This window comes from Schistocerca cancellata, chromosome 1, assembly GCF_023864275.1.
Source record: "Schistocerca cancellata isolate TAMUIC-IGC-003103 chromosome 1, iqSchCanc2.1, whole genome shotgun sequence".
Lineage (NCBI taxonomy): Eukaryota > Metazoa > Arthropoda > Insecta > Orthoptera > Acrididae > Schistocerca > Schistocerca cancellata.
The window spans coordinates 412,057,495-412,129,583 of record NC_064626.1 but is presented as its reverse complement, the minus strand read 5'-3'; positions in this window follow the sequence as shown (position 1 = coordinate 412,129,583).

Sequence of the window (72,089 nt, the reverse complement as noted above, 5' to 3'; positions counted from 1 at the left end):
CCATGCAAAAGAACAAGGGCTGCAAGCCCCCTCCATGAAAAACATGACCACACCATAACACCACTGCCTCAAAATTTTACTGTTGGCACTACATATGCTGGCAGATGACGTTCACCTGGCATTTGCCATACTCACACCTTGCCATCAGATCACAACACTCTGTACTGTGATTTGTCACTCCACACAATGTTTTCCACTGTTTGTGCTCCTTACACCAAGTGAGGTGTCGTTTGGCATTTACCGGAATTATGTGTAGCTTATGAGCAGCCACTCCACCATGAAATCCAATTTTTCTTACCTCCTGCCTAAATGTCATAGTACTTGCAGTGGATCCTGATGCAGTTTGGAATTCCTGTGTGATGGTCTGGATAGATGTATGCCTATTACACATTACAACCCTCTTCAACTGTCGGTGGTCTCTGTCAATCAACATACGAGGTTGGTCTGTATGCTTTTGTGCTGTAGGTGTCCCTTCATATTTCCACTTCGTTATCTCATTGGAATCAGTGGACCTAGGGATGTTTAGGAGTTTAGAAATCTCATGTACAGACATATGACACAATGACACCCAATCACCTGACCACATTTGAAGTCCATGAGTACTGCGGAGCACCCCATTCTACTCTCTCATGATGTCTAATGACTACTAAGGTCTCTGATCTGGAACACCTGACAGTATGTGGCAGCACAATGCACCTAATATGACAAAATGTATGTTTTTTGGGTGTCCAGATACTTTTGATCACATAGTGTACCAGTATACAAAACGTGTGATATAGTTGCTGGCCGCTGATGTAAAAGAGTACTTCATTCCACAGCTTTCTGAGTGCTCTGCTTCAGTAACATGCTTGGAAACATCCATGATCATACTTCTGACAGTGGACAAACCACAATAGCAGATGTTTTAAACTTCACTGAGCAATTAGAGAGGGTACTAACAAGATTTAGTAAAACAAGTAGCAAGCAACAATACGTAAAAATTTCAATATTAATTTTCTCAGACAGTTATGATTGAGTGCACTTATAGTTACTGATGTCAATCTTGAGTTTTTTCCCCTTAGCAACATCCCAGCAACAACAGGACATGGTGTGACAATGATTGATAATGTACTTCTAAATTGAGCTCACTTTCATGAAATAGATCTGAGAATCATAATAAATGGTTCATTTGAACATGATAATCACATGGCAGCCTTCAAGCATTCCCATCAATCAGATTTAATTAATAAGGGAAGAATACATGTTCATGCGACAATGAATACTGAATCAGTTACACTATTCAGAGACAAAACACTAAAGAACAATGGGACAAGGTTTACCAAAGTCAGACACAGTAGGTAATCAACATAATTCTTTCCCAAAAATAATCTTACAGCGCTATAAATCCAGTTTTCCCTTCCATCAGGGCAGGGTGAATTACAATGAAGGCTGGGAGAAAGGGAGGCTAGCATCTGGGATCAAAGTATCTTGTCCTAGGAAGAGAGAGCTTTATTTCATGTAGAAGACTAACTCTAATCATGACTTAAAGGGGCACTACAAACAGTATTGCAAAACTTGTTCACTATGTCATCAGTATGACAAAAGAAGAGCACTGTGTATACAAAGTCCAAAATTCCAAATTCAAAGCAAAGCCATTCTGGTGCATTATTAGGCATGAAACAAATTAAGCTATTACAGCAACTGCAACTCCCAATTACAATGGCAGTGATGCAGATCATAGTAAATTTAAGTAATTGCCAATAGATTTTATGAATTCTTAACTGAAAACACAAGGATGAAAATGGACCATCAAAAATCATTCAACAAGACTTACTTAACCAGAAATCTTTGCAACTAGTTGATGAGTCAGAGTGTTCCTTGAAAGACTGAAGTATGTGGTAGTAACATGTACTTACAAAATTTGAGATCTGCATGCGACCTCTTCCTCCTTTCCACATTCTTGGAAATGTTGAGATGGTGGCTTAAAATAGACTACTAAGCCACTTTCAACAGCAGTTCAGTTTGGCTTCTATAAAGGCTTATCTACTGAGAAAGCACTATATTATCTCATGGACTAAACTCTGGAAGAACTGAAGACTTGGACTCTACAAAAAATTGTATAATATTCTACAGGAAATCATTAAAATGTCCAGAAATGTGCACATTCTGACACAAACAAATAATGCAGGTATTAAAATTAAAAATACATGGGACATTGTGAGATGGGAAACAAGACAACCACCAATGTACAAAGGAAAATCCAGGATGGAATAATGACAATATTATGAAAAGGCTAGATTGCTACTCACCATATAGCAGAGATGCTGATTCGCAGATAGACACAACAAAAAGTCTGTCAAACAAATAAGCTTTCAGTCAAAAAGGCCTCCATCAGAATTAGACAACATACACCCACAGACTCACACCTACTCAGTCTCAGTCTCAGTCTGGCCACAGTGGCCTTCTGTCATGTATCTGTGAGGTGTGTTTGCATGAGTATGTGTGCATAAGTTGTCTAATTGTGATGAAGACCTATTTGGCCAAAAGCTTACTTGTTTGACAGTCTTTTTGTTATGTCTATCTGCAACTCAGCATCTCTGCTAAGTGGTGAATAGCAATCTACCCTTTTCATAATATAGTCAATGTATAAAGTACTGCTACAGTTATACTAAATGACAATGTTACAAACTGGTAATACAGAAGTTGTGAGCACTTCTAACAGTCTCTTTGTAAACACAGCAGTGAAAATAAGATTAACTGGTTCAGTTGAAAAAGTACAAGAATATATTAAAAATGCCTTTCCACAAAACTTTAACAATAGAAATATCGCCGTCATCCTTCATTGAATTTGATAAAGTTATGTTGTTGTTGTTGTGGTCTTCAGCCCAGAGACTGGTTTGATGCAGCTCTCCACACTACTCTATCCTGTGCAGTCTTCTTCTTCTCCAAATGACTATTGCAGCCTACATCCTTCTGAACCTGTTTAGTGCATTCATGCCTTGGTCTCCTTCTACGAGTTTTACCCTCCACACTTTCCTCCAATACTAAATTGATGATCCCTTGATGCCTCAGAATGTGTCCTACCAACCGATCACTTCTTGTAGTCAAGTTGTGCCACAATTTCCTCTTCTCCCATATTCTGTTCAGTAACTCCTCATTAGCTATGTGATCTACCCATCTAATCTTCAGCATTCTTCTGTAGCACCACATTTTGAAAGCTGCTATTCTCTTCTTGTCTAAACTGTTTATTTTCCACATTTCACTTCCACACATGGGTACATTCCATACAAATATTTTCAGGAAAGACTGCCTGACACTTAAATCTGTACTCAATGTTAACAAACTTCTCTTTTTCAGAAATGCTTTCCTTGCCATTGCCAGTTTACATTTTATATCCCCTCTACTTTGACCATAATCAGTTATTTTGCTTCCAAAATAGCAAAACTCATCTACTTCTTTAAATGTCTCATTTCCTAATCTAATTCCCTCAGCATAATCTGATTTAATTTGACTAGAGTTATAAAAATTATGAAAACCAAAAGTTGATAGGCTTTCAAACAAACTGTCAAAAAGTTGTTCTAACTTAATAAGCAATGCCTTTAGTGATATATGTAATATGTTACTGACATATGGAATTTTTTTCAGACAGATTAAAATAAGTGTTAAACCTACTTATATGAAAGGTGGCAAGGAAGGTTTAAATAATGATGGTACAGTTTCTTAGTAACATCTTATCCTGAATTAATTGAAACAGTTTATAATTTTTTCATGGTTTTGGGCTGCGGTCATGTAGTAATGTTTGACTGGTATTTCTGCAACTTAAATGTACAAACTTCTTTATTTCATTTTACTATCATGATTTCAACCTTCACACATTATCGAGTACAACAATATTGGGCATAATTAGACCCTGTTGAGTGAGGTCATTGGCAACATGGATTGAACTGGATGTCCCAGCATGTAGATAAGTACAAAATCACCAAAATATATGGAAAACAGCTAGCAAACACGTTTTCCAATCATAAAACAATTCAGTCACAGAATAAACATCAATACAGTAGTTACATGGGCAGTGGACCAAACTGTAACTACTGTATTGATGTTCATTCTGTGGCTCAATTGTTTTAGGGTTGGAAATGTGTTTGTTAGCTGCTGTGGTCTGCCACTCTTTAATGAACTGCTACATCGTAAAGAAAAAAAATTAATTAATTAACTTGCTTGATCTTTGACTTTGACACAGATAATACAGGTACTGCATTTAATCTCTCTTCTGATTTTTTTATCTAGATGCGTTCATTCTAAAATTTTTTGCCTGTCTAAGATAAAATCTGTGAAAGAAAAAAATTGACTGTAGATGACTATGTTTTCTCCGTGGCTGCTGTAAGGAGAGAACAGGTTAGGTACAGGATGAGTTGGCAGCTGTAGGTTTCCATTTCTCTGGTTCTCAGAGGGTAAAGTCACAGAAAACTGCTACAACTCGTGATGAAGACTCCATCTCTCTTGGCAGCTAAAGTACTCACAGTTGCCACAAGATTTTTCTCGAAACACTTTCAGAATGAGAAGGTTGAACAACAGTGGCAGTGTGGTATCTTCTACTAACAAACTGGTTGCTTAGATAAGGTTTTGAATACCGTATTTACTCGAATCTAAGCCGCACTTTTTTTCCGGTATTTGTAATCCAAAAAACCGCCTGCGGCTTAGAATCGAGTGCAAAGGAAGCGGAAGTTCTGAAAAATGTTGGTAGGTGCTGCCACAACTAACTTCTGCCGTCGAATATATGTAGCGATTCACATGCATGCTTTTCAGGCACAAAGATAAATACTGGCGCCAAAACCTCTGTGTCAGTAAATAAATTAAAAAAAACGGTGGAAGACGAAATTTTTTCTCCGCCCCGAGTTTCGACCACTGCATTTTCATACATTATCCAACGAAGTAAATACAAATTCCATATTGTTAGTCTTCGAATGTAGCAACATTTCAATGTACTGTACTATGAAAATCCGACTGGCAAGACTGTTTGGGATGTTTGTCAATATGGCCAACTCTACGTTCTGAATTTTTTCTACCTATGAGAAGAGATGGTTGCTAATAGGATCTTTTATGAATTGTGAATCACATGCAGTATTCTCTTCACCATAAGAATAATACGTATATAAACATTTTGCCATAAATTCTTTCGTGTTTGCTGCTATCTCATTTAAATCCTGTCTGCTTAATAAACTACGAAACTAGAGTGAGACAACAGCAAACGCCGAAGAATATACATATCATTTCATGTTTATATTCGTATTATTCTTATGCCTAATAGTGATAGTCAGAAATGAAGCACGTCAATTGACTAGATTTTTAAATCTAAGATGACTAATTTCTGTGCAGAATGTTAATGTACTAAAGAGACGTCTGCAAAGATTTTCAAACAGAAAAATTTTCGCTAAACTCTCGTTCAGAACATCTTCTATCATACGCAGTCTATTATTTGGTTCTTGTTGATCGTCAAAGAAAGCAGCAGTGTTAGTAACAACAAATAGCATTCTCTTGCCATTGTTTCGCTAATGAGACGATTCCTCTCTTTTTCTTTTTTTAATTGTAAGCGGCGGTAGTGCGCACAAAAGCAAGCCACGCCGCGAGCGGCGACAGGCCGTAAACACTGATTATCAGAATGCGACAAACAGTGCATGACACAGTACAGTAATGCATTTTCAGCTTAGAGTGACGTAAACACCTACAACAAAGAGAACGGCACTTCTCAGATCAAAGAACAATAAGCAATCAATTCAAACCAGACGAAGCACGTGAAAAAGGGAGGGTACCCGTATAAATATGGACGGGGCAACAGCAATGGCTACCTGGCGCACGCACATCGTTTCGCGCACGCAACGCCATGGCTGGGAAGCAGATTGCCGCCGCATTGGAAGTGCTCATCAACGCGATGGGTCTCACCGGCGGCCGCCAACGGCAGCCACGGCGCAAGCGAACGCAGCGGAACGGGACGATGCTCCAGTGCTACAACTGTCAGCAGCTGGGACACACCGCGCGCGGGTGTAAGAATGCCGTCGCGTGCTTAAAGTGCGCGGCGGCTCACGACACCCGCAGCTGCACGAAACCTCGTGGGGTGGCTTACAGCTGCGCGAACTGCGGCGGACCACACGCCGCCAACTCGCGTAGCTGCGGCTACCTCCGCAAGACACGCCGTCCACCCGCCGCACCACACCCTGTGGTGCCGTCAAGCGCCTCAACGGCCGTCCCGCCCCCCCGCCCCGGCGTGGGGTGCGCGCCGCGCCAACGTGAGGCCGCCACCGATGAAGCTCTGGCCGGCTTCCAAGCCACCTTTGCGGCCGAAAGGGCCGCACTGAAGGAAGAGCTCGCAGCAGTCCATCGCCAGCTCCAACAGCTGCGCGATGAGCTGCGGGCTATCAAGAAGAAGCCGCCGCCCCCGCCGTGAGTCGTCCGGTGGGGGTCGACGCGGCCACGCAAACAACCGCCGCTCCCCCTCCCGCTGCAATGCAGGAGGTGGCGCCCATGGAAACGGAGGATGTACCACCTGAGCTGCCCCCTTCCGAGGTGGTAGCCGCAAGCAAGGGCGCCAAGGCGCCTCCTGACTCCTCGCAAGTCGAGAAGCCAACGAAGAAGAGGAGGATCTGCCTACCATTTCCTAACGTGACCAACGTACAGGTCGTCCTGAAGAACATTGCCGCAACACTGAAGGACGGGACCTACCCCTATTCAGACCAACCATACCCCTTCACCCCGCCAGACCAGCCCACACCCTCCCTTCCCCATCGTCCGCTCCATCGCACGTACCAATATCGTTACGCGTTGATAGAAGTGATCACGAAGAAAGAACTAGCCGTGATAAATTCACATCCCGTTTTCACGCCTTCCCAGTGGGACGAGCTAGCAGAAATCGTCATTCGATTTGTGAACGAAGAGTACCGGTCTGGCAGGAGGAAGTTGGATGCCGAAGCTATGGAAGCCATAGAAGATATCGCACGCAAACAGCGTCAGTCCCAGTAATGACACCGTGCAGGGCCAACACCACTGTAGCGAGTAGCGAAGACCCACCATCACCACCGGCCAGTCACATAGGCCGTTCGTTTTCCATCTCTCACACTATCCCTCTCACTATCCTTTAATCTTTCTTTTTATTTTTATTTAAAAAAAAAAAAAAAATCGCTCAGCACAAAAGTCAAGACCAAGAACACCCACCATGTACCTTTATAACCACCACGCCATTTCAGAAGGAGAAGCGCATAAAGCGCTAGAACTTCGCTCCCAGAAGAGGGACCATCCCTCAGCCTTGTGCGCAGGAGGCAATGGCTACCTGGTGCAGCTTAACTGCTAAGCTTACGACTCGAACCAAACTACTGTAGCTGTATCGTCATTTATTCGACCTAAATTGTGTCTCATGTTACAATGGACCAACTTTGTTTCGATTTGAAGGTGTGGTCTAAAACTTTTCTCTCCCCTTGAATTTCGAGTCTCAAACTGCACATGCGGCTTAGATTCGGGAAAATTTTTTTCCCTTGATTTCGAGTCTCATTTTTCAGGTGCGGCTTAGATTCGAGTGTGGCTTAGATTCGAGTAAATACGGTACACAATCTGATGGTGAAATATTGCGCATCATTCGGACCATGATAGTACCAGATTCAACCAGTATTGTTAATCTGCGAAGAAATCGCTATGCACTTTATCACTAAACACACTAATAGTTTTTATGAAGGTCCAGGGATCCAACATCGAATAAAAGTTCATAGACAATACTTACATTCTTTTTCATAATAGAAATTTTTTTATTCTTGATAATTGCAATTACAAGTTGACCCCTGCGCTTCAAATTACATCTACATGCAAAACTTATCTGACCTCAAGAAAACACAATGTCCAATAGGCATTCCATATCTCCAACAATTGCAAAGAAACTAGATGCTTTTTTTTCCAGCAAAGAGTGTTGTCATCACAGCAAAGAGCATTGTCAGCTCAATTTTAGTAGTGCATCTTCACTGATACTCACAGTCTGTATATTACAATCATATTACACTGCCTTCCATACGTTTTGGTGATTTTGTACTTACCTACACACTGTGACACCCAGTTCAATACATCTTGATCATGACTTCAGTTAACAAAGTCTAACTGTACCCAACATTGTTGTATTCGATAATGGCTTAAGGCCAAAATCATGACTGTAATATGAAATAAATATGTCTGTACATTCAAATGGCAGGAATATCATTCAAACATCTGGAAAACTGGTGTACTCAAGAGTAGTCTTGCATTTAAGTGGAAATGATTTACTTAGCAAATTACAGTTTGGATTCCAGAAGGGGCACTCAATTGAGAATGATGCTGATACATTCACTCACCAGATACTACAAGCCTTAAATACTTTTACGATCTTTCCAAGGTGTTTGATTGCATAGATTATGTTACTCTTATGGAAAAACTTAAGTGTTATGGAATTGTTAGCTTTATACATGACTTGTTAGAATCAGATTTGACAAACAGACTGCAAAAATTGGTGCTGAATAATTCAAACAATGTTGCAAGGAGAGAAAATTTTGGTGACTGTTGAGATATCACAAAAGAAGTCCCATAAGGTTCAATTTTGGGTCCACACCTATTTCTTATATACGGTATGTGAATGACCTTCCGTTTAACATTCATCATGCAGAATAGGTACTGTTTTGCAGATGATACAAGTGTTATAATGAATCCTATTAGAGAGAAAGAAATAGAAGAGATCATTAATAATTATTCGGTGATTCTCTGAAGGTGGACTCTTCATAAATTTTGAGGAAAAACACAGTATTCAGTTCAGTACAAGAAGTAGTCATTCCAACAATTTATATAGGACATGAACAAGAGTCAGTAAACAAGGTGCAATACCCCAAATTTTTGTGTGTATATATTAATGTAAATGTGATCTGGAAGACACATGTTACAAGCTACTCAGATTGTTAAGTTCAACTACTTTCTCTCTAATTGCTAGTCCCAGAAACAAACAAATCAGGGTAATAACATACTTTGCATATTTTCACTCAGTAATGTCTTACGGAATAACTTCCTGGGGCAGCTCCTCATTTAGAAGGGAAGTATCAATTACACAAAAGTGAGCAATGAAACTAATAAATATGTGATGTCCAACTGTGATCATTATGTAGGTCAGAAGAGAATGACCATTATACATTTAGTGATGGGAGAGGGCTCTTTGACGTGATGTGAAGGCATATTTGAGCTTTCCGCCGGCTGTGAGTGCACGAAAGTGCAGTGTTGTTGGTGAATCATCACAATATATATACATATTCACTAAAGAAATCTGTTACAAGTAATACAGTTTGAGAAAAACAAGTTGCAAGGAAAGTTTTGAATCTAACCTAAAAATCGTTTCTACTGGACAACTCCTTCTATTTAATGGACAAATTTTTATCATAAAGCTGGTAGCCTATAAAAAAAACTGTCAACCTATTGAGGTAATATGTTCATTAATGTTGACACTAATGATGCATATACTCCCTGTAAACTGACTCATTCCACATCATTTTGATAAAGGAATCATTTAGATGATGTGTGGAGCATGTAACTAACTAACTGAGAAAAATTATCATGTTGGCCTGTATGAAATTTTTCCATGTCCTTCAATTGTGTTAGTTATAAGATTTTCTTAGCGAAACTAAAACTGATTGGTATTAAATTCATTGCCCTTCTGTGGATGAAGTCTTATCTCAACGATAGAGAACATTTGGCTACACTAACAAATGATATAACAGGAATAAGAAACATTAAATAAGTTGTCCATTAAGACTTGGTTTTGACCTACATAAAAGATTTAATCAGATCATTGGAACATTCTTCAGAAACTCTGATGTTTGCTGATGGCTGATGACACAAGTATACTCATTGGACAGGCTTAAAACTGGTTCAAAGCAAACCATTTAAATCTCTTAATCTTACAAAGTTTCATACTATGAAATTCCAAACAAATCAAAATGCTCAATTGGGACATATTAGATGAGGCTTCATTTGCGAAGGCCCTAAGCATCTTGATGAATAATAATGAAGTGAGGTGGCTCTGGCATGCAGATAAGTTAACCACAGGCACAGTTCTGCCTGCTTTGCACTCATAACTCTTTCTCTCTCCGTCTCCCTAGCACTGAGTTGGCTGGAGGACAGGATTGCTAGCAATCTTTGACCCAATAGTATCCTATTCCAGGTCTTCTGTGGCAATGCAGCTATGGTATGAAAAGTATTTATCTCACAGAAGAGTGCACTAAGAATATATCTCTAGCTAGGAAACAAATATCTTGTGCAGGCCTCTTCAGGGACCTAAAAATTCTTATACGTATATGGGTGCTCTCTAATGGAATTTATAATTATTAACAAGAGTGTGATTAGGATAAACTGTGCAATTGACATCCACTGTGCTAAAACTAAAAGTAATTTCCATCAAGACTTTGCATCACAGTATAAGGTTCAGAATAATGTGTTATATTCTGGTGCAAAACACCTTAACATTCTACTCACAGACATTAAAAATTAATTGAAAATCTCAAAATATTAAAAAAAGTTAAGACTAAAACTACATCTACATGACTACTCTACAATTCACAATTAAGTGACTGGCAGAGGGTTCAACAAACCACCTTCTTGCTGTTTATCCACTGGTCCACTCTTGAACAGCACATGGGTAAAGGGAACACATAAGTCTTTCTGTTCAAGCTCTGATGTCTCTTATTTTTATTACAATGGTCATTTCTCCCTATGTAGATGGCCACCAACAAAATATTTTTACATTCATAGAATGTAGGTGACTGAAATTTAACAAGAAGATCCTGTTGAAACAAAAAATGCCTTTCTTTTAATTACTGTCACCCCAATTCTCTTACGATGTCCATGGAACTTTTTCCCCTGTTTATCAATACTATAAAATGAGCTGCAATTCTCTGAACTTTTCCAATATCCTCCATTGATCCTATCTGAAGTGGATCCCATACTGCACAGCAATACTCAGAAGAGGACAAACAAGTGTAGAGTAGGCCTGTTAAATCTTCTAAGTGTTCTGCCAATAAAACATAATCTTTGGTTTGCCATCCACGCAACATTATCTATGTGAAGTATAAGATAAAAACACTAGCTGATTGCTATGAGAGAAGCACCAGACTTTTTCCTCAGACTTTTTCCCCTCCCATAATATACACAAATTAAGTGATTCCCATAATTATCAGCACTAACAGATTACAAAAATCAGAATTTGTTGGTTATATATTTTATAAAAATAGGATGCAGTGGCCGTTTCTGCCCATTAATGAACTGACCCATTCCATATCTGCGAAGGCTCTTCTTTATGATGGGATTTACAGAACATGATTTGAGAATGAATGAATGGTTTTGACAACAACAAATTTATGTCCCTCTGGCAAAGCAGTTCCATATTGCCATTCACTGTATAAGTAAGGTCAGTTGGGGTATGTGGGCCCAGGGGGTAACTGGGCCATGGGTTTTTCCCATAACAATTGTCAGAGGAATTTCACTTGAGCAAGCAGTCTCAACATTCTAAGTGCTTTGGCTTTCATGTGTGAAAGTTTTCAATTTTGTAGTGCTGGATTTCTATAGCAACGTGGTGTCATCATGATTTGACAGAAAATCTATGGGTTCACTGTAAGTATTATTAATGTTAAAAGTAATTTAGCATAAAGTAGAAGCATGACAAACACCTGAAATGTTACTGGCAGCATGTGTGATCCTTTAGGTTATAAGTTTGAGGGGGTGGCCCAGTTACCCCAAAAGTTTGTCAAAAATGGGGCAATTGGTCCAAGTGCTTGGTGTATCTGGGCCCACCTAGGACCCATTTACCACAAGTATATCCATTTACCCCAAGTACATTAATTATCATTATTGTTATTCTTTAATTCATTACTCAAGTCAGTTTTTATTATTTTCTTGTGAATTGTGTTAAATTAATTTTACCTAATGTCTACTATTTGAGTTCTAACTGCGACTGTCTAATCTAACCTTAATTTAAGCTAGCCTAAACTTCTTTTGACTACCTCACTAACTTTTTTTGCAGATAATAGTGAGAACAAACGTCAGAAAAACTCAGCTATCATTAACTATTCTGAAGAGGATTTAGAAAAAGCTATCAAAGACGTTCGGAATGGCAATAGAACCACCAGGGGAGAAGCTACATTCTACAGTGTTCCTGGATCTACACTGAAACACCATATTCTGGGCACACATGGTAAAGGATTCACTTCAAGAGATGGCAAAGGTGGTGTGGTGTTGAATCATTCTTGTCTGCTGCTGAAGAAGAAGAGATTGTGAACTGTTTGAAAGTAGTAGATGAAAATGGTTTTGGCTTATCTCAACAAAAAGTTTTGGATTTAGTTCAATGTTACATCAGAGAAAACAGCATCCCTTGTAGATTCAAAGACCAGAGGCCTGGTGTAGACTGGTTTACAAATTTTAGAATTAGGCACCACTTGTCACTCATGAAACCACAAAGTATTGAACACGTAAGGTGTGACCAATCAACCCATGGGTAGTACACAACTTCTTTAATGTTTTACAAAAAACTGTAAGGGAACTGAATCTTCATGGAAAACCAGAGATGATTTTCAATTGTGATGAAACCTTGTTTTGTCATGATCCATCGAAAACCAGAGTTGTTGGGGTTGTTGGCGCAAAAAGCAGATGCAAAACAACAACATCTGGGCGTGAAAGTACATCGGTGTTCTTAAGCTGTTCTGCTGCAGGACAAAAGCTACCACTACTGTGCATATTCAAAGGAAAATATGTAATGGAGAATTGCTTCACAAACAGCAGTTTCAGCAAGTGCACATGGATGGATGGAAACCACTTTATTCTTCAATTGGTTTTGTGATTTGTTTCTACCAAATATAGGTGAAGAAAGACCAGCGCTGTTAATCTATGATGGTCACACTACATATATTTCAACTAAACTGATTAGACTAGCCCAACAAAATCAAGTCACCATTATGAAGCTATCTCTCCATACTACACACCTACTACATCCTCTCAATGTGGCAGTTTTGAAAAGCCTCAAGACCAAATGAGACAGTGAATTATGTAAACGGCAAAGAGGAAATCCATGCAAAAAAAATCCCTAAGAAGACATTTGTCTCACTTTTAACCAGACTGACCCAAGATGTGCCCGTAACAAATCTTATCAATGGATTTAAGACTACTGGAATTTATGATTGGGAAGTACAGGGGGTTAACAAAGAAGCAATCCCAACTTCAGTATTGAAGAAACTGATCTGACGAAGAAAAAAACCGACAAGAAATAGGAAATAGACATCCACTCAACAGACATAGTGTCTTCAGAAATCACTTCAGCTTCTAACGCTATAGACACAGAGCCACTGAGAATGGTTGCTATCCCTGCATCCACAGCTACAAACCCACCAGGGGTAGCCAGTACATCCACAGCTGCAAGCCCATCAGGAGTAGCCAGTACACCCACAGGAGTATGCAGCAAAAGTTTAGAAGACCTGTTATTAGACATGCTTAAGAGTGAGAAAAAACCTGAAACAGATGATAAGAAGTGCAAAAGACTTGTGACCAACTGAGAGATTATTACATGAAAACAATATTTATTAATGAAAGAAAAAGAGGAAACAGAAAAGCGGGAGGAAGCGAACAGAAAGACACTCAAACAGAATGCAAGAGAAAAGAAGAAAGAGTTGGCAAAGATCAACCTTTTCCAGCCTGCTGCCAGCAAAAAAATTAAAGGGAAGAAACTTAATAACACCAATGAAGAGACAAGTGAAGAAAGCAATCAATTTTCTGTATGTTATTCTGACAGTGAAGTAGATGAACATGATGTGAATTCAATAGAAGTGGGTGAATATTGTGTTGTCAAAGTCTATGGAAAATCAGAAGTGAATTTCAGGCTGTACATAGCAAAAGTGACAAACCAGTTGAACACTGGATATGATGTCATGTTTTGCAGACATCATTTCCAAACAATGAAGTTTATGGAAACAGAAGAAGAGGCTTACATTACCAAAAAAGATGTAGTAAGGAAGCTGTCAAAGCCTCTTAAAAGCAGCTCTGCTAGATTCAAGAACATGATTAGCTTTACTGATGATTTGAGTGACCTATCAAATATTTATTAACATTTTTTTAACTACACATATGGTATAATACTAATATCTGAATTTGGATTGATCTTTACTAGTAATTGTAACTCCTGTTTCTTAATAAAAGTTGTGTTATTCGAAATTTTGAATTAATTTCATACCCAATCACTTTGAAGGTGTTATCTTACATTGTCAATAATTCAACTATAGGGTTGTATTAATTTTCTCATGGGGTTTACATGTTTGCCGAAAGGCTCAGTTACCTCAATTCAAACAACAACAGTTGGTATGGAACTAAGGCCCTTGTGGCCCATTTTCCCCACTTTGTAGGGGTGTCTGGGCCCATTAGGCTTTTTTCCCCTTTAAGTTTAAATATCAATAAAATTACATTCCTGTATAATATATTTGAAGGTTGCATGTTGTATTATAAGAAAACATATTTCAGATATTAATTTAACATATTAGTGCTTCTCAGGCTAGTACTAAATTAGGAACTACGTGCTCACATGATAAAATCATGGCCCAGATACCCCAACTAACCTTAACATATTATAACCATATTATGTCCTATTTTGACTGTGATTTAGAAAATGATATAAAGACAAATTAAAACAAATATCTGTGTTGGACACTATTATTTTCTCCCACAGCACATAATGAGGGCTTACACCCTCTTCCTCAGGTGGCTCCGAGGTTTTTATGTGTGTTTCTCTTTCTGGATGTAACCAGTTAGCTCCCTTATGCCTCATCAAAGATGTTTCAGTAAAAACACTTCAAGTAATTATATATATACATTTGTGTCACATATAAACACAAAACAAGAAGTCCAGAGATCACAGAGGTGTAGGAATACCTATAAAGGCCTGTGCAAGATATACAGTTATCTGATTTATACAACATACTTACTTCTTTACTTTGTATGCACTACCCCATGGGACAACCCCTTAATACAATTAGGAGCAAAAATATGTAAAATAAGCCAACACTATTGCCTTTAGGTGAACACAATGTGACATGCTTGTAAGTGTAAAAGTTGAACTGAGGTTATATTAGTTTACGTTCTGAAACTTCAAGAGAAGAATATGAGAAATGGAGCCCAACAATCAATCAATAACTGAATTGCTACAGATTGGTGAAGACAACACTGAAGATCTAGAGACTGGGAAAGAGAAAATACGAGAATGTAAGGCTTTCAAGAACATGGAGTGATATTCACAAAAAGTGATAAAAACAGGGAAGACACAAATAATAGAACTTGGCAAAGGGTGGAACAATATGACAATTAAACTCAATATTGTGGAGTGACAAACTAATAAAAATAACAATGAACTGTATACTCATTGTTCTTCTGTAGAAAGTATTACCATTCATGCGACAGAAGTCTGATAACTGAACAAAAAAATCCAAATAGAAACTCTTTCCTTTAGAAACAGATTCCTGCAGAAGAAATAGAGTTACTCCAACACTTGAAAGCTCAGATCATAGAAATAATGGGTATAGAAGAGACTATGCCTAAAAAAGTAATAAAAAGAATAAACAAAAAATAAAACTGAAACAAAATGTCTACTGTGATGCGGGCATCTCAGTGGCGGAGAACGAGGAGGAGCAGGAGGAGATCCTGATGAAAAAGATAATATGGAAGACCTTCAAGAAGCTCAAAGAATGATTTTTTGATGTGAAAAGCCTTCAAGTAAGTGACTGGGTGCAAGAGAAAAGTGGACATCAAGAAGTGAAAAATCTCTGTTGGTCCATTATGGCCAGGGGGCATTGGCTGGTATGTACTTTTCAATTCAATAAACTTCACACAAAGCCGTACACTTCAAGATATTTTATCTTACTTTGAAAGCAACCAGTTTCAGCAATTCATTTTGCCATATTCAGTCCCTATACACTTTTTTTGAATCAATGAACTTATCGTATAGTGCCATAAAACTGGATATTGTGAATCCCAACGCTTTCGTATGAATCAGTTGCACAACAATTGGGATTCATGACATACAGTTTTATGGCACCATACAATAAGTTCATTGATTTGAAAAAGGCATATGGGACCTGAAGATGGCAAAATGAATTATTGAATTGAAAAGAAGTGAGAAATGACAGCACCCATAAAAAGCTTAATGATATAACTCAGTGATTTTCAGCATTAGTTTAGATTAAGTATACTTGTCTTTTTATTTTGTGTGATTTTCTGATGTCACTTGCAACCAAGAATTTGGGTGAATGCAAAGTGGTGATACAAGTTGTTTTGGAACAACATTTGTCTCATATCATGATAAAAATCAGTAGTGGAGCATCATGATTTGAGAGAGACTAGACATAACTAGAAGACTTAATCTATTATATTTAAAAAGAAAGATGATGAGACTTACCAAACAAAAGCGCTGGCAGGTCGATAGACACATAAACAAACACAAACATACACACAAAATTCTAGCTTTCGCAACCAATGGTTGCCTCGTCAGGAAAGAGGGAAGGAGAAGGAAAGACAAAAGGATATGGCTTTTAAGGGAGAGGGTAAGGAGTCATTCCAATCCCGGGAGCGGAAAGACTTACCTTAGGGGGAAAAAAGGACAGGTATACACTCGCACACACACACATATCCATCCACACATACACAGACATGGCTTGTGTCTGTGTATGTGTGGATGGATATGTGTGTGTGTGCGAGTGTATACCTGTCCTTTTTTCCCCCTAAGGTAAGTCTTTCCGCTCCCGGGATTGGAATGACTCCTTACCCTCTCCCTTAAAAGCCATATCCTTTTGTCTTTCCTTCTCCTTCCCTCTTTCCTGACGAGGCAACCATTGGTTGCGAAAGCTAGAATTTTGTGTGTGTGTTTGTGTTTGTTTGTGTGTCTATTGACCTGCCAGCGCTTTTGTTTGGTAAGTCTCATCATCTTTCTTTTTAAATATAATTTTCCCACGTGGAATGTTTCCCTCTATTATAGACTTAATCTATTATTTTACATCGAGGATGTGGGCACAAAAAAGGGTATCAGCAGCACTGGCATGGCTTCCTGTAGTTCTGCAGACCATACAAAGAGTGATGGATTATACACTCCTGGAAATTGAAATAAGAACACCGTGAATTCATTGTCCCAGGAAGGGGAAACTTTATTGACACATTCCTGGGGTCAGATACATCACATGATCACACTGACAGAACCACAGGCACATAGACACAGGCAACAGAGCATACACAATGTCGGCACTAGTACAGTGTATATCCACCTTTCACAGCAATGCAGGCTGCTATTCTCCCATGGAGACGATCGTAGAGATGCTGGATGTAGTCCTGTGGAACGGCTTGCCATGCCATTTCCACCTGGCGCCTCAGTTGGACCAGCGTTCGTGCTGGACGTGCAGACCGCGTGAGACGACGCTTCATCCAGTCCCAAACATGCTCAATGGGGGACAGATCCGGAGATCTTGCTGGCCAGGGTAGTTGACTTACACCTTCTATAGCACGTTGGGTGGCACGGGATACATGCGGACGTGCATTGTCCTGTTGGAACAGCAAGTTCCCTTGCCGGTCTAGGAATGGTAGAATGATGGGTTCGATGACAGTTTGGATGTACCGTGCACTATTCAGTGTCCCCTCGACGATCACCAGTGGTGTACGGCCAGTGTAGGAGATCGCTCCCCACACCATGATGCCGGGTGTTGGCCCTGTGTGCCTCGGTCGTATGCAGTCCTGATTGTGGCGCTCATCTGCACGGCGCCAAACACGCATACGACCATCATTGACACCAAGGCAGAAGCGACTCTCATCGCTGAAGACGACACGTCTCCATTCACGCCTGTCACGACACCACTGGAGGCGGGCTGCACGATGTTGGGGCGTGAGCGGAAGATGGCCTAACGGTGTGCGGGATCGTAGCCCAGCTTCATGGAGATGGTTGCGAATGGTCCTCGCCGATACCCCAGGAGCAACAGTGTCCCTAATTTGCTGGGAAGTGGCAGTGCGGTCCCCTACGGCACTGCGTAGGATCCTACGGTCTTGGCGTGCATCCGTGCGTCGCTGCAGTCCGGTCCCAGGTCGACGGGCATGTGCACCTTCCGCCGACCACTGGCGACAACATCGATGTACTGTGGAGACCTCACGCCCCACGTGTTGAGCAATTCGGCGGTACGTCCACCCAGCCTCCCGCATGCCCACTATACGCCCTCGCTCAAAGTCCGTCAACTGCACATACGGTTCACGTCCACGCTGTCGCGGCATGCTACCAGTGTTAAAGACTGCGATGGAGCTCCGTATGCCACGGCAAACTGGCTGACACTGACGGCGGCAGTGCACAAATGCTGCGCAGATAGCGCCATTCGACGGCCAACACCGCGGTTCCTGGTGTGTCTGCTGTGCCGTGCGTGTGATCATTGCTTGTACAGCCCTCTCGCAGTGTCCGGAGCAAGTATGGTGGGTCTGTCACACCGGTGTCAATGTGTTCTTTTTTCCATTTCCAGGAGTGTATGTGATGGCTAGGGAATCTAGTATGTTTCTAAATTAACTACAATCTAGAAAATTTATTTGAAGTCTCCAGTTAGTATTAATTCATTCTGCTAAGAAATTAAAAGGCTTAACAAAGCACCAAGCTGTTTCATGAATTTCTCAAAAGTATGCTCCTGAGACCTGCATAGCATGACAGTTGTTACTACCTTTACATGAATTTCTAATTGTGTAACACAAACTTAATATTGCTGATTGAAGTAATGCACACACACTTGAAAGCTGCACTCATCTGCAATGTTTTGTCATCTGTGAGAATGTGCCACAAAATAGCAATACTGTGAACTTTTGATAGAGCACATCACAGCTGAGTGCCTATTTAAACCCTGCAATGCTATGCCTGCACTCAGCCATCATGTTATTAATGCTTGCATACATTTGGCTTATCTTATTGAGCTCGGTGCATGTTATGGTGATTGGTGTAGATGCCACAGTCTGATAAAATTTTAATAACATTCTTGGTTGTGTTGTGTGTCCAAGTTACAACACAAATGGCGATAAGTGTGGGATCATTCTCCGTGCAGTTTTCAGTCTCTGGCTGGTTCTCCATTGCATCTATGATGTCTGAGCATGCTACAGATGAGTTTTATGCTGGCTGATTGATTGGCAAAGGGTTCTTACTGTTGCACTGCAGCATTTCAGTCAGCAGCAGGAGCCATTTGGCACTGTGCAACATAATCAAACCCAGATATTGGAAATGCCTGCCTCTGTTATGGCCAGTTCGGGTCCATCACAATCTATGTCACCTGCCACAACACCCCTTTCACCTCATGTTTTGCCTATTGCTATCCTGGTTATTTATCCCCCACTGTTTCCGGCTTACAATGAGTTTGTCGAAGAATGGGAAGCCTACAAAAAACAGTTGCGGCAGCATGGATTAACTGATGTTACCTTATGCCATGGTTTCTTTTTGTCTTGGTTATCACCTCATTTGTATCAAACCCTTTACCAACTGGGACCCCTGCAAATCTGTCTTCACTCTCTTTTGATAAAATGTGCAACCTTCTTTTGAAATACTACTGCAACGGATGCATGTCAATAACGCCTGAGTTGAGTTCTATTGGTGTCACAAGAACCTGGTACATTCTTATAAGACTTGGACAACTGAGCTTCATGGCTTAAGCCATCATTGTCACTTAGCTGCTGATGTACAATTAAATTATAATTAAAGTTAAACTTTCAAAATGCTGTAGAAATAACACCACTGGTCAGAATGATGTCACATTGCAATGGAATATTATTGGAGAAAGGGGAAAACGTGTGCCAGAAGAAAAAATAGTGTGAAAATTGATAAACAGATGGTGCTGTATGTGTCATAATATGTATATGAAAACACCTGTCATGCATACGACCCATTGAAGTTGGTATAAACATGCCGGGTACACGGCTTTTCCTCCTTTCATGTCTGTGATGTTCACCATGACTGTCTCAATGCACGATTGCACTCTGCTTGTAAAGCTGTATTACAAGAATGATGACTGTGCACACATCACTCTGCGGAAGTTCCAGACACTGAAGGGTTTGAAAAAAGGTGTTGGTCCAATGACTGCTGTGAGTCTGGAGAAAAGATTCAGAAATTCGGAAAGATGGTTTCTTTTGGTGTGCAACCTGGTAGAGGAAGAAAATGAATTGATTCGATGTCAGTGGAAGCAGTGGCCACAGCAATACAGGAGGAGATGAGTGGTGGTGTGCAAATGTGTAGTGCATGGAGAATTGCTTGAATATTGGACATACCCATGAGCACAGTGTGTAAAATCCTATGAAACATCCTTCTTCACTATCCATTCAAAATTACCCATGTGTACGAGTTTCTTCCTGTTGCCTGCCAGCAAGACAGATCTTTATTTTAGAATTTCTTGCTCACATGGAAGTGGACAATGATTGGCCATGGAAGATTTTGTGGACAGATGAAGGCCACATCCATCTGACAGGATATGTCAATACACATAATTGTCAAATATGAGCAACGGAAAATTCACACTTAAATCAACAAGTACCACTTCATCCTCAAAAGGTCACTGTATGCTGCCAGTTTATGGCATTGTTTATCATAAGGCAATATGTTTTAGAAGAGACAGGTGCTTCTGTTCCTGTTACCTGTACCATCACTGGTAAGCACTATGAGTGTCATTTGTGCAACCACGTCATTCCAGCTCTCCAACAGTGTGGATGTGTGGATGGGATCATTTTTATGCAAGATGGCCCACCTCTGCACATTGCAAATCCAATTAAGCAGCTGCTGAAGTGCCATTTAGGAAATGCTAGAATTATCAGCCACCGTTTCCCTATAACCTGGGTGTCGCAATCACCTGATCTTAATCCGTGTGACTTCTGGCTATGGAGCTATCTGAAAAATGTTGTGTTCAGTGTTCCAATTGCAAACCTAGCTGTATTGAAGGCATGCATTGTGCAACATATGACCACAGAAACACTTCGATCAGTTGTGGAACATGCTGTTTCTCGATTTAAACTTGTTGCAGAGAACGGTGGACAGCATATTGAACATGTTTTGTGCCAACCACACGTAAATTAATAATCCAATCTGATTTTGACTTTTGCTTTTTATGAGGTTTTTGATCTCAGAATAATTAAAAACTGATGTGAATGATGCATTTTATGCAGTTTTTGGCCTCAGAACAATTAAAAACAGATTTTTCCCATCTGATGTTTTACGACCTTGCCGTGGTTGATGGGCCTACATAACTAACAGTATCACACCTGTACACCCATGCACACTGAGTAGTACAGTTTGTCTAACATCAAACATACACCTTGGGCATTGTTGTATGATTAATTTGACATTTGTAGTTGACTACTATTAAATTATGATGCTTACAGCACCCTCTATTGCTACATTCTGTTACTATTTATTTTTCTTCTGCCATATGTTCTCCCCATTCTCCACTAATATTCCACTGCAATTTGATGTCATTGTGACCAGTGGTGTTATTTCTACAGTGGTTTGGAAGTTTAACTTTAAGTATAATCACCCTCTATATAAAATATCACGTGTGTTATACACAGCTCGACTCTTTATGCTCTGAATTTTCCATCTTGTTTTCTGTGGGTTTGGGTTGTGTCAAAATCACCATGAAACCTTCAGCCAGACCCCATTTCTTTTGGGCTCACCCAGTGCTGATGGCACTCCATGACCAAACCAAGGCAGAGCTTGATTGCATCACAGCCACCAGGGTTGTCCAATTGATCACATCCAGTTAATGGGTACCTCCTTAGTCATTGTCAAGAAGCCATCTGGACAGTTACAGTTATGCAGCAATTCCAAAGTTTCTGTCAATGATCAGTCTATCATTAACACATGCCCCTTGCCATGCCCTGACTAAGTTTTTGCTAAGCTTGCTGGTGGTCAGTATTTTTCCATGGTCAAGTTCTCCCATGCATATTTGCAGATTCCCATTGATGCTGACTCTCAATGGTTGTTGGTCATTAAGACATCTTTTGACTTGTATCAACACTTGGGGTTACCATTTGATGTGGCCAGCACCCGAGTGATATTTCAACTGTTTCTCAAACAACTCACCGGGTCTGTACTGGCTGTGCTAGCTATCTTGATGATATTGTGGTCTCTGGCTCTTTTGCAGCTGAACATTCCAACAACTTACATTGTTTCTTTGTAGCTGATGGTGTTCTACTTCCAATTATGGACTATTCAGCTCCTTGCACAGTGGTTCCCTCAGCTCTGTGTTGCCACTGCTGCATGCTGATCACTGGAGAGGTGTCACACACCAAGGTGTTAGCCCACTGTCATGTTTTTATGCCTTGTTTGGATGGCAACATCACTCATTTGGTTACAGCATGTTCTCAATGCACATTGCAGCAAGCTGCCCTGCGGGCAATGTTCTCTCCGTGGCCACAACCTTTGCAGGCCTGGAACCGTATCCACATCAATTTTGCCAGCCCTTACCTTAATGCATGTTGGATAATGGTCATTGATACATTCTCTCAATTCCCATATACTGGCCTTTACCCATCAACTTCAGTGTCTGCCACTGTGTCAGTCCTGTTGAATTAGTTCCATTGAAGGACTTCTGGCAACAATGCTCTCTGATAACAGCCTCAGTGTGTGTTACAGGCCACTGGGTTAAAATGCAATTTCGAAAAGTACTGCTTCTCTCGGTCTTCTACTGTTTATCTTGGGTTCAAGGTCTCTAGTGCTGGTATCAAACCCTTTCATAAGAATGTGTCTGCCATTGTGCCTCATCTGTGTCCTACGCCGGTCAGAGAACTCCAGCGTTTTTAGGTAAGATTGCTTATTTTCATCAGTTTTTGTCAGGGGTGGCATCAATTGCACAACCATGACATCTGCATGAGGGGATATCTTTCCACTGGGCACAGGTGTTTGAAACAACGTTTTCTAAACTGAAGTCTATGTTACAATCTGACTCGTAACCTACCAACTGGGTCAACATTTAATGTTAGCAACAGATTTATCCCAGCAGGGGCTGGACGGTGGTGTTAGTTCATAAATATTCTGATGGTTCCATGTGGCCTATTGCATAAGCTTTGAAGACACTTAATTCAGCTCAGACTAGATATTCACAAATAGAGTAAGAAGCCCTCGCCATTGTTTATGCCTTAAAGAAGTTTCATGTTTTCCTGTATGATCTAAAATTCCATCTCATCAAGGGTCACAGGTCATTAGTTTCACTGTTTAACAACTCAGTGTTGTTGCCAAACAAAGTAGTGCATCGCCTTCAGCTTTGGGCGCTGTTCTTCTCTCAGTACAACTTCTGCCCCACAGCTAAACATACAAATGCTGGTGTGGTCTGCAATCTTCTGGCCAATCCAGACCCAGTTTTTGATTGGGAGGAGTTACTCAGTTTCCACATTGATGAATGCGCTCAACAAACTGTCAATGGTTTTCCAGTCACTAGTGCTTGAGTCATGCAGCTAGTGCTACCAATCAAATTTTATGGAAAGTGGTACCTAGCGTACAACATAGCAGCCCTGAGGTGCCTCCATTGCAGGCATCAAAACCCCTCCATAACTGCTATGTGTTTTGGCATTGTTTCTCTGTAGCTGATGGTGTTCTACTTCCAATTATGGACTATTCAGCTCCTTGCACAGTGGTTCCCTCAGCTCTGTGTTGCCACTGCTGCATGCTGATCACTGGAGGGGTGTCACACACCAAGGTGTTAGCCCACTGTCATGTTTTTATGCCTTGTTTGGATGGCGACATCACTCATTTGGTTACAGCATGTTCTCAATGCACATTGCAGCAAGCTGCCCTGCGGGCAATGTTCTCTCCGTGGCCACAACCTTTGCAGGCCTGGAACCGTATCCACATCAATTTTGCCAGCCCTTACCTTAATGCATGTTGGATAATGGTCATTGATACATTCTCTCAATTCCCATATACTGGCCTTTACCCATTAACTTCAGTGTCTGCCACTGTGTCAGTCCTGTTGAATTAGTTCCATTGAAGGACTTCTGGCAACAATGCTCTCTGATAACAGCCTCAGTGTGTGTCACAGGAGTTTACCTCCTTCTGCAATGCCTACAGGATTCACCATATTTTTGCTATGCCCTTCCACCCATAGTCTAACAGTGAGGCCAAAAGGTTGATTAGAACATTCAAAATGCAAATGAAAAAGTATTTGACTTGGTCCCCATCTGACCTTGCCTTGGATCAGTATCTGTTAGAGATGGTCAAACTTGTTCATCCTCGGGAACTAGTTCACTGCTGATCGTTCTTTTTTGGGAACTGTTCAGTTTTACTCATTCACTGTTCATTTGTGCTTGGTATATGGTTCTTATGAGAAACTGAAAGCTAGTAGTGTAGGTGACTGAAGGATGGAGGGCACCAAGAGGGGGCACTTGCCTCCCCCCTGGAGTATAGAATTTTTCTTTCATTACAGAATTCTTATACACTTTTAGTAATTTCTGTGATTCTGCAGAACCTCTCATTTAGCCAACTGTAGCGTTGTGTGGCTGATCACAGGGAAATAATATAGGGTGGCGCACGGTAAACTGGCCCCTAGTACAGACTGCTCGCCAATTACAGACGATGTGTTGCCTGTTACGAGCAGATACAACAAACAGACAAACATGAAATAATTAGGCAGTGAAGAAATAACAAGCTAATGCAAGCAACAATAGTGAAACAACAATGACGATGTGTAGAGAGCTGGAGAAGAGAACATGAAAATCTCACGCGACGCGCATGGGCTATAGCTCATGTAGGTTTGTAAAACTGTTGGTGGCTGTTTCCCAACTTAATAGACCACAAGTGTCTTGTATAAAATTTTTCGTTTTGACTTCCACTAGATAGCTATGCTACATTGTAAACAATAATCGTTTACAACCTATATACACTTCACGTTGTCTCTGAGTTCATAGGCGAAGTAAAGACTTTATGGCAGCATAAAATAAAATGTGGTTTTCTCATCATACCTGCATCACACGCTTAGTAAAAATTAGGGTATTATGTTGCATTATTAAAGTTAATGCAGCAGTAATAATAATTATTAAGTTCGCAGTAATAAGGTTTTTGGTTTGAAAGCTCCTTCTGAACAAATGTTTTTGAGATAATAAGTAAATACGATTTTATGGCAATCTATGTCTTTTCAAATGGAGAGGCACAGCTTTTCCTACTGAGCCAAAATGACCCACAACTCACTTCATTTTTTCCAGAGAAACCAAACTAGCAGGTAATGCAAATTGGAAACAACCAAACTTAAAAATAATTAGAGCCTTTCTAAATGTAATGTTTTGTATATGAAAGATACAAGAAAATCGTTTTATATGAATTTTCTTACACTAAAAATTAAGCAAATTATTGAAAGTTAGTTTCTAAATCAAGTCGATGAAACCAAAAAATATATGAATAACAAAAAAAACTTGCCTTGTTATAAGTATGACTTCTGCTGTTCATCGATATAATGAAGTGAGCTGATATGCCCTTTAGTTACCTGAAAAGACGTACCTATTACATACAACGTAATTTTATGTAATTTACGTAACTATAAAATACTTTCTGATTACCGGTCATGGACACTGAATAACCAGAGCCAAGTGCAAGAACAGTTTGGAACACAAGTAAAATGGGTGAGTGCAGTGAACGAAACGAACAACTGGATACTGAACTAACTAGGAGCAGTCGGAAGTGGAACTGAGACAGGTGGTCATGTGAAGAACGACGAGTGCAGCCAAGGGAGACCGAGGCTGAGACGAGCATGCGAATGAGGCTGGAACGAGAACTGCCGAAGCGACCACCGCGACCAAAGTGAACTAGTGAACTAGGAACCGATCGTTCCTCGTTCCTGGGAACTATAAGTAGACCGCCACGTCCAAAGTGAACTATGAACCGATCGTTCCTCGTTCCCGGGAACTATAAGTAGACTGCTGCGACCGAAATGAACAATGAAACGATCATTCCTTGGAATTCATTCCTCGGTCCTTTCGTTCATCTTGTTGAACCATTCCTTTGCGAACTACCCATCTCTAGTATCTGTCTTCCTATTGGTTCACACCATTCGGTGATAACAGCCCCACTAAACTGCTCCACGGGCGTCAGCCCTGGATCCTCCTGCATTTCCTGCAGCCTGGGCAGGGCAACAACCCCTGTTGCCACTGTCACATTTACACCCCAGGATGACTGTCTGGGCATGACCTGATGCAGCTGCATCCCTGCCACAACATATGCAGGCTCCCCAGTGACTGGTGGATGACCAGGTACAACTTCCCCAATACCGCTACCAGCACTGATGCAGCTGCCATCCACAACGGAGCCATCTCTTCTGCCTCAGCGCCATGACCAAGCTCTGGACCTGATGTGGACATGGAACTCATGCCGATGTCACCCATCCTACTGTATGGGTTGACAGGTGGAGGAGGACTGTGATGCTACCTGGGCCCAAGTACTTTCAACCATATACGCCAGTACCAGCACGTCATCTCAGTCATAGTCTCATGGAGGAAGACCTCATAGATATCTTGCAAAATCCAAGCTGTTCCCAAGAGGAAAAGGAATGAAGTAATGTGCACACATTTGAAAACCCTGCACATTACCAGTGCAATGTCATCTGCCAGAGTGCACTGTGAAAGAAAAATACTGTGAACTTTAGATACAGCCCACCTTGATCGAGTGCCTATTTAAATCCTGCTGCACTAGACTCGTACTCAATTACTATTGCTTGCATACATTTGCCTTATCTTATTATGTTCAGTGCATGTTATGGTGATTGACACATGTGCCCTAGTCTAATAAAGTTGTACTAACATTCTTGGTTGTGTTATGTGTCCAAGTTACAACACTGATCACTAAAAAAATCTAAGAACATCAATGTGTTTTCATTTGACACCTTCCTAAGATAGATGGTATAATATGGCAGACCAGGTTGGATATTATGAATCATGTGAAACTACTTTAGTAGCTAGATTGATAGCATATTTTGTACCGATTTGGAACATCAGTTAAATGATTACCTTTCACAGAATTCATCAGCCAATATGATATTAATAATACCTACAAACTTCAGCTGATTGTACAATCTGTAAGCAAGAACTCAAAAGATACCTCACAAACAAAGTGGAAACATCAGTGTTTTCATTGTTCATGAACTGTATTGATAAAAACCAGCTATATATTTTGGATATACCTTATAACAGGAAGACATGTTATTGACAGGAATAAAATAAATGAAGTAATAAAACCATTGTAGAATACATTGTGCAGCATGAAGCAAAACCCAGTTTTACATATGAAAAGCTTTATTAAATACAAAACATAATTTATGTATAGCATCGCAGATACGTTTATGACAAGATGATGAACATGAGATTGCGTAAATCATCTATGTGTAATTGTAAATTTATTTGATTCATACAATCAACCATGTAATGAAAAACATTTATTGTTGTCATGTACTTATCAACAGTGGCAGCACCCACCAGTCATTGTTGTACTTATGTCACAATCTGGTTAGGCTCCATGTCAGTGTACGCTATGTGATCAAAAATATCCAGACACCTAGCTGAAAATGATGTACAAGTTGGTGGCGCCCTCCATCGGTAATGCTGGAATTCAGTATGGTGTTGGTCCACCCTTAGCCTTGATGACAGCTGTCACTCTTGCAGGCATACATTCAATCAGGTGATGGAAGATTTCTTGGAGAATGGCAGCCATTCTCCATGGAGTTGGGCACTGAGGAGAGGTATCGATGTTGGCCGTGAAGCTGGGCACGAAGTTGGCATTCCAAAACATCCCAAAGGTGTTCTATAGGATTCAAGTCAGGACTCTGTGCAGGCCAGTCCATTACAGGGATGTTATTGTCATGTAACCACTCTGCCACAGGCCCTGCATTATGAACAGGAGCTCGATCGTGTTGAAAGATGCAGTCGCCATCCCCGAATCACTCTTCAACAGCGGAAAGCAAGAAGGTGCTTAAAACATCAATTTAGGCCTGTGCTGAGATAGTGCCATGCAAAACAACAAGGGGTGCAAGCCCCCTTCATGAAAAACACAATCACACTATAACGCCACCGTCTCCAAATTTTACTGTTGGCACTACACATGCTTGTAGATGACATTTACCGGGCATTCGTCATAGCCACACCCTGCCACCAAATTGCCACATTGTGTACCATGGTTTGTCGCTCCAGACAATGTTTTTCCACTATTCACTAGTCCAATGTTTATGCTCCTTACATCAAGCAAGGTGTTGTTTGGCATTTACCAGTGTGATGTGTGGCTTATGAGCAGCTGTTCGACCATGAAATCGACGTTTTCTCACCTCTCGCCTTACTGTCATAGTACTTGCGGTCGATCCTGATGCATTTTGGAATTCCTGTGTGATGGTCTGGAGAGATGTCTGCCTATTACACACTATGACCCTCTTCAACAGACGGCGGTCTCTGTCAGTCAGCAGACAAGGTCCGCCTGTACACTTTTGTGCTCTAGACATCCGTTCATGTTTCCACTTCACTATCATATGGGAAACAGTGGACCTAGGGATGTTTAGGAGTGTGGAAATCTAGTGTACAAATGTATGATACATGTGACACCCAATCACCTAACCATATTCGAAATCCGTGAGTTCTGTGGAGTGCCCCATTCTGCTCTCTCACGATGTCTAATGACTACTGAGGTCGCTGATATAGAGTACCTGGCAGCAGGTGACAGTAAAATGCACCTAATATGAAAAACATACGTTTTTGGGGCATCCGGATACTTTTGATCACATAGTGTAACTCTCGTATGTTATCATTTATTCTCAAAGTTACCTGTATGTGAAACTGTGGTGTGCTTTGTATCAAATCTAGCAAATATCATAAAAAGTTAACTGCAAGCCTAGTGTCATCTGCATTATTTAGAGAACCAAATGTCATGCACAGAATTTTTCCAGGCAGCAAACAGCAAATAAGACATCTGATTTTTGTGGAGGACAATGCTAAAAATCAGATAAATATCTGCAATTAGAATTTCAAAGTGTATTTTGCTTTGTTAAAATTTAGTACTTCATGACACACTCCTGTAACAAGAGTTTATCACTAGGGATGAATACTTTAAATTTGTACTTGATTATTAGTCTCATGACATGCAGAATATCAGAATGGTAACTAGTTCTTCTGCAATATTTGGTTTGTCACTGGAGTTTCATACTTCAGATTTGTATTTTACCATTAGTCTCATAACAAGCGAAATATCACAATGGTAACTTCTTCTGTTTCAATATTTGCTTTACATTAATTGGATGCTAAGCTATATCCACTCATACTCACCATTCCTATTTCAGTCACTAAACGATATGGAGAGGGATATAATGTACCTACATGATTTGTGGGCTGTAATTAAATCATATGAGTCAGAAATTCATGAGTTTAACTTTTGTCCTATATAATATTTTGATAAAATAGATTAACTTTAAGCTCTACATCCCAAAATATTTAATTGTACTATGTGCTTCCTATACTGAAAGTATGAACTATGACTTTACCCTAAAAAGATCCTAGCCTTACAGAATTAACTGCAGATATACTCCAATGGCTGTCATTTAATTTTCATTGAATGGTATGCTGAGGAATTATATTCTCGGCAACTTATCTTTAAGGAAAAAGTTTTCATTGCATGGAACTTCCAACAATTTTCCATTTTCAGATATCACCCTTCTCCATGATGTCTTATTTTTACATACCCATGCTTACTCACATGTCTTTGACTGGCTTTAAGACCAGAGATAGGCTAGTTATGGGGCACCAGTCAGTGAGACAGTAATGAAACATTTACAGTGTAATATATTTCGGGTTATAACTACAAAATTAATTATGCAACCAAAATTGAGTCATGAGACTTGCAAAGTATATAACTAACGTCTGTTCATTTTTTCTTGTTCTCTAAGCAAAGAAAAGCATGTGGTGCAAGTTGTGTAACAACCAGAACAACTGAGTACTGTGCTGTCGATGGAATCATCAGCACTTCTGCTGCAAAAAGTGGATGGTCACAGGACAGTGAGTGACTTACATATAAATGCTTTTATTTATTTATTTATTTTGTGTATAAATCACCAGTGCCTACTTAGTGTGTCCATAGTACATAAAGGAAAAATGGCTGTGGTCGAATATCGAGAAGTCATGTTTTCCAACCTGGCACAACTATGATTTATGACACAAAGTAAGTAGTTCCCAAAGCACTTTCATTTATTCTAGTGAAAGGTGACAGTTATATGCTAAATAAAGTTATTGCAATGCAAACAGTCTGAAATATGATGAAACTGTATGAACGGTTCATGCATTTTAGTTGCTTCAGCTCCAAAATATAGTTTTACAGCTTTTTTCTGCGTGATCTTAAATAGTAAGATGTATTGATTATGGCTTCAACTCCGAGGAAAAAAGAGGAAAAAGAGATAACTTCAAATAAATTACAGACATAACAGAAAAAATTAATTTAGAGAACTGTGAGAAGAAGAAGAAGAGCAATGTAAGTGGTATTACTGGCAAATCCAAATGAGGGGAAGTAGTGGGAGGAGGATACCATACATCTTTCCACGTGTAAACACCCCTTAATCACATTGTCTGGATTCAGAGGACTATGACATATGATGGTCAGTTCATATTTTACTTATTCTTTCTCTACTACATTGTTTCTCTCAGCAATACCCCTATAAGTGTGTGAGGAACCATTAGGCTATCATATGCTGAGTTTTATCTTGATTTCTTTATTACAAAGTTTTTTGCTTCTGTGGGGCCTTTCAAGTTGATGTGGTTACATTTCAAGTGTTGTGTAGGTGCATGGTAGAAACAGAATTGCCACCACTGCCAGTTGTGATCTTTGCTATTTTGAAAGGTGCAACCAAGGCAACTAACTTCAGTGCTTCCTTTGTCAACTGTTTCACAATACTATAGACAGTCTCTAGTAAAACACTAAATTTTATAAATGATTTGTTATTACGGCTTATTCTCACACTTCTTCATCTACATAAAACTTTAATTCTCTTGGTCAATTCATCCATCTGGAACCATATTAAAATTTAAGATTTTCACACCCCCATAAACCTGCTGCCCTGGGCAGTGGAATGGCTTGGCCCACCTCAGAGCTGGTCCTGAGAGTGACCAGTGTAATGCAGTAGTTTTGTATTGCTCACAGAATTGCTTCACAAGCCTGAGGGACATTCTGAGCCACAGACAGTGCTGCCTGAAGAGATGAGATTGTCAACCACAGTCAACTACAGCAGCATATGGTCACTACATTGTGCAACAGCCAGGAAGGAGCCCATATGAAACAGTGTGTGGAACTGCAACTGCATTCAACAGGAATGCAAGGCATTTGCCTGATAACCAGTGTATTGTGTTCTGTGACAACTGCACATTGGCAGGACCATTTGAAATGGTGCCAAGAGTATAGGGACTGGTGTCGAATTGCATGCTCTTCTCAGATGAGAGCAGATTCAGTTCGAGTAGTGATTCTGGACATACTCTCACATGGAAGTGGGAACATATAAGGCACCCAGAAACGTTGTTGATCATGATTGTTTTGGTCATCCAAGTATTATGGTATGGGAAAGCATATGTTGCATGGGCATACTAGTCCCCAAATCTTTGAACATGATACACTCACCACTCAATGTTATTGTGATTGTCTACTCCTTTCCCATGAGCGTCTTTTCAGGGATGCTTTCTGCTCTGACTTACTTTTTATGGTGGCAATGCATGACTGCATCGAACAGCAAAGATGGAGCGACTCTTGGAATGAGAGAATACTCAGCAAATGTATTAGCTTGCCTGTTCCCCTGACTTAAATCCCATTGAACATATGTGAGATGTGATCGAGAGTTGTAGAGTGTCATCCAGTATTTGTCAACCATGCTGGTTGAGGAACAGAACATCCTGCCACAAGAACCCCTCACTAATCTTGTGGCCAGCATGAGAGCATGTTTTAGTGCATGCACTGCTGTCTGTTGTGATCCTTCAATCTATTAACAACCATGTCCTGCCCTTTGTAATGTCCATGGTGACTTCAGTGTAATTATTGTTTTTCAATAAAAGTATCATTTCTGTTAATCTCATTGAATATTTCTTTGAGATACCTTCTGTACTATACTGCAACAATTCTTTCTATGTATGGTCCAGGTTTCATCTAGCTATGTCACTTAACAGTGGCAGTTCATGTGAAAGTTACTGTCACCCCTAAGTTCTGCACTACAGTGTATATAATACAAAGAATGTGTATAATAAAATAATAATAGCATTGTAGTGTGGGATGTCATAAAATGAGAAATGGGAAAAGGCAGACACAATCATGACAACATACAAATCAAAGGTAGGGGCAGAACAACAGAAAATCCTCAAGAAATGGGAAATTATGTAAATGACTATTTCTCTGGTATTGCAGAGAGTTTGCAACAAAAGTTTCCTAAAACACATGTAGCACTGACAATGACTTATATAGCAATGACATTGGTTCCCACAACAAATATTGTTGGTCAGGAAGACAATACAGAAGTTACAAAATAATAAATCAGCAGGCATAAATGAGGTTCCAGTTTCTATTTTGAAGGTGTGTGTAGACGGCATACAAACCCCATTAACAAACACAGTGAATGAGTCTTTTTGTTTCCATATTTTTCCCAAGTTCCTAAGCATGCACAGGTTGTGTTCTTATTAAAGAAAGGTAATGGGAAGAGCACTGAAAAACAGAGACCAGTTTCAATACTATTTTAATACTCAATGATAATTGAATCAATCATAAAGGGATGGACTAATGATTTGCATGAATAAATGCACCATTTTTAACAAAGCCCAATGTGGTTTCCAGAGTCGGAGAAGCCATTACCGAGTTCACATAAGTGGTACTTGAAGATCTTGACATGGATGACTGTGTCACATGCATATTTTTAGACTTGTCCAAGGATTTTGAAGCTGTTGACCATAAAATTCTACTAAGAAAGCTAGGTGCACTAGAAGTTAAAAGGAATAGCAAATGAATAGATGCAGAAGGTAGAGAGTGTACATTCATCTGCTGCTAAACAAATTTTTAGTAGAATAATTTTCAGTCAGTTAACATATGAACACAGGTGTTCCTAAGGGTAGTTTATAAATTCCAATTCTGTTCTTAAAATATATCAAATACTTTCCGGATAGTATAAGACAGATAAAGTTCTCTTCATAATCACCAGAATTTCTGTCACAGAAAGCTAAAGAAACTCTCATGGATGCTTATGATTGTTCAGTATAAAATAAATTAACAGTGAACATAAAAAATAAATAGTATGCACTTCAGCATAAAAAGGAATCAGATAAAGTTCTCTTCATAATCACCAGAATTTCTGTTACAGAAAGCTAAAGAAACTCTCATGGATGCTTATGATTGTTCAGTATAAAATAAATTAACAGTGAACATAAAAAATAAATAGTATGTACTTCAGCATAAAAAGGAATCACAATTCTGTGACATTAAACAAAGGTGATACATTTATTGATGGTGTAACAAAATGGCTCTGAGCACTATGGGACTTAACATCTATGGTCATCAGTCGATGGTGTAACAAGCACGAAGTATTTGGGGATGAATATTGATTGTCAATGAACATAGAATAACACACAGAGATGCTGGAAAAAAGCATGGCATCTACATGTTTTGCTCTTAGGGTCTATAATCTGTTTCTAACAGTCAATATTTTGTGGTGAAATACAGTTCTTAATTACACACCAAGTGGCAACAGAACTTATTGGAATTTGCGCAGCCCAATAAGTATTAAGGAGAAAAATGGACATCTTACTAATAACTATATTTGCACATTCAAGAACAAAACAAGATTCCAGCGAACACAACACAATAAACAGCGCACACAAAGAGTGTTAGGCAATGCCAAAGAGGTCTATTTTACACAGTGCACTTTGCTCCGTCACACACGAAATATATTGTTCACACAATTCCAACACCCCTTCTTGAACTTATATTTTGTGTGTTGCTTCCACAAGTTAAACCAAATAGTCCCACAATCTTCTCAAACTTCTCCCTTTCCAAGGGTTTGGTCAGAAGGTCAGCTAACATGTCTTCTGTACGCAGGTAGTCCACGGCAATGTTCTGTCGTTCTACGTGGTCTCGAATGAAATGGTGCCGTATATCAATATGCTTTGTCCTAGCACTAGTAACATCATTTTTAGCTAGGTTTATGGCTCCTTTATTGTCACAGAAGATGGTTGTAGGTTCCTCAATTAAATTGGGTTCTATTTCACTTATTAATGTTCGTAGCCATAATGCTTCCTGTGTGGTGTAGGATAGTGCCATATACTCGGCCTCTACGGTGCTCAATGCAACAGTTTTTTGCTTTTGACAGGACCATTATGTGAGGCCCCCCATTAATTTAAAACAGCAGCCAGTGGTGGAGTATCTGTCTCCCAATTCACTCCCCCAGTCCGCATCACTATATCCCTCTAGTTTTGCGTTACCATCTCTATGGTATTTTAGCTCATAGTTTGAGGTTCCTCTTAGGTATTGGAATATCCACTTTACAGCTTTCCAGTGTTTTTCCTTTGGGTCTCTGCAATATCTGCTCACTGCATTGGTGGCAAAAGCAATGTTGGGTTGTGACGTTTGAGACAAATATAACAGACTCCCTACTGCTTCTAAATAAGGAACATTCTTGTCACATTCCACATCAGTCTCATTTACACTTAACTTCACTCCTACTTCCATTGGAGTACTTATGGGTTTGCAATCACTCATGCCAAATTTCTTTAATATTTTTTCCGTGTATGATGATTGACTTATGCTCAATTCTTGTCTTTCTTCATCCTTAGTAATTTGCATACCTAAATAACGTTTAACTTCTCCCAAATCATGCACCTTAAACTTGGTTTGCAGCTGTTTCTTGAAAATTCTCATTTGGCCTTCACTTTCATTCAGGATAAAGAAATCGTCCACCCATATCGCCATAATTATTATTTCTTCTTTTCTCCCTTTACTCCCTTTATAGTAAATGCTGGGATCTGCCTTGGATTGCTTCATATTCATATTTATTAGAGTTTCATGTAGACATCGATTTCAGCAACGTCCACTTTGTTTAAGTCCATAAATACTTTTTCTCAAACGCCAAATCTTTTTACTTTCTGACCTGGTTTTTATGGTTTCCCTTGGTGGGATGACATATATCTCCTCCTCCAATGTCCCATTTAAATATGCCGTTTTAACATCCATATGATGAATTATTAAATTTCGTTTTACTGCCAAGGCTAAAAGATATCTCAATGATGCATACTTGACTACAGGTGAAAAAGTTTCTTCGTAATCTACCCCTTGTTTTTGTGAATATCCTTTTACCACAAGTCTTGCTTTGTATTTTGGTGATGAGCTTTCAGGGCTCTTCAAATTGAATACCCATCTTGCCTGCAGTGGTTTCTTATCTCCTGGCATATCTACCCATTCAAAGGTTTCGTTTTGATATAAAGATTCTAATTCTCTCTTCATCGCTTCTTTCCATTCTTGAGAGTTTGGGCCACTCATTGCTTCTTCTGCTGTTCTTGGCTCATCATTAAAGGACTGTGCTGTATACATCTCAAAATCTGGATATTCCTTCGGTTTTGGTACACGAGAAGAACGCCTTACATTGGTTTCTTCATGTTTTTCATCCTCTAACTCATTGTCATCATAAATTGCTTCCATTTGTCCTTGGCTGTCATCTTCCTCTTCTTCACTTCCTATTTCCTCACACAAGGTTTCACCTTCTGAACTAGGTGCAGTTGACTTAGTGGTTTTGCTCTCTTCTGAGTCCTTTCTATTTTCAAAGAATATTACATCTCTACTTGTGACAATCTTTTTAGTCAATGGATCCATTAATCGGTAGCCCTATGAATTTCCACAATAGCCTACAAAAATATACTTTTTAGCTTTTGGATCCCACTTTCCTCTTAGCTGTTTTGGAATATGTGCCATTGCATCACACCCAAAAACCCTTATATTGCTTAGATCAGGTTTCTTTCCTACCCATATTTCATAAGGGGTTCTACTCTTTAATGCTTTTGTAGGTGATCTATTGTTCAAATATACAGCTGTTGACACTGCCTCTGCCCAAAAATCTTTGGATAATTCAGCGTCAGTCATCATGCTCCTTGCTTTCTCGACAATGTTCCTATTAGCCCTCTCAGCAACCCCATTTTGAGATGGGCTGTACCTTATGGTAGTTTGATGCCTGATTCCCTTTTCTGCCAGAAGTTTCTTCAATTTCTGGTTAATATATTCTCTCCCATTATCAGACCTGATGATCTTGATCTTCTTTCCTGTCCATCTTTCAACCATATTGCAATATTCCTCAAAGATATCACTCACTTGGTCTTTAGAACTAAGAAAATAAACATGAGTATATCGTGAGTAATCATCAATAAACGTAAGAAAATAATTACTCCCACCTATGGATTCACACTCCATCGGACCACATACATCATCTGTGTGGATTAACTGTAAGACTTCTGTGGATTTACTCTTACTAGTCTTGAAGGGTAACCCTGCTTGTTTTCCCTTTATACATGTCTCACAAGGATCCTTGGACACACTAAAATTCTGTATTCCCTTTACCATATCCTTTATTATAGACATACTCTTTCTATTTAGATGTCCAAGCCTCCGGTGCCATAAAAAACCTTCTGCTGAATATACTGAATCACTAACATTTTTATGTTTACCATCAATGATATCCAACTTAAAAATACCCCTTTCGTTACTTGCTGTAGCTATAACTTCACCACTTTCACTGATTACTCTTGCACCCTGCATGTCAAAGGTGACTGTATTTCCTTTCTTGACAATTTCCCCTACAGACAGCAGGTTAGTTGCCACATTTTTCACATAATGAACATGGTGTGCTGTAACCATATCTGATTCACCATTTACACTTACATGTAGATCTAGTTTCCCAGCCAGGTGACACTGGAGTTTGTTGCCATCAACAGTAGATATCCCCATATGAGTCTTATCTTTGATGTCATAAAGAAGTGATTTATCTTTAACAATATGCACAGATGCACCTGAGTCTAAAATCCATTCCATATCACGGTTGCTCATCCCACCAAAAGAATAAAAACATGAGAGTGCTTTACCTTTGTTATTGGTCCTTCTCTCTGGGCTATCAGTAACATACCTCCTTCGCTGAGTGTCTGATCCTGGGCTTACTTTTTCTTTGCACTGAGATGCAATATGTCCCATCTTCTGACATTTATAGCACCTCACCGGTTTCTTCTTTTTGTTTTTTGAGTAGAGAGCAGACGCACCTTCCTTCTCCAGTGTACAACAGCTTGGAGCACTCTTTACGTCCTGCAGGATTTTCACCTTAACACTGTCGCCTGTGATTGGTATACCCGAGCTTTCAAGCCCCATAATCATAGGTGCATACCTTTCGGGCAGTCCTGCCAAAAGCAATGTTCCTATCCATTCTTCAGCGATCTCAAATCCGATGTTTCTCAGTTGGTTCGACGTGGTTAATATTTTGTTAATGTATTCGTCTACACTCTTACATTTGTCCAGACGAGTGGTAATTAACTCGCATAATAATCCTACTTTTCTCGTAAGACCACCATCCTCGAATGCACTTCGTAAATTGTCCCAGACTTCTTTCGCTGTAGCAGCTTTTTCAACGTGAACATAATTCACCGAATCAATCAGTAATATCAATTTTGATTTTGCTTTCCTATCCTTACTTGAATAATTCTGATCTGTGGATTTCATTGTCCCATCTACCACGTCCCATAGGTCGTCTAAACGTAAATACGCTTCTACTGCGAACTTCCAGGTTGCATAGTTTTCGCGACCTATAAGTCTTTCAATCTGTGGAATTTGTGCCGCACTCATTCTTAACGGTAACTTGCTTTTTATTGCCGTAAAGAACACCGAAAAATAATGTGGAAAAAAATTGCGATCGTCTTGTAAGGATCACTCGCACTTCACGTAAATTGGAACTTTTCCAATACTTTCTCCTTACTATTTTGTTGATATACTTATTCCAAATGCACGCTGGGCCCATAACCTATTGGAATTTGCGCAGCTGAATAAGTATTAAGGAGAAAAAGGGACATCTTACTAATAACTATATTTGCACATTCAAGAACAAAACAAGATTCCAGCGAACACAACACAATAAACAGCGCACACAAAGAGTGTTAGGCAATGCCAAAGAGGTCTATTTTACACAGTGCACTTTGCTCCGTCACACATGAAATATATTGTTCACACAATTCCAACAGAACTCACACATAAAAGATGGTTGTAACTGACAAGCTTATGGAGCCAGTGGCTTCTTCTTCAGGTAGAAGGGTTGAAGGGGAAGGAAGAAGAGTGAAGGAAATTGACTGCAGAGGTCTAGGAAAAGGATTAAGTTTTGGAAAAGTCACCCAGAACCACAGGTCACGAGAGACTTACCGTACAGGATGAGAAGGAAAGATTGATTATTGGAGATTGCATTGGATGAGAATTGAAAACCTGAGAGCTTAAAGCTGGAAGACAGGTAATATCCAGACAGAGATTACTGCTTAAGCATCATGCAGGAGTTAATAAAAGTGAAAAGCCACTACCCTGTCTTCCACCTTTAAACTCTCATGTTTCCAAACCTGAACGAATGCAGTCCCCAACAATCAGTCTTTCCTTATCATCTTGTATGGCAAGTCTCTGCTGACCCATGCTTTTGGGTGACTTTCCCAAAACCTACACCTTTTGCTAGACCTCTCCAGTCCTTTTCCTTCATTCCTCTTCCTTCTCCTTCAATCCTTTGGCCTGAAGAAGGAGCCACTGGCTTGCCAATTACAACCATCTTTTATGTGTGTGTTCTGCCACTGCTTGGTGTGTAGATTTTTTATCTACCCAATTAAATAATTTTGTCATAACTGATTGTCTTGTTGTTATATTCTTAATTACAGGACACTTTTCTGGAGACTGAAGGCACAACATGTGTCTATAACTTTTAAAACACAGAAAAGGGCTGAAAGAGTAATAACTACAAGTAGTAGTTGAGCTGACTGTAATGAACTATTTAAAAAAGTGGGTATCCATACTGCACCAGAGAGCAAATCTATTAATTTGTTGTGCAAATACAGGAAACACTACTATGTATTTGACTAATAGTAACATATATTATTCAGGAAGAAGAGCCAGTTGGACATTCGTTTACCAAGGAAAAATAAAGAAAAAAACTAAAAACATTATTTCCTATCAGGGTGTAAAATTGTATAATAAACTGCCACGAAATGTGAAAGAGATTTAAAATCTGTTTAAAAAGGCACCTAAAGTGTTATTTGTAAGTAAAGTTTACTAAACAATCAAAGGTTAGTAAGGGGATTCACAGCAGTGGGAAATAATGAAGGGCGATAAATACATTACCCACTCAAGTCACAATACTTTTGCAAGAAAATCATGTGCCAAGATTTATAGAGCACAATAGTTGTCATTCACCTGAGCTCAATATCTCACTCATTATGGGCAGATGCTGGGGAGGGCATGAAGAATATCGCCTCTGAAAGAAATGAAGTTAGCTTTCTGATTGAACTGGAGTTAGAACAAAGAGTGGTTCCTTAGTTATTAGCAGGGCTCCTTAATTTGAGTAGTGATATTTATATTAAAGAACATTGTAGAATAGGAACCAGCCAAATGAGGCAGTACAGTTGTTAAGACAATGTCCTCATGTTGAGGAGGATGGAACTTGCCCTGTCTGGCCATCCTGATTTTTCACAAACTATTTAATATCCTGGGCATCCACAGCTGTTGAAGGGTAAGATGTTAGGAAGAATTCCACTAACGGCTGGTAAAATTCCTGTTTATTGAAACACAACCAGTTTCAAGCCTAAAGCTGTATCATCAGGTGCAACAACATTTCAAGATCATACGCACATTGATCAGTCCCAGTCAAAATTTAGTATACAATGAACATTGTCAATGCTATGGTGAGTGGAAGGTAACGAAGACTTACTCCATTCATTTAGGATGAATTTCTGAAAGGTGAAACTTGCTGTTATAGAGCCATGTTATAAAATTTGCCTGCATCAGTGTGAAGGAAGGGCAGCGTGGTGTTGGGCAAAGTAAATGCGGCCTGCATTTACTTTGGCCAACTTTGGGTTGTCTATCATCACACCAATGCAAGCAAATTTTAAAACACTGCTCTGCAGCAAACAAATTTCACCTCTCAGCACTTTATCCTAAATGAATGGAACACATCTTCATTACCTTTTTCTTGCCATAACATTGTCAATATTCACTGAACAGCAAATTTTAACTAGGAGCAATGGGTGTGGCTATATTATGTTTTAATGTTGTTGCACCTGATGATGCAGCTTTAGGCTGCAAAACCAGCTGTGTTTCAATAAACAACAATTATACCAGCTGTTAGCAGAATTCTTCCTTTCATCATCCTGATTTAGGTATCCTGTGGTTTTCCTAAGTCATTTAAGTCAAATTCTGAGACGATTCCTGCATCAAGGCCATTGTGGGTCCCCTGTCCTATTCTCTTAAAGCACCCTTACATATTCTGTGTGTATGTATATTTTTTGAGCTATTTATTTTCATAGTATTCTCATGACAAATCCTACATCATTGTACTATGATCTGCGGATGAACACATAAGTACATAAATACAAAGCTTTATTGTGTGGTTTTCGGCAAATAGTTTCTCACTGATAAAGAAAAACCAGCATATTCATTTATTTATTTATTTATTTACATTTTCTTTGCGTGGAGCGATCGTAATGATGGCTTTTGCAAACGTCAGACTTAATACTATGATTATATTTATACTTATAAAATACACTATATTTTGTAGCTGTTGCTTCTTATGTCTATTTTTTACATTTATCACATTACAACTGATACGCTAATGCCTCATGTTACAATCACTATCTCAAAATTCATTGAAATAATATAAACATTTTTCTATTAGAGAAGATTTTAATTTTGTTTTAAAAACATTTCCCGTGTACGTTCTTAGAGAGCTTGGTAGCTTGTTATACCAAATCAAACCACTGATATATGGACTTCTATCAGTCATTTTTAACGTTGTTCTATTACGGAAATAGTTACACTTTGTTCTAGTGTTGTGAACATGTACATCACTGCCATTGATAGCTTCTGTTGGCTCCCATAGTAAGAAATATAAAATTTAACACTTACCAAACTATAAGTAAATAATAATCTCATGAAATGAGTGGTCAATTGTATAAAACAAAATTTTTGTATATGGCCATTATATTTGTGCTGGGTTTTGTAATTTTCCTGGATTGTCTAAAGATGCCTTTATTGCAACCACAACTGAATTCTCTCTTTATATACATAGATCTACAATTATGTGTACCTATCCTATGTCCTTTCTTGAAAATGGGAATGACATGCACTTTTTCCAGTCACTAGGTATCTTCATTGCTCCAGCAATCTACAATAAACTACTGCTAGAAGGAGAGCACATTCTTTCACATAATCTTTGTAGAATCTTATAGGTATCTCATCCAGTCTTTCCACTACAAAACAATTGTAGTTGCTTTTCTATTCCATGACTCGCTATCTTAATACCTGCCATTTTAATGTTCTTATGATAACTGAAAGAAGAGACTGTGTTACAATCTTTGTGAAACAATTTCAGAAGACTGAATTCAGTATTTCAGCCTTCTCTCTGTTATCTTGCATTTTGGTGCAAGTATGATCACTGACAGATTGGATAGAGGCTTTTGAACCACTTATTTTATGTAAGGCAGACTGACTGTATTATTAAATTTAATACAGAAATATTAATAATTAAAATGAAAGTAAAAGGGTTATTGATTGTTCAACAGTAAAGCAACAACTTACTTAATAGCAGAGGTGATGTGTTTTCAACAGACACATAGACATGACCAAAAACTTTGGTGTAACACACACACTCACACACACACACACACACACACACACACACACACACACACACAGACACACACACACAGTGGAGGCAGGGAGTGTGATGGAGAGTTGGGGAAAGGTGGTTAATGACTGTGTGATGTCTGGGAAGGAAGCAGCATGTGATAAGAATGTGGCAGGATGAGGCAGCAGGTGCATGGGATAGGAATGCAACATGACACCAGCATCAGTGAGTTCATGTAGCACAAGTTGACTATGGCTTGCAATGATGTGCAGAAGGGTGTGACAGAACAGAGGAGGTGGAGAAGGTGAGGAAGAGAGTTGATACACGATAAATGAAATTAAGATACTGGGGCATGTTGAAATCGGATGTGAAGTATGGGGGCTAGTGCAGTTGAGGCCAGTCACATCAATGAAGGATGTGTTACACAGACTGGTGTTAAGGTGAAGATGATTCTGATGGCTATCTGTATTGCTGAGGTATGCAAGCCTCTCCGCCAACGGAAAGGTCCATCGTTCATGGGGGGGGGGGGGGGGGGGGGGTTCTGTCATACCTCATGAAACATGAAAATGCGATGGGATTTTTTGTTGATCATGTTTTATATATACATTATTTGGAAGGTAATGTATGTAGTTCTTGGAGGCTAGTGCATACAACGCAATTGCATGCAAAGGGGTCACTTTGCTAGAAAAGAATTACAAAATGCAGGGATGACATTTCATGCAAAGACCAACAGCTTACCCCCATGACCCTCACTCAACATTAACAAGTATAATACACTGAAACTAAATGGACAAAATTATCTGAAGCTGTATGACTAGGTGAGCAGTGATGCATTATTACACTTCAGCAACCATTTCAGTAACTGCAGGGTATGACTGACTGTTCTGATCTTGTAACATTAGCCAAGCTGGACAAGCCATGTAGGTACTGTGGTGTAACTGAAATGGAAAGGAAACTACAGCCCCTATGCTTCCCAAGGACATGCATTGCTACTGATGGCATCCTCCTGGGAAAAAATATTCCAAATGTAAAATAGTCTTCCATTCAGATCACTAGCTGGGGAATACTTAAAAGCATGTCATCAAAGGAAGAAAAAAAAAAAGAAAGAATAAAAAGTGTGGCATACTATAAGTCAGAACTTGTAATTTTAGATGCCTTAATGAAGTATATAGGTTAAAGAACTTGAAAAGAGAAATGGGCATGCTGAGGTTAGATGTAATGTCACTTGATGCCTTGCGGTGTTATTAAGAGCAAGATTTTTGTCAAATGTTATCTATAAAAAATTAAATGTCTAATACTAAACCAGAAAACACAAATGCAGTTAAACTATTACAAAGAACATAGAGTACATCTTATCACTGTCATTATAAACACAATGCCACAGTCCACCACATTATTAAAAATTTACATGTCTTCTAGCTATGCAGATACAGAGACTGAAAGAATAAATGATGAGATAAAAGAACTTATTCAGTACATTAAGAGTGATGAAAGTTTCACTGTGATCGGGCATTGGAATTCAACATTATGAAAAGCAAGAGAAGGAAAAATAGTGGAATATGGACTGGGGCAAGGAATGAAAGGTGGAGCCACCAGGTAGAATTACACACAGATGGAAATTTATCACATACACTTCGTATTTGAATCTTGAAAGAAGGCTGCATATATGAAAGATCTGGAGAGACTTGAAGTTTTTGGGTCTATAATATAATGGTAAGTGATATAGACACCAGGTATTAAATTGCTGATTAGATGTAGACTCGGCCATAATTTATTGGCTAGGAAATTTCAAATTAAGGTTGAAGAAATTGTAGGAAGATAGATGATTAAGGAGATGTTGTAACATAACAAGGTGAAATCCTTTTCAGACAATGTGTGGAAGTGGGTGGGCAGTGTGATAGAAGAAAGACAACTAGTGGTCACATGGTGGTTTGCTAATTTATGAGGAATGATTTAGTGCACATTAGATGGTGAACAACTTGCTGACAGATATATATTCTTATTAGAGATGAATACTTTACAGTACGCCAGAAGATGGGCTGTCATTGGCAGAGGGTGGGAAAATGTTGGCCACAGAGAGCCATGTGAGCTGTCAAAACTTGAAGAAATGACACAGTGGCATTTTATATTGTCCACTTTGATCATGATATTTCATAAAGGGTAAACCAACAAATTAAAGATAATGCTGAAATGGAATTATTGGCTATCAGAGCTCTGTGATACGAGAACTAGTTTCAGAGTTGCAGGTAATCCAAGTGCACATTCCACTAATGCATATTGAAATTTACTAACTCTGTTAATAAAGCTGATTTTGTAATGCGATCAAGCCAACTATATGATAAGAAACCAGTGGGAATAAATGTTTTCAGCTTGATAAGAATATTTTTGATGTATACACATGCATAAAAATTAGTTATTCCATACTTACATATTTATATTCTGCATGTTTAAATTAATGTTGAAGTATTTTGCTTGAATTCATGTTACTTTATTTCATTAATTGTTTCAAATTAGTACCAGTGATTATTATCAATAATGTTAAAAAATTTTTGACCTATATGTGAGATCACTGTTCTTGTTCTTGGAGAGGGAGGTACAGAGACTTGGCGGAAATAGAGTGGAAGTTCTTGGCAGGAGAGTTGTTGCAAAGGGATTTGATACTGTTATAGTAGTGCTGAAGGCAGAAGTGTTTATGTTATTACTGCAGTATGTGGAAATACTGACCAATATATATATATATATTACAAAGTTCATTTTTTGGAACAACAATTGGGAGTTAACTGAATAACAACCCTTTGGCCATTTGATATTTCTTGGTACAAGAACAATGACTTGAGATCAGCAACATAACCCATAAAAGACAACAATACCAACAACAGACAAACAAGATAAGTAATAATTTAGCACTGTTTGTGTGATATGGGACTCAGACTAACTACAAAATAATGGTCAATGTCTTGTTTGAAAATATATCTTTGAACAGGCAGTATGGAAGAATCCATTACAATGTGACACTCAGTGAGATGTTAACAGATAGATCTTGGTAATAGCTATCTATAAACATATTCACTTACATCATTAAAATATCTGCTTAGCTGGCAGATGCAATCATTAGTTATAATATTTGATTATTTTTGAGAAGCTACATAATTAACATAATGCTACAAACAGCAGTGTGCACTAGTATTACGATATAGCTGCTAGAATAAATATAAACACCAATACAAATTAAGCAAATCGAGATCAGAATTAGATGACTGTGCATGTTATTAATATCAACAATTATGTGGGGACCAGAACTATGTCAACTCTGAGTCCATAATGGGAAACAGGGGGATTTTTCCCATAGTGTAGATGCCTTGCTTATTGTGGCACATGTGTTTTGTCAGTCCAAAGATTTGCACTTCATGTAAATGCTACAAATCGTAGTGACTCATAGGATATTTATTTATGTATATAGCATTTACCATCAACTCACAATACTTTAGCTTTTGAAGCGACTTAACACAGGAAGCAATGATTGGCTCCATACACTTAAAGTTGCAGGAAATTATAATAATTAGTCGGTGCTACATTGCCTTCAGTGGAACTAGATTGAAATTAACTTTAGTGTGTCAGTTCAGCCTGACTGGTCCTATGATTCACCACATTCCATGTCTGAGGATAATGAACAGTTAATTGAACTTTACAAGGGCTGTTCAAAAAGTAAGGTGACTTTTCAAGTTGCGCAGGCAACTTACATTCAATTACTGATCTATTGATCTCTTTTTTTGTTTTGTTTTATTATGTTGGTACACATGTCCCACATAGATGTTCACAGTTTCAAGTGTACAGCATACTTTGTTTTTGGTTTTTGACAGATAGAGAGGTTAGACATATCTTAGTGTGCTCAATGATTTACAATTATTATAAAAAACGGAGCAAAGAATTTGCATCAAATTTTGTGTGAAAAATGGAATCAAGTACTCTAAAACACTTTAAATGTTGACAGTGGCATATGGTGAGTCTGCTCTAAGTAAAAAAAAATGTTTACAAGTGGTCCAAGCTTTTACAAGATGGCCAATAAGATGCCAATGATGCAATTTTCTACAATGCTCTACCCTGTGAACTCAAGAAAGTAAATCTAACGATGCTAAGGAGTAGACTGAAGCAATTATTAATAGAGAAGTGTTGTTACTCTATAGAGGACTTGAAGTTGTAGTGCCATCTTGGGAAACAGTGTATATAGACAATGTCTCCGATCTATCAGTGGTATGAAAGAATGTAATTATAGACTGTATTATGTGTACTGTACTATTATAAATATAAGCTAAATTGTGTTACACTATAGAGGAATCTACTTGTAGTGCCCTTTTGAAAAATAATGTGTACAGACATGTGTCTGATCCATATGTTGTTATGAAAGAAAGTAAATATTTTACTGTATATGTGTAATATAATCTAATTTTCCTGACGTGTCCTAGTTCACTAGGGGGAATGCAGTAATAGGGTCATGCACGTGACAGCCTACCTTGGAGCACTGGCACAAGTGGCAGGTGAGGTTCCAGTTGGTGCAGTCCCATTGGATACTGGTCCAGATGACATGTTGCTGCATAGCGGCCATGGATGAATGGATGCCAGATTGTGACAGGCTGTAGAGAGTTTGAATGCCACCTTGTGGAAATCAGGGGGGAAGTAGGAGTGGATATGATAGGTGGAGTTGCCTGGGAGGTCACAACTCATGTGAAAGTCACATCAGATGTACACTCCTGGAAATGGAAAAAAGAACACATTGACACCGGTGTGTCAGACCCACCATACTTGCTCCAGACACTGCGAGAGGGCTGTACAAGCAATGATCACACGCACGGCACAGCGGACACACCAGGAACCGCGGTGTTGGCCGTCGAATGGCGCTAGCTGCGCAGCATTTGTGCACCGCCGCCGTCAGTGTCAGCCAGTTTGCCGTGGCATATGGAGCTCCATCGCAGTCTTTAACACTGGTAGCATGCCGCGACAGCGTGGACGTGAACCGTATGTGCAGTTGATGGACTTTGAGCGAGGGCGTATAGTGGGCATGCGGGAGGCCGGGTGGACGTACCGCCAAATTGCTCAACACGTGGGGCGTGAGGTCTCCACAGTACATCGATGTTGTCGCCAGTGGTCGGCGGAAGGTGCACGTGCCTGTCGACCTGGGACCGGACCGCAGTGACGCACGGATGCACGCCAAGACCGTAGGATCCTACGCAGTGCCGTAGGGGACCACACCGCCACTTCCCAGCAAATTAGGGACACTGTTGCTCCTCGGGTATCGGCGAGGACCATTCGCAACCGTCTCCATGAAGCTGGGCTATGGTCCCGCACACTGTTAGGCCATCTTCCGCTCACGCCCCAACATCGTGCAGCCCGCTTCCAGTGGTGTCGCGACAGGCGTGAATGGAGGGACGAATGGAGACGTATCGTCTTCAGCAATGAGAGTCGCTTCTGCCTTGGTGCTAATGATGGTTGTATGCATGTTTGGCGCCGTGCAGGTGAGCGCCACAATCAGGACTGCATACGACCGAGGCACACAGGGCCAACACCCGGCATCATGGTGTGGGGAGCGATCTCCTAGACTGGCCGTACACCACTGGTGATCGTCGAGGGGATACTGAATAGTGCACGGTACATCCAAACCGTCATCGAACCCATCGTTCTACCATTCCTAGACCGGCAAGGGAACTTGCTGTTCCAACAGGACAATGCACGTCCGCATGTATCCCGTGCCACCCAACGTGCTCTAGAAGGTGTAAGTCAACTACCCTGGCCAGCAAGATCTCCGGATCTGTCCCCCATTGAGCATGTTTGGGACTGGATGAAGCGTCGTCTCACACGGTCTGCACGTCCAGCACGAACGCTGGTCCAACAGAGGTGCCAGGTGGAAATGGCATGGCAAGCCGTTCCACAGGACTACATCCAGCATCTCTACGATCGTCTCCATGGCAGAATAGCAGCCTGCATTGCTGCGAAAGGTGGATATACACTGTACTAGTGCCGACATTGTGCATGCTCTGTTGCCTGTGTCTATGTGCCTGTGGTTCTGTCAGTGTGATCATGTGATGTATCTGACCCCAGGAATGTGTCAATAAAGTTTCCCCTTCCTGGGACAAGAATTCACGGTGTTCTTATTTCAATTTCCAGGAGTGTATAAGCCCACAACAGGAATTGTGTGCAGTTGGAGGTTGAGGCCAGTATTTCAGTCACTGCATGGTCTTAGCAGTGCAGGATCACATGCCTGGGCAGCAGGCAGAGCTGTGTAATCGAGGGCAGTGGTGAGGGTGCAGGAGTGGCCAAGGCAGTCGGCGACAATATTGTCAACACCTACCACATGTTATATGTCAGCTGCAAATTGTGCTGTGTACTCCAGCTGACAAAACTGTTGATGGGAATTCTATATGCCTTCCTTTGTAAGGAGGGAGCAGTCAGTGAAGAGCAAGAAGAGCTGTCCTTCCGCTCAGGAGACGAATTACTTCACCACCTCATGTACAGTGAGGAGCTAGTGGTTATACATTGCCAACACTGCTGTGGCTCAGGGAGCTTCATGCAAAAGAACACCAGTGGCTGCAAGATACCTTCAAGGCATTGTTGGAGGATGGGACCTAGGGCAGATTGGCTGGCATAATTAACAATCATAAATGAGGTGATCAGTTGTGGGTGGGCCAGGAAGGCAGCATGCAAGAGGTCTCACTTTTGTTCACAACTCTCAATCATCACTGTCATCCAGGGATTGGTCCTGCTACCTTTAACGCATTCGCCCAGGAGAGTGGTACTGAATGGTGTTTGCCACACTTACAGCATTCATGTGGTTCCAGCCAAAAATTGCCATTCCTCAGGATGGAGTTCTTTAAAAGCTGCAGAGTGCCAGAATTTGGCAATGGCTCAGGCTTTCTCATCCAGTAGGCAGAACTTGTGGATGACAACCTTTGTGCAAGGGAGTCAACCTCCAGAATTTCATCAGTTAAAGTATTTTGTCTGTTTGGACCACTTGGTTTAAAATGAATAATATTAGTTTTTTCTACATTTAGTTTTAGGTTGTCTCTTTCAAAGTGAGCTCTTGCTTTTTCAATAAAATTATGTATCATAGAATGATACATAGAGTGCAAGACTCAGCAGAGGAGCACCTCTGAGGTTGTACAGTGCAGTCCTGGAGTAAACGTCAGGAACAGAAGAGTTTCTTGGACCACGACCTCACATACAAAGAGGTTTACCAAAAGTTATGTATCTCTTCAACTACGCTGAGCTCAATGTCTGCACAGCAGACAACAGATGTATCATCTACATACATAGTGATCAATTGCTTATTGACAAGAGAACTTGGGAAATCATTTACATAGCATATGAATAGGACTGGACCTAATATGGAGCCCCGAGGAACACCAAAATGTATATTTTGAGCATTTGACCTCCTCTTGAGTATTTCTCCATTAGGGTATATAACCTCTGTGCACTGCTGTCTACCCTTTACATGTTCCTAGAAAATGCATGAGTTTTCCAGTGACACAACTCTTCACAATTTTTGATGAGAGCATGCCATGATGTGCACTATCAAAAGCCCTTGAGAGATACAGGAATACTCCTGCTGCTTTGGATTTTTCATTTATTTTTTCAAGTACATGATGGACAAATTGTACTGCTGCTGACATGGTAATTTGGCCTCTTCTGAAACCATGTTGGGAATCACTTAATATGTCAGCATTGTTGTAATGCTTCAGGATTTGTTTTAATATTGTTTCTTCTATCAATTTGCTAAAAGTTGATATTAGAGCAATGGGCCTGTAGTTCTGTACATGTTTTATTTGCCCCTTTTTGTGTATTGGTTTATCTACAGCCAGTCTCAACTTGTGAGGGAACATATTGCCTTCAAAAACACAGTTTATTATATGAACTAGTGGTTTCATTAGCTCATATTTGCATTTCTTCAATAGATGTGGAGAAATTTCATCTACTACTGCTGATTTTTTGTTTCTGAGGCTATAAATAAGCTGCAGAATGTCTTATGTGTTTACTGCGGGTAGTGTACTGCAGTTCTGTTTGTTACTGGACTCAAATGTTTGCTGTATGTCCTGTTTCATAGAGACATAATTTTCAACAGTATCTGTGAAGTAATTGTTAAAAATATTGCTAACTAGGAGGGGATCACAGATACCTTCATTATTCAGTTAGTTGTACATTATTAATTTTAGTTTCTGTTTTATTGTTTCTGATTTTATTTACAATTGACAAGCAAGTCTTTGAAACATTGTCTGAGCCTCATATCTGTTGGCTCATTCTTTTTTATTTTTATCTCCTGACTTCTTTACAGCACTTATATTTGTACAGCTTGTAGAGTTCTTTATGTAACTCTGAGTTAGTCAGTCTGTGTAAGCTACACGTTTTCTATTTTTTTCTTTCAGATCTTTTGTTTTAAAATCTAATGACACAATAATTATTTATTTTGAAGGTTGAATTTTCTAGATACTGACTTTTTTAATGGCATGACCCTATTTAAGTGCTTGGTCAGAATTTCTGTGAACATGTTCCATTTATTGTTGACCCCAATGGTAGTCACAATTGATTCCCATGATCCCTGGTTAAACCATGTCTTAGTGTAGGAATGATTTTTTCAGATGTTATTCACCTGTGTTCATAGATTTTTCTTGGTTTGAAATTGGAATTACATTTTAGCACTAGGCTTGGGCTATATATCTTAGAGGTGACCATTTATTACATCTGTTGAGACGATGTAGTCATAATTTGTGATAACATGATCAACTGAACAAATATGTGTGTTATCTATTCTGGTGGGTACTAGTCCAAGTATCCTATCTGTAGATAAGATAGGATACAATCTGTAAAACATTTGCTTTCCTGGCCATCATGTAAAGTGATGATGCCCAGATTCCCAAGTATGACAAGATTTATACTCCTACATCATGACATTAATTTACTTAAAACTTCATCAAGCGATTTCAGAAAAGCACCAAAATTTCCTCAGGGAGATCTATATACACTTATGACATAGAAAGGAACAGTGCAAAATGCGATTTTAAGAATTGCAACTTCGAAATCTTTGTCAACACGGAAATTGTTCCCCAATAGCACTTTTTCCACGGTGGTTATGAACTTACATTTTCTTGAGTAGATGGCAATTCCACCACCTTTATCATGTGCTCTGCATTAGAATGTAGCTAGGCTGTAGCCCTCTATTTTGCAATACTGAATGTTGTCCACTGTTTTATGGTGTTCTGTAGCTATTACTACATGTGGAGATAGCCCTGTGATAAATGATTCAAAAGCATCTATTTTGTTTCCTAAACCCTGTATGTTATAATGCAAAAGTGATAAATTATTATCATGTTGATTGAAGTCTTTTTGAGGCACATATGAAACACATACACTTGCATCTGGTGTTGCACTGGTAAAAGGTCTTATTGTCCTGAAAAAAAAAAAAAAAACATCACTCCCATCCTGTGGATGTATTGTTTTACTGTCCCGGCGTTTCATGTTGATTCTCCCAAGTATTTTTGTCCGTGAGAGGGATGGCCTCTGTAGCACAACACTAAACATTTTATTTGCTGCTCACTGCTTTTTGGATCTGTGTTATAATTAAGTCATTCCCTAGTCTGTTGAGATGCAACCCATGGCATGTGTGGAATCTTCTTCCTACATGGATTATGTCCACATATGTAACATTTGTACGTATATTTAGGATCTGTTTATTTGCACTTTGCACTTCTTTGTTAACACATGATCAGACTGACAAGTCATATTGATGTGGAACAGAGAAGACCATCACATTTGAGCTTTTCAGCTCAAGTAGCCATCTTTTGAGGCAGATCAGTCGGTCATTGATTTCATTTTCTGCTACCTCATTTGTTCCCACTAAGAACATTAAAAAGATGCTCATCTGAGTTTCTTTTTCTCAGTAAGTTCTCTGCTGATCCAATAAAAATTCATTTTAGTCTCTCACCTGTTCCCATTTCATAACTTATGTTACCCATTCTCACTCTTAAATGTACACAAGGATATTCAAGTTTTTTTCTTTATGTCCCAAGGAGAGTCTCAGTTGCACTTTGTCATTTTTTAAGTATAATACTTCACTTAGCTACAGTTACTGTGATAGATGTTGTCGCAGTCTTTAGTCTGAAAACTGGCTTGATGAAGCTCTCCACACATTGTTTCCTTTACTGCTGCTCAGTGTACATATAGAATAGCAAGGGGAATAGGCTAAAAACTAGTCCCACTCTCTCCTCAGTTATGTCCTCCCATTCATTTCGTCTGACTCTTTTTTACTGCAGTATGGTTACTGTACAAGCTGCATATTATCTCTTGCTTCCTGCATCTCATTGCTCCATCTTCGGAATTTCAAAGAGTGTATACCAGTCACTATTGTCATAAGCTTTCTTCCAATGTGAAAATGCTATAAACACAGGTTTGCCTTTGTACTTACTCTATCAAGATAAGTCATAGGATTAGTATTGCTTTACATTTTCATATGTTTTTCTGGAAAACAAACTGGTCTTCCCAGAGTCTGGTTTCTACGAGTCTTTTTATTATGCTCCAAATAATTTGTGTTAGTATTTTGCATGAGTGAATTGTTAATGTCACACTTGTCCACTTTGTCTTCTTGGGATTGTTACTTTCCTTCTGAAGTGTGAGGGTGTTTTGCCTGCCTCATATATCTTACGTACCAAGTAGAATAGTTTTGTCATTGATTGACTTTCAGTGCCATATCAAATCCTTATTGTAGTATGGTACCATATTTTCCATCTCTTCTTCACCTATTTCTTCCTATTTCCTTTTCATAATATTGCCTTTAAGTTTGTTTCCTTCTTCCTCTTCTTCTAATGAATGGTAGCTGGTAGTGTTAGTAGTTATTTGAACGGTGTACTGCATTTTAAGATGAAAAAATAGGGAAGTGTGTTGAATAAATAAAAATATTCATGTAAAAGACAGAGTTACAACAAGCTAATTATAAACAAAGAAAAGACAGTAGCACTGAACTTCTATAATGTAAAAGGAAGACACCACCCAAACATAGAAATAGAACTTAGGGACAGAGTTCTTGAAAGCATTGACAGCTCTAAATTTCTGGGACTCTGGCTCCAGAACAACACAAAATGGGAGGTACATATTGAATATTTGCAAAGAAAACTAAGCAAAACCTGTTACATGATACAGATCTTAAAAACTTGTTGCAGCAAATCAAGCCTGTTATATGTATACTACTCCTATGTGCATTCTGTAATTAAATATGGCATAATCTTCTGGGGCAATACAACAACAAATATTAAACTTTTCAGGATGCAAAAGAGAATACTAAGAATTATTGAAGGGGTAAACAATATGAAATCGTGCAGACCCATATTAAAAAAACTGTCAGTTCTTCCTCTTCCTTGCATTTTTATCTATGAAACATCAGTTTTCATCAAACAATATATCGATAGACACCCAGATATCTTATTAAAAAATGAAGATATACATGCACACAATACAAGGCAAAAATCTGACCTTCATGTGAAACAGGTGAGAACATCATTGTGCCAAAAAGGCAGACTACATACTGGGATAAAGATTTTCAATAATCTACCTAAACATATTAAATCAATAGGTAAACTCTGTAGTTTTAAGGCTGAAGTAAAGGCATATTTAATTGAGCATTGCTTTTACAGTCTGACAGAATATATAAAAGCCAAACAAGAAGAATAAAGATGCGTTATTAATATTCTAGTTTGTATGTTGCCTGTAATATTTGTTGTATTTATGAATCTGTGCTAAATTACTTCAATATCTAGTCCTTAGGATTGCAATACAAACTGTATTTTATCTTGTAAATACCTAACCATGTCCAATATCCTTGTATATATTCTATACATATAGGATTTGAAGGACTAAATACATAAATAAATAAATAAATAAATAAGAATATTGTTTTTCTGGGACATAGGTGCAAAAAAAGTGAAAAAAGCTTTGAACAATTAAATCCCACAATTTTGAGTGAAGACATGACTGATGCCTCAGTGGTAAAATCAGTTGATGTATTCATAAGAAACAGAAATGAAGATATCATCAAAAAAATTTTGTGTTTGCAAAGTATGATGTCTTGTGATAAAATAAGTGATCTGCAAAAAGAACTATGTGAACCTGATCCTGGAAGTGAATTTACTCTGCAACATACCAAAACAGAAAAAAAATTGTATATCTACGAAAACAGTTCAACAAAAACTCAAGAGGACACCGAAAGTAGTACAGAAATGTGTAAGTCCTGAAAATAAATTTTAAAAAAATGGACAAAAGTGTTCATCTTGCAACAATAATAGCATACACTGTGAAAAATATGTGTATGGCACATTACATTATCAAAAAATAGCCAACAGGAGCAGTAGTGCAATTGGAAAAGGCGATAAAAGAAATGGATCTACAACTAATACACCATTTTACAACGAGCCACAGAAAACACTGAAAAAATATTCCTGCTTTTACAAGAAATGTGCTATGAATGATATAATGAGCTTAAACTGTAGAACCATATATCATTTACATATCATTTCAACTGTGTTAACACAAATTCAAAAAAAAAAAAAAAAAAAAAGCATGGCTTCACACAAAATGTAATGAACTGGGCCAAAAACAAAAGGAAAAGGACCACAGAGGTGTAGTTATTATAGAGTTTTTAGAAGTGATGCTGGTACATACTTTGAAATATAAATATTATGAATACATGCAACCAAATAGAAATTACAATGATGAATCATATACCTGTAGTAATAAGATACAAAAAATGTGGAAACTGATTCAGTTACACATCAACAGAAAGTAAGTACACAATGATAAAACTGTGCCAGTTAACAAGTGTGAAAATACTTCAAACAGCACTGCACCAAAACTGTTAAATAATGTAATTAAAACATTAGTATTTTCAGAGAGCCATGGCCATGGACTAACTGAAATAATTAATCAGTCAACACAGTTGAAAGCAGTCACAGTAGTGAGATCAAGTGCCCTTTGTCAGAAGGAAACCGGAATCCAGTAAAACCTGCTGACTGTTACAGTTAAACCAAAATGATTTTGTTGTTTTATTGGAAAGTCAAATTATGTATGTAAAAGTGAATCTCATATGGCCACACACTATCTGAAAAGATGCAAGAGCCAACTCATATTCCCCACTGTTACTGTGTGCAGCATACCACACAGTTACAGCTTAGCGTAATGGTTCTTCATAAACAAAGAATTAAGCTTATATATGTAAATATAATGCAAATACCTTGTGAAGTATCAAGGACAAATTTTTGTATCTTATTAGACAATAATGATCTACAATATATTACACCATTTCTGTTAGTTATGTAAACTGTATATGTACACAAATGACGACATCAATTGCATTTTTTAATGTCTAAAGATGGATAATAAAATAAATAAATAAAATAGACATCAGCTGTATTTGTCACAGGTTTTGTACTCCACATGGTTTGCATGTTAACAAACTGGGTGAGGAACTGACAGCCAAATGTATTGTCCCTACTGTTACAACAGTAAAAGCACCTATACCACCGACAGCATTGGCAGTAACAATACCACTACCATCGCAACCACTTGCAGCAGTAAAAGAATCATCATTGGATTCAGATAAATAACATCACCTTCAAAATCCTGCAGCTGACACATTAGCATCTACAATAGTGACATATGGAGAAACTCCTGAGGATACACCAGACTCCCATGGCTACAGTATCAACATCAGTATCAACAAAAAATGCAACACCAACAAAACTAGGGCCATCTGCACCACCTCCAGCAAAAACGCTAACAACATCTGCAGCACAGACAACATTAGCATAAGCAGTACCAACAACAGCCCCTGTAGCACTACCATAAACGACACAAAGAGTGTAAGAACTTAGGTGACCGATGACCTGCAACTACAATTTGGTATGGAATAATGGTCTCAATGGGCTCCTAGTACCAGCCTCCACCAAGAACCTTGCCCCCTTCCTCTCCCATTGTCACATCAACCAGCTGGTGAGGCACACCAGAACAATTTGTTGGCCAGTCAGACAACCAGAAGCTGGGTCAGTATACAATATGGCTAACTAGCCCAGCCTGCAAAACTGACAACTTGATATTAGTGTCTGATCAACTTAGACAGTAACCACATGAAACACAAGAATAATTCACCATTTGAACCTTCTGCCAATCTGTTCCTTTTATTTAAAAAGCTGACAGACACTTAAATAAGGAGGAGGAGGAGGAAATTAGTGTTTAACGTCCCGTCAACAACGAGGTCATTAGAGACGGAGCACAAGCTCGGATTAGGGAAGGATTGGGAAGGAAATCGGCCGTGCCCTTTCAAAGGAACCATCCCAACATTTGCCTGAAACGATTTAGGGAAATCATGGAAAACCTAAATCAGGATGGCCGGAGATGGGTTTGAACCTTCGTCCTCCCGAATGCGAGTCCAGTGTGCTAGCCAGTGCGCCACCTAGCTCGGTAATAAGATTGTAACACTGTAACCCAGGAAATAATCAAAGATAACTGCAATAAAACTATTATTTGTCACTGGAATTTGGAATAATTAAATACATAAAATGCCAAAGAAACTGGTGGTAGGCATGTGTGCATGAAAGAAATTGGTATAGGCATGTGCATTCAAACACAGAGATATGTAAACAGGCAGGATACGGTGCTGCAGTCAGCGACGCCTATATAAGACAATAAGTGTCTGGAGCAGTTGTCAGACTGATTACTGCTTCAACAATGGGAGGTTATCAAGATTTAAGTGAGTTTAAATGTGGTGTTATACACAGTGCATGAGCAATGTGACACAGCATCTCTAAGGTATCGATGAAGTGGGGATTTTCCCATACAAAAATTTCACGAACATACTGTGAATATGAGGAACCCAGTAAATATGAAATCTCTGACATCGCTGTGGCCAGAAAAAGGTCCTGTAAGAATGGGACCAATGATGACTGACGAGACTCATTCAATTTGGCAAAGTGCAACGCTTCTAAAAATTGATGCAGATTTCAATGTTGAGCTGTCAACAGGTGTCTGCTTGCAAACCATTCAACAAAACAGCATCGATATGGGCTTCCAGAGTTGAAGGCCCATTCGTGTACCCTTGATGACTGCATGATACAAAGCTTTATGCCTCATGTGGGCACATCAACACCGACATTGGACTGTTGATGACTGGAAACATGTTGCCTGATCGGATGAGTCTCATTTCAAATTGCATCGAGCAGATGTACATGTACGGGTATGGAGACAACCTCATGAATCCATGGACTCTGCATGTCAGCAGGGGAGTGTTCAAGCTGTTGCAGGCTCTGTAATGGTGTGGGATATGTGCAGTTGATATGTCTAGATACGAATCTGATAGGTGACATGTATATTAACATCCTGTCTGATCACCTGCATCCATTCATGTATATTGTGCATTCCGAGGCACTTGGGAAATTCCAGCGGGGCAGTACAACACCCCACACATCCAGAATTGATATAGAGTGGCTCCAGGACCACTCTTCTGCATTTAAACACTTCCACTGGCCACCGAACTCCCCAAAGGTGAACATTATTAAGCCTATCTGGGATGCCTTGCAACATGCTGTTCAAAGGAGATCTCCACCCTCTCATACTCTTAAGAAGCTATGGACTACCCTGCAGGATTCATGGTGACAATTCCTTCAGCACTACGTTGGACATTAGTCAAGTCCATTCCATATTGTGTTGTGGCACTTCTGCGTGCTTGCGGGGACCATACATGATATTAGGCAGGTGTACCAGTTTTTTTTTTTATATACAGGGTGATTATACTTAAAGTTAAACTTCCAAACCACTGTAGAAATAACACCACTGGTCACAATGACATCAAATTGCAGTGGAATATTAGCGGAGAATGGGGAGAACATATGGCATAAGAAAAATAAATAGTAACAGAATGTAGCAATAGATGGTGCTGTAAGCATCATAATTTAATAGTAGTCGACTACAAATGACAAATTAATCATATAACAATGCCTAAGGTGTACGTTTGATATTAGACAAACTGTACTACTCAGTGTGCATGGGTGTACGTGTGTGATACTGTTAGTTATGTAGGCGCATCCACCACGGCAAGGTCATATCACATCAGATGGGAAAAGTCGGTTTTTAATTGTCCTGAGGCCAAAAACCGTATAAAATGCATCACTCACATCAGTTTTTAATTGTTCTGAGGCCAAAAACCACATAAAAAGCATCAATCAAAATCAAATCGGATTATTAATTTCCATGTGACTGGTGAAAAACATGTTAAATATGCTGTCCACCATTTTCTGCTACAAGTTGAAATTGAGAAACTGTACGTTCCACAACTGATCAAAGTGTTTCCGGGATCACATTCAGAATGTGTTGTGCAATTCATGCCTTAAATGCAACAAAGTTTGCAATTGGAACACTGAACACAATGTCTTTCAGATAGCCCACAGCCAGAAGTCACACAGATTAAGATCATGTGATCGGGATGGCCAGGCTGTAGGGAAATGGTGGCTGATAATTTTAGCATTTTGGAATGGTGCTTCAGCAGCTACTTACTGGATTTGCAATGTGTGGAGGTGTACCATCTTGCATAAAAATGATCCCATCCACACATCCATGCTGTTGGAGAGCTGGAATGATGTGGCTGTGCAAAAGACACTCATAGCACTTACCAGTGATGGTACAGGTAACTGGATCAGAAGCACCTGTCTCTTCGAAAAAATATTGCCCTATGATAAATAATGCCATAAACCTGCACCACACAGTGACCTTTACAGAATGAAGTGGTACTGGTTGATTTACTTGTGGATTTCCCGTTGCCCATATTGGACAATTCTGTGTATTGACATATCATGTCAGCTGGAAATGGGCTTCGTCTGTCCACAAAATCTTCCACAGCCAATCATTGTCCACTTCCATTGAATGGATAGCAAAGAAGTATGTTTTGTAGGAATTTATGCACTGTGCTCACGGATATGTCCAATGTTCGGGCAAATCTCTGTGCACTACGCGGTTGCACACCACCACTCGTCTCCTCCCGCATTACTGTGGCTGCTGCTTCCTCCGACATCGAATCAATTCGTTTTCTCCCTCTACTAGGTTGCACACCAAAAGAACCCATCATTTCAAATCATTTTTTCCTGACCCACGGCAGTCATCAGACTAATACCATTTTTCAAACCCTTTAGTGTCTGGAACTTCTGCAGAGTGACATGTGCAGTCATCATTCTTGTGATACAGCGTTACAAGCAGATTCCGATTCTGCATTTAGACAGTCATGGCAGATGTTGCAGACATGAAAGGAGGAAAAGCCAGGTACCCAGCATGTTTATACTAACTTCAGTGGGTTGTATGCATGACAGATGCTTCCATTTACATATTCTGACACATACAGCACCATCTATTGATCAATTTTCACACTATTTTTTTCTTCTTCCATATGTTTTCCCCCTTCTCCACCGAGCGGGGGAGCGGGAGGACGACGGTTCAATCCCGCGTCTGGCTATCCTGATTTAGGTTTTCCGTGATTTCCCTAAATCACTCCAGGCAAATGCCGGGATGGTTCCTCTGAAAGGGCACGGCCGACTTCCTTCCCAATCCTTCCCTAATCCGATGAGACCGGTGACCACGCTGTCTGGTCTCCTTCCCCAAACCAACCAACCCCCTTCTTCAATAATATTCCGTTGCAATTTGATGTCATTCTGACCAGTGGTGTTATTTCTATAACGTTTTGAAAGTTTAACTTTAATTATACTCACCCTGGAGAGAGAGAGAGAGAGAGAGAGAGAGAGAGAGAGAGAGAGAGAGAGAGATTGATGAACATTTAAACAGGAGAGTGATATTTAAACACAAAGTTGCCTCCACAAATCCAGAACTCACTGTTAAGATTGACTGTTCATTCAAAAATTTCACTAGATACAAATATTCCATCTTACCAATACAGGAGGTTCAACAACAGTCCATAGTGTCTACTACATGACAGCCATCTCCCTGTGATGCTAGGGCTAACAGACACTCCAACAGATGACCAATACAGCTCTAAAAAGTAATTTAAAAAAAGAGTTTAACAACTCAGTTCAATGATTGCCCTGTCTGTCCTGGTAGGACTCTTATTAGCTGGACCCCTTCTTAGGTGCACCAAGAAATGATACGACAAGGACTCAAACAGTACTAAAACAAGTCACTGTGCAGCAAAAGCAACAAATTGCAACTAATCAGGGTCACACAGAATCCAGAAGCAGCCAAAAGATCCCATATGTTGTCTGCTGATACAATTGACTGACCAAACAATGGTTGTTCCTGATGAAATCATGGACATGGGAAAAAAGTTTCAAGTGAATCACCAAATGACACCTTGTTAGGAAGAGGTCACTTTGATGGATGGCAACACAATGGCCTCTTGTGGAACAGAGCCTTTGGTCACTTCCTGCACAACTGGTCAACAGTCATCCCAACCACTTCAACTTGGAGCCCCAGCGTCTCCCAGTGCTGTCCAAACGAGACTCACACAACGCAAAAATTCAGCCAACTGGCCGCGGCGTGGTGGCAGCGTCACTGGACAACTAGAGGACAAACCAAAGAGAAGAAATTGCCTGGAAGAGAAATCAGTATGAGCCAACATGGCTCAATAACTAGACCTGTTACATAAGCTGTGATCACAAGACCTATCACTGATGATAAAATTGTCAGGTTTTATAACCCTCTTACTGACAGGGACTGGTTTGACCAATGTTATGGTGACAAATATTATACTTTATGTAATGATTTATCAGCAACAATAATATTTGGTAGATTTTTAAGGCAGCTTTGATAATATTTAATGACAGCCTTTCCAGAAGCAAAAGCAAAGTAACTCAGAAAGGCTCCAAAACCAAGGCCTGAAACAGACAAAATCCATGGTATACTGGTGCTGAACAACTGTAAAAAAAACAAGTATTGTTGTTTTACAGGATACATAAGTGTTTGAAGACTAGCCATGGCAAATAAGCTTATGTTAAATGTAGAAGTGAATACAGAAAAGCCACTGTGGAAGCCGAAAAAGCAAACAATCATATAAGTAGTGTGAATTCCACCAATAAGTCCAAAGCTGCATGTAAACTAATAAACAGTGTTGATAAAGATGCAAGCAAGGAAAAAGTTAATATCTGTCCCCAAATAATTCACTGATTTCATTATCAAATCATTCAAAGTAGGAAATGCTGTTATCAAACCTGATAACTGTTCACTGGAGTTTCTTTCAAAAAATGTTTGTATAAAATCAAGAAATACAAATGTTTATGTTATCTAAGGTCTTGCCTAGTTTTTTCCTAAGAAGAGTAAAGTAGCTGACATCTTACGGAGTACATACAGGGTTATTACAAATGATTGAAGCGATTTCACAGCTCTACAATACCTTTATTATTTGAGATATTTTCACAATGCTTTGCACACACGTACAAAAACTCAAAAAGTTTTTTTAGGCATTCACAAATGTTTGATATGTGCCCCTTTAGTGATTCGGCAGACATCAAGCCGATAATCAAGTTCCCCCCACACTCGGCACAACATGTCCCCATCAATGAGTTCGAAAGCATCGTTGATGCGAGCTCGCAGTTCTGGCACGTTTCTTGGTAGAGGAGGTTTAAACACTGAATATGTCACATAACCCCACAGAAAGAAATCGCATGGGGTTAAGTTGGGAAAGTGTGGAGGGCATGACATGAATTGCTGATCATGATCTCCACCACGACCGATCCATCGGTTTTCCAATCTCCTTTTTAAGAAATGCCGAACATCATGATGGAAGTGCGGTGGAGCACCGTCCTGTTGAAAGATGAAGTCGGCGCTGTCGGTCTCCAGTTGTTGCATGAGCCAATTGTGAGTGCATTTCAAGCATGACATACGCTTTCTCGGCTCCTGTTGCCATTTTGTCTCACTGCGCTCTCGAGCGCTCTGGCGGCAGAAACCTGAAGTGCGGCTTCAGCCGAACAAAACTTTATGAGTTTTTCTATGTATCTGTAGTGTGTCGTGACCATATGTCAATGAATGGAGCTACAGTGAATTTATGAAATCGCTTCAATCATTTGTAATAGCCCTGTACATATGACCTGTCTTGCTACATGCTAAAGAAAGTAGAGAGACAGTCAGAGAGACAAGTGTACAGCTGAGGTGTAATATCTTGATGAGCTTGCAATGTCTAGGGTAGTATGTTAAAAGGGAGATAAAGGAACTCTTGCAAGTTACAGGCCAATTTCCACACTCCCAGCTCTTTCTAAAGTATTTACCAGCAGTTATCTGTTTATTTGAAAACCTAGGAATAATTAGTGGATCACAATATGGCTTTAGAAAAAAACTGTCAGTGGGTTGACACTACAGACTTTATAGCCAAATACCTACTTCAAGTGTTTGAAGGAGAGGCTTCACTCAAGTCTTTTTTGTGATCTAAGCAAAGCTTCCGACTGTGTAGAGCATACAACACTTCTAGAAAACTGGACTTCTGTGGCATCAGAGCTGGCAGCCCTAAGCTATTAAAACCATATTTACAGAACTGTAATCAAGTTGTCTGTGTTGTTAAAGAAATGTCCAGTACAGAACAAGTTAAGGAAGATATTCCACAGGGACTGGTACTTGGTCCTTTCCTATTCCTAATAATGATTAATGACCTGCCATCGTTTACTGAAAGCTACACAATGCTTTATGCAGACGGTAACACTTTTGTTCAGATTAGTAATGATTTCAATAGCCTTAAAACATGTTGAAAAAACAGTTACTCTAGCATTCTATTGATCTGAAGCAAATGGATTCTTGATGAATGAAAACCACATGCAGCAGATAGTTTTTAGTCTAAATTACAAGCTTCTGTCAGATGATCTAAGCTATAGTAAGGTTTTTTTTGCGGGGTGGGGGGGTGGGGGGGGGTTATGTTTAATTGACAAATTATCTTGGTTTCAACGTGTAAAATATGTTAGAGGTAAAGTGTGATGAGTAATTTATTTGCTAAGGCAACTTATGGATTGTGTGCCACAATTACATGTCAAGACCATCTATTTTTCATTTTTCCGAAGCATAATATCATACGGTAATATTCTATGGGGAACTTAAGTTGAGTGCATAGCACTGTGATATTGTGAAGGGAAGCTGTCAGGGTTATTACTGATACTTCACATAAGGCACACTGCGAAGCTTTGTTTCATGAACAAAAAACCATGACTGTAAGAAACTTATGAATATATACTATGTTTTAATTTATACAAAGAAGAAGTTACGAAAAGAAAAATACAGAGAAACTGAACACTAATTAGGGGTGACAGAGCCACTGTGAAGGAGACAGCAATCCGATGTTATTACATTACCCAGAAGCACTCATTGCAAAGAATTGTTTATTCAATTTTGGGGATCAATCATTATGATCATCTTCAGATTGATCTAGGTTCATGAAGTTAACAGAGTAAGCAAATAAAATATATAGCCATAATGGCATCATCACAAAGAGTAAAATCATGATAAAATGGTGAACACTTATCATCCGTAATGTCAGATCACCACAGCTGTAAAGTGGTTACAACCAGTGTTGCCAACTTAGTGGATTTTCCACTAAAACTGGTGGTTTCTATCCTCCTTTTAGTGGCGAAATATTGCTTCTAGTGGCTGGTAGATTTTATAGTGGTTTAGTAGAATTCAGTTTGTCTGTGCCTCATTCCTGTATGCATCACATCTGACACATTTTTCTGGACCTAATGACGTCACAAATATTCTACCTTTCCTTCCCGTACTACTTAATCTGCAGCTCCCGCAGCTCTCTGTGCCATTTGAGCACACTCCTTATCACTCCCTACGACTCCCATACCCCTCCCTGCTTTCTGGGCAGACAGACTGCGCACCTCTGGCATGGCCATATGCTTCTCTCCACTCCCAGCCCCAACTTTCTCCATCTCTTTCACCCTTATTTCTGCCCTAGAGGCCCAACGATTACCTAACTCTTTCCAGCCCTCAGGGGGCTGTCCCCTGCTTTTTTGACAATCCCTGCTGGCACAGTCGTCACCAGGAGACAATCCTCACATACCCATTTCCAAGGGCCTTCACACCACATCCAACCTGCTCAGCTCTGTCGCTTTCTGATTCTCTGTGGGCTCTTTCCAGACTGACTCTGTTCAGATCGCTCACTGGCTGACGACCGTCTTGCTGGGACCACTGGGTCCACCCTCATCCAATTCACGGTGGAGCACGGTGCCCTGTCAGAAGATACAACTATGGAACACTGCAGCCTTTTAACACAGACTTCTTGGGACACAGCTTCAGCTGGTGCCAATTCTGCAGCTGTCAGCTCATCTGGTGCTGATACTAAGTGGGGGTGAACCTTACCCTCCCTGCTGTCCCAGCCACTGGCAGGCATCTGACACCATCCAGGAATGTCAAGCTGTGCCACCATCTCTCCTTCCATTCTGGGGGGAGGGCAGGAGGTGTGCCATATCATGGGCTTACACCTGCACTGCCAGTAACACACACTACATCCAACTTATGCAGGCAGCTGGCTTCCTAGCAGACAACCCACGAGGGGTGCCACAGTATAGGCAGCCATCAAATGGCAATTTACGCACCAGCAGAGATCACTGGTCCCATGGACTTCTTTCTTATGCCAGTCATGTGACAGGAAGCAAGACTGACTGTTTACTGGCACTGAGGGCTGTATCAAGCTGTGCATGAGCCCTCAGAGGCCAGTTCACTCGAAGTTAGCTTCCTAGGCCAGGTGCCAATTGCTCTCTCATTTCTTCTGTCAGAAAACTCAGAGCCAACTCTACACCATCACTGTTGTCTGTGTCAGTCTCCACAACCCAGAACCTCTGAACTTCAGATAAAGCCTTCCCAGCAGAAGACATGGACACCATTGCCATGACCAGCTGCTGGGTTCTGTAATATTTCTCTTGCTAACTATAGGCATAATGCCAAACTTAGACTTTCGCCATACCTTCTGAACATTGACTGTGGTTTGCTCTCTCAGGTCCTTAACCAAGTGTATGTTTCTTTCTGAGTGTACTAGTGTGACATTCTTACTTGAAGTCCTTGCACCACAAAACAAATTATGTACTCCAACAGCTTCAAGAACCAATGTAATAACGAATGCAGTACAGCTCACTCCTGCTGGAACAAGCACACAGAAGTTTGAAAGCAAGATCAATAATTCAGGGAAACACTCCACTATTCCAAGTAGTTGCAAGAATAATGGAAAAACAAGATCAGTGCAGCCTACAGTGACAACCGACACACCGAAGAATGGAAAAATGAGCTTAAGACCAAAATGACCTTCAAGAATGAACCAGGACATTTTCTACCCCAAAACAGAAAAAGTTGCTGTATAGAACTTTCAACAAATGTGCAAGACAACCAACTTCTCTACGACCAGTTCGATAAAACAAACTGTAAGTGTAACTAAATCTAGGCTCCCATCAAATTTTTTTCAAGTTATGAATCTAAATATTCAGTCTCTAAGAAATAAATACCTTGAACTAGAAGTTGCTTTAAATGAGTTTAACATGTGCTTTAAATGAGTTTAACATGAATAACAGGGAATATGAATTAAAAAAACATCATTATACACCCTTTTAGACTAGCTAGCTCTTACTGTAGGGAAAATGCCAGAAATGGTGGTGTCTGTATTTATACAAAAACAGGGAAAAAATTCAAAAGGAGATGTGATATTGAAAAGTTATGTGTAGAAAAGCATTTTGAATCAGCTGCTATTGAGTTGTATGGTAATCAAAGGAAAATGATAGTAATGATTGCGTACAGGTCACCATGTGGAGATGTAGATAAATTTTTTTCAAAACTAGAAATTATGTTAAACATTGGGTACTATGAAAAAGCTACGGTACTTCTTTGTGGGGATTTTAACATAAATCTGTTGTGCAATAATATGGTTAAAGATAAATTTCTGAATATTTTACAGAGTTTTAACATGTTACCCCATGTAATAGGTCCTACCCGAATAACACACACATCACAGACACTCATTGATAATATATTCTCAAACATAGATTCCAATGAAGTGGAGGTAAGTAACACTGACCTTGGTTTATCTGATCACAATGCTCTTGTGCTTACCATTCCCCCAATGCATGTGAAAAAAACATCTTGCCACACTTATAAAAGAATTTTTCCTAAGGAAAACTGCACACATTTTGTTAACTGTCTAACCAATGAAAGCTGGACAGATGTGACATCAGAATCAAGTGCAAATAATGCATATAATACCTTTTCTTCTGTATTCATGTCACAATTTGAAATGTGTATCTCTAAGAAGTTAGTGAGGTCCAAGTCTCCAGAACAAAAAGCACACAAACCTTGGATAACTACAGGCATTAGGATTTCCAGTGTTACCATGAAAAGACTGAACCAAGAAATTAAAACTTGCTCAGATCCACAGTTTGTAGAATATGTAAAAACATACAGAAAAATATACTGAAAGGCGATAGGAAAGGCAAAGTTGCTATATAATGACAACTTAATCAGTAACTCAGACAACAAACCACAAATTATTTGGGACATTGTGAGGAATGAAACTACTACCTTGGGAGAAGAGGAAGAAATAATACTCAAAAGCAGTGAAAATGCATTATAGAAAAGAAGAAAATGGCAAACTATATTAATAACTATTTTTTAATGTATCACATTCACTAAACTTAAACTTTACAAAACAAAAAATAATACATGCTCAAAGAGTTGCCTGTAGCATGAATATTCCTTCAACAAATGAACAGGAAGTAATTAGAGTGATTAGAAGCTTAAAACCAAAAATGGCAGCTGGTGCCGAGGAAGTACCAGTTTCAATCATAATCAGGACTGCAGTGCAGATTGCAAAACCTTTAGCACATATTGTAAATTTATCCTTTAGTGGAGGTGTATTTCCTCAGCAACTGAAGATCTCAAAAGTGAGGCCACTATTTAAAAATGGAGGCAGACATAAAATAGAAAACTACCATCCCATTTCACTTCTTCCTGCTCCCTCCAAAATATTAGAGAAACTGATGAAATTGAGAGTCACTAGTTACCTAAACAATAATAAACTTTGGAATAGTAATCATCATGGTTTTCGTGCAAAACGAAGCACAGAAACTGCAGTCATAGACTACATCCAAGAAATAATTAAAAATTTGTAGAAAAACAAAAGTGTAGTAGTAATCAATTTAGATCTATCTAAAGCTTTCGATACAGTCTGCCATGAAATCCTCCTTGATAAGCTGGAAGCAGTAGGTATTGGAGGAAGAGTTAAAATGTGGTTTGAGTCATATCTCAAAAACAGATCTCAGACTGTAGAGCTCACCACTGTAAATACAAATAAAAAAATAAGGTTAGTTTCAGAAGCAAAAGAATTTCCTTTAGGAGTACCCCAGGGCAGCATCTTAGGGCCACTACTCTTTCTCATATATGTCAATGCTTTACAGTTACAATATGATACAGCCAAAATTGTACTATATGCAGATGACACAAGTCTGATAGTGAGCGACTTTAAAAACTCGTTACAGTCAACTACTGACAAAATCCTAAAAAGTATTGAGACTTGGTTCAGTGTAAACAAACTTACACTCAATGCAAAGAAAACAAATTACATACAGTTTGGTAAAATAATTCAGGATGAAGACATTAATCTAGAACTGGATGACAGACTAACAGAGTGCATTTTGCAAAAGTGTTAGGAATGCATATAGATGAAGCTATGAATTGGAAACACCATGTAAAATTTCTTACACACAGACTTAACTCCACCTGCTTTGCACTGAGAGTTATTTCAAATGTTTGCGCTCTAGGAGGCATCAGAATGGCATACTTTGGATACTTCCATTCTGTTGCCTCATTTGGAACAGTGTTCTGGGCCAGCTCAAAATCTAATTCGAAAGACATTTTTATTTTACAAAAACGGGCAGTTCGAATATTTACTCACAGTCCGACACAAGCTCACTGCAGTCCTCTTTTCAAAAAGTTAGGAATACTTACTCTGCCATCAGTCTATATATTTAAATGTGTACTCTTAACCAAAGCTAATCTAAGCAATCTCCACACAAATGCAGACTGTCACAACTATAACACAAGGGACAAGAATGATCTCCACATAGAACAAGTAAGAAGAACACGAACTCAGAAGCATGTAAGCCACATGGGCATCAAGCTCTATAATGCACTGCCTCAGTACATTAAAGATTTAAAGGACAATACAAATTTTAAATTGGAACTTAGAAAATTTTTAATTGATAAATGTTGCTGCTCAATAAATGAATATCTTGAAGACCAAGAAAATGACTTTACAAAATAACCTCCAAAATTTTCTATCTTCATTTGTTTCAGCTTTTATTATACTATACCATCTATAGTACTAGTTATATATTGTTACTGAGAAACAAATTACTATAAACCATTTATGTGGAGAGAAACTGTAAGCGTGCTGTCATTTATTACAGACAATTTCATTTTGTACATTCTATATTTTAATTTCTGTCTGTGACAAATACAATTGTGGACAATTTCATTTTTTATATTCTATATTGTTAATTTCTATGTATCACAAGTCCAATATCGTTTGTATGATGACACGGATGCTAAATAAATAAATAAAATAAACTTCACAATGAGAGATTTTTTAATATACTGTGACAGTCATGGTCGCAATAACATCATTTGTGTTCTTTAATCATACTAAAAGACATTTTGGATTCATAAGTGTTTCATCACAAAATTATGTGAAGATAGTCTCACAGGTGCACTGTTCTTTGTGCCGTGTGTTGTAACCAATGTTGCCAACAGTAAAGTGAACTCCCCACCAGTTTCAAGTGAAAAACCACCATAAAACCACAAACAAAAATGCCCCTACTCTCATAATCGCTAAAATTTCCATTAATTTTTTAAAATTGTTTTCCTATTTGATTAAGTACCGTAATATAATATTCACAATCATTAAATGGACATATAACAGACTAAATAAATCGGCAAGTCAAGGTCAGTAACATATAAAAAGTTCTATAACAAAAGCTAATTATTTAAATGAATCCGTCTTCTTCAGGAGAATCATTTTTTCTGCATCATCTTCGATTTCAGAATGATACGATTCTTTGGTACAGATTTGTTTTACAACCTTTATTGGAATTTCGGATTCGTCGCAGCATTTTCCTTTCAACCTCAAACCACAGCGTATTCCTAATATTGCAGTTAAAAGATTGAACTTAAATCTATTACTCTGCTTGTTTTTTACTACATTCATACTGCCAAACAGTCTCTCAATATCGACATTGGAATGAGTCACCACAAGGAAACTAATCGCAAAAGTCGCTAATTTCTCAAATCTGAATTCCCCTTGAGTATCTTTGAAATGCAATACTTATTTTCCATGATTTTTTTCTATCTTTGGTGTCGTTCCAGTTCAACAAATGAATTTGTCGCCACTGATCATCCACTCATGCTATAAATTGTTCATTTTCATTGAACTATAATAATAATAATAATAATAATAATAATTTAACTGTCGTTCAGCTGATTACAGCAACAGAGAAAGTCAATAGCATATATTTCTACATAAACTACTATATCGAAGTAAATTGGTTTACATAAAATAGGTACACGGTAGAATACAGTATTTTCATCTTCAAAGAATTCATCAATGGAGTAAAACGGATTGTTCACTAGTAGCTTGTATAATTGAGCTTTAAAGATATTTACAGGCAGTTCTTTAAAGTCAGCGCTTAGTCTATTAAACATCCTTAGTCCATGAACAAGGTAAGAGTTATACGATTTTGATAATGTATGATATGGTACGTCTACAGATGTTCTGTTTCTAGTATTATGGCTATGAATATCACTTCTCAATACAAAATTAGACACATTGTTTCTAATGTACATTAAAACATTGTAGATGAATAAGTTTACTACTGTAAGACACTGCAATTTAATAAACAGAGGTTTACAATGTTCTGTTTTATCAGAATCCGTTATTATTCTTATTACTTTCTTCTGTAAAAGTAAAATGTCATTTACATGACAGCTACTACCCCACAGTAAAATTCCATAAGAGATGATGCTTTGGAAGAAGGCAAAATATGCTGATCTCACATAGTCATGTCTTTTTAAATTTCTAATTAGATAAATAACTCTTGAAAGCCTAGCCAATATATTTTTAATGTGTAGTTCCCATGTCAATTTATTGTCAATAGTAACACCTAAAAATTTAACAGTTTCTAATTCCTGGTAGTTAGGAATCTCTCTGAGGCTAAAGTAAAGTGTCTGGGTTTTGTTTTCATTTAGCAAGAAGCCATTAGCTTTGAACCATAATGAGGACTGAGCAAGGGTATTTTCGGTCAGTGCGCCATTATCTCAATTAGATTTTCTTTGTTGTGATTCAGTGCTTGTTCATCATTTGTTCTGGAAATTTTTTTCATCATCGTCAAATTTTCTGGTAACCTGTGTTTTATTTCTTCAGTCAGACTTACTATAAATGTTACCGGTATGCACCTATTACGCAACATTTCTTCGTTTTCCAGTGGTAGCCTAATCCTCTCGTTGCAAGCAACTGCTTTTCAATGCGGAATCCCAGATAACATCTTCGATCGAAGAAATCGAGAATATTTTGAGTAAAAATATTAACTTTATTTGCAGGTAACGTAACTTTGCTGAAATGCATATCTATCAGGTTGCTCATCTTATCAAAGAGTTTGGTGTGACTTGTATCTTTCGCCTCGAACATTTTATTGACTATGTTTATTTCAATTAATATTGGATATAAAAATGAAACATATGGGTAATTAATCCCGTTCGCATAAATAGCGTGCAATAATTCTGCCATGTGACACCATTCGCGCACTTTAGCTACAGAAAAATGTGTTTTTAGCTCTGACCAATGCGTGTGTATTCTAGATACAACGGATTCTATTGATAATCACCTTGTCTGGCAAGCTTGAACTATTTTTGACGGTTAATGTCCATCGTTGATGGTTTTGTATAGTTCCTTATAAAGAGAATATCTGGAAGAAAAGCGACTAAACCAATCATATGTCTCTTTAATAAAAACTCCAAATTTCTCGGTAAAACAGCCAGTTGCAAGGAATGGCACAAGCAACGTATTAAAATCAGGTGTGGTACCTCTTCTTTCAGTTTCGTAAATACTCCGTTATTCACTCCAGCCATGACAGAAGCATTATCTGTACCAACGCCATTAAATTTTCAAGGCGCAAATCGAATCGTTCAAGTGTCTTCTTTATAGCAGCGGCAATAGCTTCAGCATTGCAATCGTTCAGATGAGCAAGGTCAAGGTAAGTAGATACTATTTTTTGTGTAATTAACTGTAATAAAAGTCCCAAGTACTCATGTACAACAATACCAGTAGATTCATCAATTAATAAGCTGTGGTAGATCTTTGCAATCTTGTTTTGGAACGTCAGTGAAACGCGGTGCTAACGCGTTTTTTATAACTGAGGTGCACTTAGTTCGGTGCAGCCGAACTTTTTTGATATCTTTTTCATGACTGTGGTTAATTACCTCTTCCAAATGGTACTACACGTATACTAGTATGCATTGCTGTGAATAATGCAAGTCTTCTTCTTCCTTTTTTATTTTTTAATGCTCAATGGGCTCTGACTTAAAAAACAATTTTAGGTTGCATAGTTACAACTTGCAACAATTCAATTAGTCAGAGAGTGGTCAAAGATGTAAAACCGATCAATGAATGACTAATCAGTTTAAAAAAAAAGGGTTGCTTACCTTTTTATTTTGTATATGCTTCTTTGACATCCCATGAGACACAAAATTTGCACTTTGCTACCTGACCCGTAGTAGTTTCAATAAGTTGAAGCCAAACTTTTAAATGTGGGTCTTGAAGGCAAGAATCTCGAAACTTTTGCGTATATTGTAGTTTCGCATAGTTATATTCGTATGTAGTCGGGAAACAATACCATACACTAACGACAACTTTTTCATTCTACAAGGAATCCCCGCATGTAGTCTATCGAGTGTGATGGTTCGCTGGATGGCATATTGTAATGCATCAGTGTTGTCTTCGCAATACTTCTGAAATCTCATAGTGTAGAAATAACATATTTCGAAACATAAATAGCTTAGCGGTTGAGAGATCGCATTTTCAGTAACTGAAACTGAAGACAAAAGGAGGAGACTGATGTGTTGCTGTCCAGCAGTGGTTGACCCAGGTTGAGCACTAGT